A 70,937-nucleotide genomic window follows, 5' to 3' on the forward strand; every position below is an offset into this window, starting at 1 on the left:
GACGCAGATCAGCGGCCACTTATTCACGGTGTAGGCATATGCTTATGTAGTGTAATGTTATATTATGAAACGCTGGTTAACTTTAAACAGTTTTCAACCTGCTTTGCAAACGTTACGCTTGAGGTTATCCGCAGAAGTATTAGATAACCCAGGTAGCTTTTGAAAATAACTTCATAAAGCAAGCACATCTTTAGTACAGCCATCATCACATATTAGGATATGTAAATGACGTAATGGCTGTGGTTGAGTGTTCGCTAATGCAGCACTGCTTCCTCACTTATCCGTCCTGTCATCTAGCAATGCGCTCACAATTATATTAAAGTTATCACTCATGTTGCCATAATTACAGTGTTGATGATGGTTGATGGCATGATTGCCATAATAAACCTAACTGCCGTGAGAGAATAAAGGCGACTGCATGCCCACTTGCAGAATGTTCCCGCTTGTCGGAGGTCGACTTTGTTACGAAATTAGATTATTTCCTGGTCAATTCACACATTGCTAAACGTTTTGCTGCCCTCGTTTTTTATGTTTAACTTCTTAGAGTGTAGCTATCCTAACTGCGTTCATAGCTTTTTGCAATTCCTAAGTGGTTGTTAATAAAAATAGAAAGTATTTTTAAGTTTAGAGAGCAAGGAAGGGTGCCAACACAATATACGTTCATATATTTAGTACACTATTTTTGAACCTTTTTCTCTTTTATTTTCAGAATCTTCAAGAGGTGATTCCGTCGGTGAGGATGGAACGAAAAATGTCGAAAATCGAGACTCTGACGCTGGCCAGAAATTACATCATGGCACTCACAAACGTCATATGCGAGATCAAAGGCGGCGACAAACCATTCTCGTGAGTATAAGAATGACATATGTTTCTAAAAAGAGGGAGAAAGAAAAAAGAGGTAGGGAAGGGGAAAGATTTAAAAGAGAGGAGAGAGAGAGAGAGGGGGTTGAGGATGACAAGGAATAATAAGTGTGTGCAAAAACGAAACAGAAGGACGGGAAGACGAATGGAGAAATGGTGACGTGAAAAGATATCCGTTCAAAAATAAATAAATCGAAATAAATCGAAAGTGCTAAGTTTTTATAAAGCTTACGCCCATCAGAAGCCTACAAAGCGTGCTTATTACCATCAATTGCACTGAAAACTAAAATGATTCCGGGGGGGTGATATTAGGAGAATGGTCTAAAACGAAACCCCAATTATTCCCGTAATATACTTCAAGTAGCACCTTTTTGGCATTAGATACCCCCAATATCCCAACATTATTACCCTAATATGCCTGTTGGATGGCTAAGTGGAATCAAAATGATTATCTGGTTATGCCTCCATTATTCTTACGAAATGCCTAGTGTATTCCCCCCTGATTCTCCTCTATGCCCCTTTGATGCCCCCTAGCATAGCTCCAGATGCTCCGTCTAAACCCGATCTATGCTCCTTTGATGCTCTATATATACCCCATTGATGCTGATTTGATGCTCTCTATACACCACATTGATGCTCCTTTGATGCTCTCTATATACCCCATTGATGCTTCGTTCCGCAGTGGCGGATCAAGGGATGGGCTCGCGGGGTCATGCTATAATGTGGCATGACATTCCCAAAAGCTGTTCCACAGCTTGGACGATACATTCATAGACAACAGTCAAACAAGATTGTTCAGTTGTGACATGCCTTTCATACAGGCATCTATTCACAATCATTACTGCTGGCGTAACCTAAAAACGCAGACGATCAATATCTTAAAACTCAAGTTATGTCTTTCATCCGTAGCAGCATCTCAACATTAAACATAATCTCCGACCTCGACGGGCTAAACATTGCTATATCTCTCTACGCATGCTGGGACTTTCAGAGAGCTGAGTCTCATTAAAAACACCGCCTGCTGTCTGCCTGTCTGCTGTTTCAAGTTGTCGGAATGCATTGTGAATATCAATTGCGGACGTGAAACTATTCACGCGAGCTTCGGAAGTTTATTGTGAGGGTAAAAAGCCTTGCGGTTGGTATTCCGGATGCTAACGGGCAACGGCTATCGAATGCGTCATTGCTAAAGATTTAGCAATTGGATACTCTTGGAGAAGGTCTAGCCTCTAACGCTTTAGAGTGAACGTCTATTTACCTGAGTAGTTATACGTTCCCTGATTGACACGGTTGAGTGTTGTGGCCCGATGTCGTAAGTTGCCAAGGGCGGATCTAGGGGAACGTTTTGGGGGGGGTCACCAGTCGGCCGACATGCCAGGTCTGATGAATGAATTCTGACGACCGGGGGGGGGGGGGGGTAGGGAGCGAGTATGTCGAGATCAAATGACATTTAATCTTCGTCGTTTCTGAGTTGAAGTTTTATCGTAAGTCACTCGGCTCAGTAGTTTTAGTTAGTGAAACCCACCTATAGAGGAGCGTCGCCACGGATTTTTTTACTGGGGGGGGGGGGCGGATCGACCGACTTAAAAACCCAGAAGTAGTAGATATAGTTACCTCACTTATGCATTAGTCTAATGCCCAATGCATTAGTAGCATACAGTCACGATCTCTCTTATTGACCTGTGTATGAATCGGCGGCGCGAAGCGCCGCAAAAATTTGAAAAAAGTTGTCAAAACACAGCTCTAAAACACAAATATTACAACCCTTTTAGCATGCTAGTACAAGCCGGAGTTCCTTCACAGTGCACATATGAATTCCGATTCAATTTGACACGGTTGGTGTTATTACAGTCACGATCTCTCTTATTGATTGGTGTATAAATCGGCGGCGCGAAGCGCCGAGAACATTTGCAAAAGAATGTGTCAAAACACAGCTCCGCTCCAAAACACAAATTTTACCACCCTTTTAGCATGGCAGTACAAGCCGGAGTTTCTTCACAGTACACATATGAATTCTGATTCAATTTGACACGGTTGGTTTATGTAATTACAGTCACGATTTCATATTGACCTGTACGTATGTACATGAATCGGCGGCGCGAAGCGCCGCGAAAAATTTGCAAAAACATTTGTCAAAACACAGAGGGGGTCTCCTCTCTACAGAGGACCACCGATCTCTACTGCGGGCCTCCTCTTTTCACAGGGCCTCTTAACTACAGAAGGCTTCCTCTCTACAGAGGGCTTCCTCTCTACTGAGGGTCTCTCCCTTTCAGAGGGCCTCCTTTACAGAGGACCTCCTCTCTTCAAAGAGCCAGAGGACCTCATCTCTGCAAAGGGCTTCCTCTCTTCAGAGGGCCTCTTCTCTACAGAGAGCCTCCTTTCTTCAGAGGGCCTTCTCTCTACAGCGGGTCTCCTCTCTTCAGAGGGCCTTCTGCATTCAGGCGGTCTCCTTTCCACAGAGGGTCTCCTCTACAGAGGGCCTCCTACCTACTGAGGAGTCAGAGGGGCCGACACAGACACTAGCGGTTATTCACTGGAGGCCCCAGGAAGTAAGAAGGGCCCTAGCTGTCAGGCTGGTCAGAGTGCCCTGAATGTCCTGACGTGATTTTTGGGATTCCCGTGAATTTCTTTCGCCTCCGACGTGATTTTGACCTGCCAGGGCCCAGGGGCACTAAAAATAAAACAAACAAAATAAAAAAATGGAAATAGGACATCACCAAAATTAAGTGGCCGAAATCCGTTGAGTTTTTAATTTTGCGTATAGGTAGGGGCACCACGAATTAAATTCATGACCATCCCCTTGGAGTTTTCCTGGATCATCCCCTGGTGCTCGCACGGTTGAGACAAAAATGAGTAAGATTCTGGCCTTCAATACGCCTTTTCACGCAACACGATCCAGAAAAACAAAGGTATTAGCTCAGAAGTGTTTGACATGTGATTTTGAGCATGCAAGACGGCGTCTATAGCGCATTTAGGTCTTCGGCTTTTGGGGGGGGTCAAATGACCCTCTCAGACCTTTTGGGGGGGGTCATGACCCCGTGGACCCCCCCCAGGATCCGCCACTGTAAGTTGCGTGCGTAGTTAGTTTCTTCACTACACAGTACACACGCGGTCTTTTCCTAATCATGTCCAACATTCTACTTCTGGTAGACCCTGGTTAGTGTCCTCCACTGTTCGGAAAATCCACCTCTGCGGGTGTTGTCACGTGAGTGACCTCCAGAGTTTCTGAGAACTCTCGGCTGCCCAGACTGATCGTCATACGCTGAGATCATCTCTGGAACTCCGCGGTGACTCATCACTCTGCAAGATCGACCTGCGGGCACTCAGCATTCCCGTTCATCTAGCAAACTGACAGATATGGCTTGTATGTTGTGGTTATGTCATTGATGAGGGCATACTATGCATACGGGTACCTATTCATGTGGAGGTGATGTCTTATTCCGCTATGAGTCAAAGAGAACGAGCTACACCAGTCCGTCCTCACCGCTAACATTGTTGTTTCTGTTCTTCCTCAGATTCTTGGACCAGTTCGCGCCTACTTCAGAGCAACAAGTGGAGGAGGTGATGCGCAACTTCCGTCTTGGAGGAGCCTCCTCTTCTCAGACGGGCCGCCGGCGAGACCAGCAGTTATAGAAACCGTCCTGGCCCCGGCCCCCGGCCCGCCTCTGGCCCCGGTCCCGGCCTTGCCCACGGCCGGAGCGGAGAAGACGGTCAATAGGAGAAATTGTCGTCACCACTGGTGACCACAGTCCTTCGCAGGAGAGCCCCACGGTGAAGCCAAGTCTCTTCGTCCCAGAAAGCTGTGGAGTAGATATAATTATGTGAGATGTCAGCCACGTGGGGGAAGTCTGTTGGAAAGCATCGACAGGCAAGCGTGCCCCTCGTGGTTAGCAGCTGATGAGGATGACACGTGCCACCTAAGAACTACATGTGACATTCGAGATGAAGGAATAATGCGAAGTGCAGTGGATAATGATGCTTCGAAAGAAACTCAAAGGGAGGGTTGTGGATGTAAATAGTTTTAAATATGTGCGTTTTCGTTTGTCGACAACATGAATGCCTTGATATGTGCCGATGAACTAGAGCTGACGAGCTCTGAAGTCTTGAAGAACTGACTTTAGATCTTCAAGGGCTTCAAGACATGGACAGAAATTCGGCTCAATTACTGGTGATGCGCTCGATGAAAGTGTTCCGGGGTTGTGGGGTACTGGGTTACCGGGTGACCTCATAAGGGTGACCGAGTGACCTCCTAGGGGTGACCGATTGACCTAGGGGTGAGGGGTGACCGCTGTGTGGTGAAGGTGACCATATGTGACCGAGTGAAATGTGACAGAATATGTGGGGTTTCAGTTTGACTGAATGCGGAGGAAATAGTGCAATTTGGTTCTTGTCAGTGACGTGCAGGAGGAATTTTCTTACTGCTGGCTTTCTATGCGCAATATTTTGTGAACTTACACCCATTCTAAACGTATTCATCTCTGCGAATTTGTTGCTTTTACCGGCTATGTCTCCATTATGATGCATCACTTTAAATCAAACTTCAGCATTTGTCTAACCAATGTCAACTAAAAATTTACCTTTCGCCTATCACATCAAACGCTCACCTATGAGCTACCTATGTATGCGTTGGAAGCCAATTGCTGATGACAGATGCGTCTATAGGAGCTGAGAGATTGTATGCAGTGCCACGATTTGTCCCAATGTGCAATGGTAAAGTGGCTTTAAGCCGATCAATGGCGGTAGCTGTCCCACGATGATCACAGAAACAACGTGATCAGTGAGAAATTATATAATGATAGGCTTAGATACCTTCTTCATATTTCGCCTCACTTTTTCATCGTAGCTGACAAAAAAGGGGACGGGTTATTCATATCAATTCATCAGACAATTTTACCAGTGTTATTCATTTTGATGCACCACTAACCTTCGATTGCTCTCTTTTATAAACGTGTCTATCCGAACACTTTCGCTGATTGGACCATGACATTTTTTTGGACCATGATTTATTGGAATTTCAATTACGATAAAACTGAAATTTAAAAACACATACGACGTGGCTCCTCACCGATTTCCTACGACGTCTTCCAGGATGTTCGCCATTGTTGTCCGTCTCCCTGAACCGACGTAGTTTGACTGAATTGAATCGTAAGGCTTGCCGAATTACCAATTCGATTGTATGAAAACTTGTTGTGTTTTGTCTGAGTAGCAGAAAACTCCCTGTAATGATACCAGTGCAAAGTCTATGGTTCAAATGTCTGTCTTCCACAACGTTCTCTGTGCGTGGTTTCGGGTTGCACTGTAAATGGTAAATTATTTTGTCGATGAAAAGAGAACGCGAGGAATGACAGAACGTCTTGTATTACTGTGAAAGTGGCTACCTTTTTGTGTAAGTCTGCATACATTGCTGTTTCCAATGATGTTCTCTGTACGAAATTCATAATAATGGAAATATTTTGAGCTATCACATCACTACGTACAGCATAATTTGCTCGTTTTCTCGCCGTAGGCATTTAAATGAGTGTGTGTGTGTGTGTGCCCGTTTAAATGAGTGTATTCCCCCGGAGACTGGATACCTTATGTGGTCGTTTTACCGCTTTTTTAGACACTTGCTGCCTTATAGAAATCTGCATTTGTGATTTGAATAATCGAGTCTTTCACGATTGTTCATCTACTAGCACCCAGAGCTCCAACTGATATTCCACAGAGAATAGAGATAGCGATATATGAAGAAATATCCCAAGTAGAGTTGCAAAGTTTCCCCCAAAGGCTGCTACCGGCACCGCCCCGCCCCACAATTTTTTTTTTGGGATACCGGCATGCTACCACGCCCAAAGCAAAAACACCACCAAATTACCGGCATACTAAAAAACCTGCATTGTTGATTCCAGTTTACCCCTACAAGAGATGCCACATTTTCCTCTTAGTGTCCAAAGTTTGAATCATATGCTAATAATTTTTTTTTTGTGCAAAACCAAAAATACCGGCATGCTACCGGCAAGACATGCCAGATACCACAAAAAACCTGCGGTAGTGAAAAATTACCGGCATGCCGGTAATGTGGTAGGGAAACTTTGCAACTCTAATCCCAAGCATGAGACAAATTTTCTCTGTGCGATGGCTCAACGTTTCAAATGAAGTGAATAACGAAGTATGTCATTTGGAGCTTGTCATGTATGAATATGTTGAGCTATAATGTGGATATACACAACTGACGTGAAAATCCACACCGAATTCGAACTGGCCAATGAATCGAGAAGAGCATGTTTGCTTGCTGAATGCTGATCTTTTTGGTGAAAGTGTGTGTGAGTTTAAAGTTTGTGTCACAGAGTATATAGCTTTTGATTATTTATTCCTTTATGACCTATTGTCGAATGTGGGCTTGGGGAAGGGGTGCCCCGGATTTGGCCATTTTATGACTGTATTTTTGTAGATAAGTGCTAAATATATGGGAAACAAACATGTCGTTTGAAATCTGTATACGTCTAACTATCGACACACAACGTCCTAAAAAATAAATAATTTATAAATAAACATAAATCAATTGGTGAAATTGAAGACAAAAATGCCCACGCACACACGCGGGGGCAAACACTTGATTTGTTTTTAGCTCTTCTATCACTTATAAGTTATTGGAAAACGCCAGGCCTGCAGTAATAAGTTACCACGCAATTACGGTGAAAGTCTCAGGGAGTTTACCGTAATGCCTATAAAGGGCAGCACGAGGCCCAGCTAGATCGTTTTAGACCCAGTGAGGCCAGAGTCCTGTGTTACCCTCTGAAAATGGCGTGGGGCTACGGAGGTTAGCAGCGCCTCAGAGGCCTTGGATCCTCAGAAACCGGTACCATGTACCACCGGGGACCATCAGAGGCCGCCTACGGACATGCGCTTCTGTACAATGTGCATACACTCACATTACATGAGCTCCCAGAGCTCAAAGCCTTCTAATTCATAGAAGACGGAGATCCTATGCTCCAAAAGCTCAAGCCGTGTAAAGCCGTTTCAGAAATCAGAAACAATCAGAAAGAGGTGTTTCACTCGAATGCATCAAGCTAATAGCTATGAAGGTGATTTGGGGCAGATGGCAGCACTATCCACGAGACGAAATAAGTATTTCATATAAATAATGTCGCTAGGTGGCACGCCAGACCCCACCAGATGTCAGCAAAGTAGCACCTTTGTTGGAATGCCCGAGCTGACCCTTTACATTTTCATTTGACAATCGACCTCCTATCACAGAATAATATTTTGGCGTCCGAAATGTGTTTTATGCATCCAACGACTTGAACGTAGCTTCACAACCACGCCTGACATTTCTGCACCCTGCGGGGTACTACGGGCTCGGCTCGGGACCTTTTTGAAGACAACAGACGGCTACCGGTGCAAACCCGACTGCCTTTCTGAAACCTTTGCAAGAAGCATCCGCAGTCCGCACACCTTGCAATGGAATGGATATGGAGATTGCTAGAACGGGAGATTCTACGGACACGGACCCTCCAACTACATGCAGCAGTCAGCACTCAGGCAAAGGTGGCATATCTAATGATTGCGTTCCTTGTAGGCTGCTGCTATCTCGGGACCCGTTCCGCCCGTGCTAGCCAAAATAGTTTCCTGGGCACGCCCCTGCCCACGGTGGAGGTGTCCAATCGAGCAGGGGGCGGGGCGGTGCGACGCAGGCGGCCGTCGCTCGCGGGGCGATGCCGGACGGGCCGGTGCCAGATCGTGTTGGTGGGTTCTTAGTTTAGCGATCAATCTGTGTGGACAATGAAATGATTCCATAGTTACTTGTGAAAGCTAGAACATCTGGTGGCAGCAGAATTACTTGGCAGGCTTATACAATCTGATGGACAAGAGAGTTGTTGAATGCATTCAAATAATTTAGTTGGCATGTTGTTGCCAACAGGGTATTTGGCAGTTTGTTATTTTAGCGTGTTTTGTTTTGACGCATTTGCGAGTGTGGAGGTGGTGCCGCTCCATCTTGATTGTGATACTTTGGGTATAAGTGCATTTGTTAACTAATGTTTTAGTGTGATCTCGTCGCGCTCTGATAGTGAATTGAATAAATACCTCACTTGCATTTGAATAGCCTTGGTAGAGGCTCCTCTGGCCAGTTCACAAAATAATGGGAGCTTGAGGCTGGGGCGCTGTGCCATGGATACGGTTTTGTCAGGTATGTATTCGTTTAATTTGGGATTTTTTGAATGTGTGTGTGTCTTCATTGCTTCCGCTTCGATGACAATGTCTGTTTTGGTATGTTTGGTTCGAGACAGAATTGTATTTATTAATTAAAACCCGTTGCGATAAGTGCGCCGATTTGAGCATCATTGCACCGCGATGTTAGCATGGGCGAATATCGTAAAAATTTTACCGTTTCATTTCACATTCACTTGATATTAAGTTGTAAATTAAGTTCCATACTGTCAACATATGTTTCAACATGCAGCTTGTTAATAGTTATTTGTTTTCAGTTGTCCATCTGGTCTGTATTTAGGCAAGCACTGAGTGTTGGTGGCGGTGGGCTTACAATTTACATCATCACATTGACACATTATTAATCTAAAATTGCTAAATAATAGATTATAATGATACTAATCTTAAGTTAATGTAATGATATAAATATGATAAAGATATAAATTATAATGATATATTGATGATAGATTATATTGATAATGATGTATGATGATTAGATTATATTGATAATGATGTATGATGATTAGATTATCCATCTAAATAGGTGATAATATATTATAAAAAGATATTTTGCCCACCTCGTCTCCATGCTCACAAGCCACAGTCTTGCCTGTTATTTTTTATTATAAATGCAAACTGCAACTTTTGTGAATAAGTGCAGGGCTAGGGAGCTGGAGTCGCTCAGAGTCAGCGGTTCCAACCAGAGTCAGAGTCTATTTTGGTGGTTAAAGTCAAAGTTGCTGAAAATCCATGGACTGCAGCTGTGCCTGGGCTGTGGAAACTGACTTACTCAGAGTTTTTTCACATTTATTTCATTCATGCAGGCATGCGCATCTCGACTTAGTTAGAGTTGACAGCTCTAACCAGAGATCTAAGTTGAATTCAGTTGATTTTTGAAACTAGATTCAGAGTCCCCAAAATTCTGATCCTGCACAGCCCTGGATAAGTGGTATCTACAAAATTTGTCTTTTTAATTTGTTTACTTACCTATATAGAATCAATGGTTGACTTAAAATTTCATGGAATGGTTAAGAAAAATTCCATGGAATTACAATAAGAATTATCAGAATTTTTGACTCATGATGGTATTTTAGTTGAAATCATGGATGCCTGTTCCAGGTGGGCCTGACAATATGCTGTGTAGGTGCTGCCAGTCGTCTCCGGTGGAAGGCACCGAGGCAGCGGTCTCCTCTGATTCAGGTGGGTTCGTTGACGTGGTCATGGTTTTGTCAGTTTTATTCTCATGATACAGCTCTATGGGCACAAAATGACCCTGTAGTCTTCGTGCCCTAAAGCTGCAATAAACAAACAACACATGCTATAGCTCTCCTCAACTGTGCATGGTTTTACTTTTAGTTGTTTTACTTTTGGTTCAGATCAGTTCATTATTTTTGTGGAATGGTTAGTACAATTCATAAGAATTAACGGGGCCGTTGAAGTTGAATTAACCGGAAGAATTAGCCGGGCACCGGACCGATGGGTGTTTGCACACCCTCCCTCCTGCAGTTTCTCGTGAGCATCTGAAGAATGGCAGTGCAAAGCGTCGCCTTTCTGGGGACACCTGTTCACGCATCTTAATTTCTGCATGTGTTCTGAAAAATGTAGAGCCAGGTGTCGCTCAATTTCGGGCAGGGTTGGAATTTCACTTTTTTGTTCTGGTAGTGGAGTACAAAAATTTTGGGCCAGTGGAGTACAACTGTACAGCGTTGGGGTGGTCAACTGCGTCTGCATAGTGTTTTTTGTGCAGTGTTTTTCTTTGTACCTATGTATGTAGAATTGTAAGCATGTGAATAAACAATACAGTGTGGAAAACAATGTTTATCGAGTGACGCAGCAAGACGATCGACTAGAACTTTTTTGTTGAGAGTGGCAAGCATTATGTGATTGTGTAATTGAGTGGTTAGTGGTCATAGCAAGGATTAGGTTAGCAGCTAGAAGTAGGGACGAGTGGATCCAAAAATTGGTGCTCTCGTATGCACCAGGAAGCACTACTTAGTCATGCAATATAATGTAATGCAAGCTATAACTGAAAGCAAGATTATCTGAATTTGTTAGACTTCAACTTATGTATAGGACTTCACTTTGTTGGATCGTGCTTATGATTTAAAATAAGAATGAATATTCAGGGTCAGAGAAATGATAGTACCTACCTAGATCAGCAAAGACAATTGGGAGGTTAATGATAGTGATATTGACTCCACTCCAGGTAACAGTCATGAGTCAAATTATCAATTAATCATCATACTCAGTTAATGGTACCTATTTACTATCATGAAAGGAACCAGACCAAAACCAAAGTGGAACGTTCACTTACCGCACGGCTAATGCCAATGCCCACGGCCCGTATGCTTGATTACAATTATAAAAGACAAAACCTGTTAGGTTGTTTTTACAACTATACTCATAGCATGGAAAACAGGCAACAATGGAAAACAAACGAAAATATACAGCCAGCTTCGAAAATTTGGAAAACGCCGCGGCACAAATATCGGCGCGGCGAAATAAAGCGGCCCGTAGAGTTGGCACAGCACACACCACGGAGTCGCGACTACGCTGCGGCGACAGTGAGGACCCGGAGACAGAGGTCGGAGTACAGCCTTTGAACACCAATTTCACAATAACCATAGGTCCTCTGGCCAAAAACTGCGTACCATCAGAAAGCAGGCTCAATTTTGTATCTGTCATAGCCGGGCCATGAGAAACGGAGCTGTGTGGAGCATACAATTGGCAAAGGAGTACAGGGTCTGCACTTCAAGTTTTATCATCGAGTTTCCAGTTCAGAAAATTTCCAATATTAACAGTTACGGCGTTTCATTTGAAAAAAGTTGGTCATTTTTTGAAAGTTTGTATTTTTCTCCTTTTTTTAAACCCCAAACAATCATTATTTGAGCATAAGTTACGATGCAAATGTCGAAAGATTCCAAGTCGTCTCCCGATCAAAAACCATTTAAAATTCCATCCTTAGGAGAACTGAATCGCGACTCCACAGAAGCTGTGCACAACTTGAACATCTCTAACAAAAAGACAATCATTGCGCACTTATTTGTGCTGTGGTAGGTAGCGGCATGTGTATTGACTGTATTGTGTATACCTTGCGACGTATATTCATTCATTTTGTGGCCGGCTTGTGAGTTTTACTTGTAATATCCCATGTTTCATTTTAATTGCATGACAATGATGAAGGTTACAGCTAAATTATTAACCTCATTCGCAGCTGGCAGATACTTGTCTAGCTTGATAAAATTAATGTGTTAATCAAGGTGACTGCTTCCTTGATGTCCCTATGATCGATCCCTATTACGATAGGTACACATGCAGCTTTTAGTCCAGACCAAGGCCCTATATACTGTCCAGACCAATAGGTACTCCATGGCGTTTTTGATAACTTTGTACCCCATCATCATCATGGATTTGGACTTGGCACAAATGCAAGTCATTCTAAGTTACCTATTAAGCTCACAAAATACAACATTTTACATGTATGTTTATTTCATGTACGTTGTCTACAGGACCACGTAAGCACATAATTTGTTGAGCATAACACAGCAATGTACCAGTACAAGTATCAGTTCTGGTAGTTGTTCATCACGGCTGGTGGATGTTATGCAGGATATTTGGCTCTTCGATCCTCATTTTGCTGTGCATTGTACTTGTAGTTTTTGCCCTGACTTCAACTTGGGTTGGGCCCCCGGGCTGGGGTGCAGTTATTGCAGAAGCTGTGTTTCCACTGGGTACCTGTAACACAAGGGAGTATGGACAGTTCATTGTCAAATTTCACACCCTTTTATTTGTGTGGGACGCGTAGTCATTGGAGTACAAAAATTGTCATTTTCCAGTGGAGTACAAAATTCCTGGCGCATCTGATACCAGAAAACGGCAACTTTTCCAACACTGATTTCGGGTCACATCAAGTGACCTTACCTCGGAAAAAAAGTTAAAATGCTCGCGATAGGTAGCTACACAAACTGAATAATCACTTTGTAACTTTCAAGAAATGATAAGAATGTCAGGATGTATAAAATTCATGTCTCAGAATTGTTAAATTGGTACTTTGACTCTGGTGATAAAGACTTGCTAAAGCGATAAGGGCACCTTAGATGTGTTAAGGTCGATGATATGGATCGACTTCTATGTAACATGACCTTTTCAGGTCAGGTCATGACCTTGACCTTATGTCAAATCTTCAAACTGACCTTTAACCCGCGCGGGGCTGGGGGGGGTAAATTTTACCCCCCCCCCCTCGCGAATTTTTGCGATATCTCAAAAACGGCGGCGCGCAGCGCCGCCAAACTTTCAGTACCTTTTCTTACATCAATTTGACACGTTCCCTGAAAATTTGAGCGAAATCCGTCGGAAAATTTTTGAGAAATTGACGTTTTAGTGACGTCATGTTCGCCATTTTCGCCTCAAAAACGGCAAAAGTTCAAACGCCGCTAACATCTTCATTTTTAAAGGAATCAAGACGTAACAAAAAAGGTTATACGTAATTTTACTTTGTCTATCAAATGGCTATCTCGGTTTTTTGAAAATTTTGGATTTTGGCCTAAATTTTTTCAAAAAACTGATTTTTTTGGGAAAATCATTATAAAATCCAAAATTTTGAGTCTATCGAAAAAACCGGAATATATGTCAGAGAAGTGGTCTATGTGCACCTACATACCAAATTTTAGAAGAATCGGTTCAAAAATGTGGGAGTTATTCAAAATTTTATGACGTCACGACACACAAATTTTTTGAAAAATGACTTTTTTGGAAGTTCTAGACCTCGTACGGAAACAAAAATAGCACCATTCGATTCGCCGTGAAAAACTACATCAGATAGACACCATTTTAGGCCTTAACAACCAACTTCAAAATTTGACCTCACTTGACCTGACCTTGACCTGACCTCGACCTGAAATTCATCCAGAGGTGGTCCATATCACTTATTGAGTGTGCTTATCGAATTCTATGAGTAAAATGACCCATAAAACATGTGTCGCACATGCCCTTTTCTATATTTTGTTTTTTGGTGACCTGACCTGACCTGACCTGACCTTGACCTTGACCTCTGAATGATATTGTATGCAACGAATATTGTCTTGGTAGCCTAAGAACACGTTTTGGGCGATCAGTCTCAGTCCATGACTCCATTCTTCGGCAACTACGGTGCAAGGCCGATACTGTAGAAACTTGCAATTTGTACCCTTGACCTGACCTTGACCTTGACCTCAAACTTTAAATTAAGTACATGTTTTTAGTAGTTCGTGATGAGAGCTTTCGATTGGCGTTTGAATTTTCCAAATCCGACCATTAGTTCGGGAGATAACAGGGGGGGGGGGTAAAATTTACCCCCCCCCCAGCCCCGCGCGTTCGGCTGGAGACCCCAGCCCCGCGCGGGTTAAAGGTCAAATTATAGTTCATTGGACCTATCTCGACCAGGGGAACATGACGCTGATAATAGCAATGTCGCACCTTTTTTAGTCAACAGTTATTATAAAAAACATGTTTCTTAAAAACAGCTACTTTAAGATGTTTTTTTGTTAATTTGAGGTCAAATCTGAGAAGCGCTATTAACCCGCGCCCTGGTGGGGTCTGTTTATAACGCGACCTGGTGGGGGGGGGGGGGGCTATTTTTTTGCCCCCTCGTATCTCCGAAACTACTGGACGGATCCGCAAAATTCAAACGGCGTTCGAAAGGCCTGTCAAATTTGTCTAGGGAAACCAAATTACATTGACCTCGGGGTCACCGATGACGTCACAGGTCAGGTCAAAGATGAAATGTTGCACCGCTCACGGGTCTTCTAGGGAATGCGCTATAACACCGAAGAAAACGCATTTTGTCGAGAATCAGCGATAGGGCGTCAGTTGCCTAGTACATATGTTGCTATAGGAGGTCACTGACAATAACAGGTCAGGTCACAGGTCAGGTCACCAAGGGTCACAGGTCAGGTCACATGAACATAACTTTAGGTACTAAGGTTGTGCGATGCATGTTTTATGGCCAATTTTTCATTTCCAACTCAATGGTGTTGGTTATAAGACTATCAGGTACGGGTTAGGGTTATTTCTGGTGAAGGTCAGGTCAAGGTCAGGTCAAAAAGGTCAAGTTTTAAAGTTGATAGTTTTGCATTAAATGGGTATTGATTCGATGCAGCTCGTCACGGGGAGTCTACTGGTGGTCTTTGTTTTGCGCTACGGGGTCTAGAATTGCTTAAAATTGAGTTTGAAAATTTGACGTCATCAATTTTGAACAGTTTTTTTTTTTTGCTATAACTTCGCCAAAGAAAGAGGTATCAATCTTAAATTTGGTATGTGGATAGAAGGCGGTAAGGACTATCACATGTTTTCCGGTTTTTGGAAAATTCAATAACCTTTTTGGATTTTATGGCTATTATACTAAAAAAAAATAATTTTTGGATTTTTGGGGGTCAAAATCCAAAAATTTCAAAAATCCGAGACTGCAGTTTTGTAGCCCTGTCAATTCTACAGCTTTTATGTCTTTATTGTTTTTCTGTATTTGCAAAGCTATAGGCCTGACAGCTCTTCCCGCGAAACCCTTTTTTGGGTCGAAAACGGCAGAACATGACGTCACTCTCACGTCATTTCCGGCCAACCTATCATAGCCTTTGGAAATTTTTTTGGATACGGTCCTCGCTGTATTTCTGGCCTCGAGCAACAGAACAGTCACAATGTGTAAAATTGATGTCCGGGATGGTACTGAAACTTTGGTGACGATCGGCGCAGCGGTTCTGGAGATACATCGAAAAGTCTGGAGGGGGGAAATAGCCCCCCCCCCCTCACCAGGGCGCGAGTTCATGCGTTTTTCCGCGGCGCTGTAGCTCTATTAGCTGCCGGGGTATGCATCGATTTGTCAAACAGTGTTGAAGTAGACAACAGTTTCAATTGATCTTTGATGACTTCTGGTGACCTTATCTTTGACATGAACGAAAAAGGACTGAAACACTTTCATCAATATTTTTATTCTTTCGAATCCCGCTTGCTGCGTATCGCTACGTGGCCCGGGAGTCGAGTTAGGGGGTGGGGGTGGGGGTCGAACCTCCTCAGCCTAGCGTGGTTGTGCCGATGATATACCCTGGCACCGAGCAACGGCCCGGCGCGGGATAATCACTGCTCCCGTTGAAATATATGTGAAAACTCGCTAGATATATTCACGGAAAAACGGGATTTTCTCTTACTTAATTCGCACTTCATGGCCTAAAATGATTTTTATACTTTTATAATATTTATGCATTTGAACATGTTTTATTACGGAGCGAGCGAAGCGAGCGCAGTCTTTCCTTAGATTAACGGAAATTTCTGAGTATGAGCGGCCGGCCGGCCGGCCGGCCGGCCGTGGTCACGCTTTTGCGACGCTTATATCTCAGCAACCACTTGACCGATTTACACGCGGTAATTTTTGTAGGGTAGCTTCATTCCTTCTACCAAGTATTGGACTATTCCCGATGCATGTGGGTGACCCCTTATGCACGTGCCACGTGCAAAACGAAGAGGTGTCACTTTTGTAATTGTTGCAATATCTCGGTAACTACTTGGCCGATTGCGCTGAAAGTTGGCATGTAGGTAGGCACCCACTAGGAAATGCATATCCATGTGCCAGAGTTGGGGTGCTGCTGCACGTGCGCACGTGCAGGGGTCGATTCCAGATCTCGAGAACGGCTGGACCGATTGTGCTCAAAGTTGGTACATGGTTAGGGACCGATTAGTAGGGTGCCGTGCACAAGTCAGTTGGGACCCATTTTGCACGTGCGCACGTGCAGGGTGCCGCTTCCAGATCTCGAGAGCGGCTGGGCCGATTGTGCTCAAATTTGGCACATCGCTAGAGACCGGTTAGTAGGGTGCCGTGCACAAGTCAGCTGGAGGTACCCCCTCACGATTTCGCACGTGCGAGGCCCACCCTCTCGCTCGCTCCGTTAGTCGCCCCAAAAGGCGTTATACTGGTAAATTATACCTGTATTTTAGAGAATCGTGTCGCTTGCATGCTGAGTTGCCACACTGTATTTTTAATGGCACGTTTGCATAACTTTTACAAAGCCAACTGAACATAATTGAATAAAACATACATAATTTTTCCCTCATGCCTTTTGCTGATGTGTGGTTTACCTTTCCTGTTCTGTTCTTTTCCAGCGTTTGGCGTGACTCCAAACACCAAAGATACACATAATATCTCAATGGTCCACTGCAATAATTCAGGGCAGTCTGTCAACGTGAGTATATTGCATGAGTCTACTACTTACGCCCACCTTCCCTGTCGATTTAACCTGTACTTTGCTAGAGGAGGAAGTTTTTGAGATGATGTCTTATATAACGAAAAATGACTTGTTTTTTTTTTTAACTGGACGAGCAACAATCATTGAAAAACAATCGCTGTCATGAAACCTTATCATCATGCGTTATGATTGTCTTTATAGAAACCACGATCCTAGTACCTACTTCAGTGTATTTTGAATTTGCTTTTGCTTTGTAGTTAATTTTAGCCATTTTCGTCCTTTTCTTGCGTAAAACATTATGGATCTACCAATATCTAAATCTCCCACGCAGTTGTCACTAAGATTTTCCCACAATACAATATATTTCCCGTTCTTTATTCTCTAAAATATCACCCTTCCCTCCCCTTCTCAGCCGGTGGCGGTAGATCGCTCTCATCCACCGGTAGCGCCGGTAGCGCGTTCTACCGCTCTCCAGTGTGAGCCTGGGTCAGACGCAGGGGTACCGTCGGAGTCGACACTGCCCCGGCGAACGGCCTCCTCCACCGGCGCTACTGAGACGGTGAGTAGTTAAGGAGTGAGGTGTGTGAGTGAGATGTGTGAGGTGTTGAGTGAGGTGAGTTGGGTGAGAGGTAGAGTGAGTTGTTTGATTGGTGGGAGGTCTTGAGTTGCGTGATTTTTGTCGGTGGGATGAGTCTGGAGTGATCGTGTAGTCAATTTAGTTGTGTGCTTTAGGTGGTTCTCCAAATGACTGTGTTTGGAGCACCAAAATGTAAAGATCTGTTGAATGTTGAGTTTGTCTGGCTAAAGTCCATTATTTTTGCTACTGAAATAATATAGCTGCGCTGTTCAGAGCTGCTGTGTTCCGAGCATCAGGTCGTGTCCGGACAACCCGCTCTTCGTGCCTTTTTCAGATCCACCTGTTTTCCTTACCAACCTGCCGTACATACAGAAGCCCCGCGGCTATAGATTTGTTTGTCCCTCACACCTTGCCATCTGTCGCACCTCCGTCCCTCTTTCCCCTCCTCCCATCCTCTCTCTGACGCTCGCTCAGGGAACACCTGTGGATCAGGTGTAGGGACGAGGGGCATGGGGCGGGGCCGTGGTTTGTGATGTCGGAAATCTATGACACCGGGTGTTCTTAATTCATGCCGACAGTCGTTTGTGGCAAGGGGATCGTAAAATTTTGTTTGTGCTGTAACCGCCGTTTGCTTTCCCAGCCCGACTTTGGGGCTTACGGAGCCAATGTCACGCTGTCTATGGGATCTTGTGTGTACTCATCTCTCCCTCTCGTCTCCTTTGTTCATTCCGCTGACCCTCCACGCCTCTCTCTCTCTGTTCCTGCAGATGGGTGACGCTGCTCCGTCAGCAGCGGTAACAACAACAACAACAACGGCAGTAACAACAGCACCGGCGGCCAGCACCGACTCCCACCCCGAGTACGACGGTACGTAACGTCCAACAGCGGCACTGAGCTGTCGTACACTGCTTGTCGTTCGCAGGTGTTGTAATTTGGTGTTGCCGTACTCTGGACTTGGTATCGTACAGTGGTGTCGTTATATAAAGTATAAACAGGTAATAGTAATGGGACACGCTAGGATATGTGTTTTTGGGAGGATAGCGATGAAGGATGAAAACTTGTTCAGACGTTTGTCATGAAATGAGACACATTCCAACATTCTGGCGGTGTGATCAGGATCCAGGACATCTGTTTCTGCCAGGGATCGAGCGAATCGCTTATTATTTGGAATGTTTTAGGAGACAGAATTTGCCATTTGTATGCTAATTGCTCCCTTGTTGTGAGATGTGAGAATCGTATCTGACTTTTGGACTGCATGCTCCCGGCTTGCCCAAGTTAATGAAGTTTATTCTGACTTGAAAATGGGTTATGTAAAAGGAGGTTCACTTCAGTCCAGCGCTTGTTCATTCGCCTGACAGTCACTTTGTCTGTCTGTGCAGACTTTATGATGTGGTGACCTGAATAGATTTAAGCCGTTTGCAGGTCGAACAGTGGTCGGGGATTGCCTTTGTTAGTCTGACCTGTTATGTGTCTCAGCAGGTCTTGCTGTTTAGTGACCTGACCTGATCCGCACATCTCATTAAAGGTGGATGTGTCTGACCTGACTTGACCTTCTCTGCCTCCAAGGGTCGGGAGCGGGGAGTGTCTAAGCTGACCCGACCCTCCCCTCTCTTCCGGCAGGGGTTGGGGTGTCGGCGCCGACCGTGCCCGGTCCATCCGGAGCTCCGGCCCGTGCGGGCCCGCTCCCCCCTGTGATACCTCCTCCGTCCATGAGTGCTACCGACCCCTCCACCGTGCCAGCCAAGGTAAGATCTCGCCACAAACGCCTGCAGGTATATCGTTTGACCGTACAGAGGCGGCTAGAGATTCTGCCAAGTGGCTAAATTCCCACATAGAGCCATGAGAACGCTGAGTTTCTTGTGCGTTGTTCAGTTTTGAGGCGGCGCTATTTTGGAGTTTGAGGCTATTGGTGTTGGTTGAAGTAGGGCAGTCTGTGAAGAGGATGTGGAATTTTTGCCGTGGGTTATTCAGATGAAGGAGGGTCGATGGGCTGTGAAATGCTCCTGTTGCGATGTTCTCAGCTGGCTGCTTGTTCTCAGCCTACGCTCTCGCTTGAGTCGTCTTTGTTGAGCTTAAGGACCTTTCTCATTATACATATTTGGGTCGTGGAAATAGCCTGTATGTCGGTATGACGCATAAATCTTTGCCATGAGCAGAGCTGTGACGTGTGGTGTTTTTGTGACTTGTGAGTCGTCCCTTTTGAGCCGAGTCTTTGCAATGACCTATGAGTCCTTGGCATGACCTTTACGAGGTCATGAGACCTCATAACGAGGCTACGAGATTTACAAGAGGTTACGAGAGTTTTTCCTTTTAACGGTGAGCCGCCGTTGACCATCTGTCCCCTCTCCTACAGCTGAGTCCGTCTGCGGCCGCGGCCGCGCTGGCCACCCTGCAGCGTGTGCCGCCGCGCGGTCCCGCCTCCACCGCCGGCTGGCGTCTGCCGCGCTGGGCCCGGCTGGCAGGCGGAGGCGAGAGCACTGGCAACAATGGCACGGGCGGCTGGGGCGCACCGCCGCCGGCCGCCGCCACCGCCGCCGCCGGCACCACCAACTGGGGTCAGCCGGGCCCGCCTCCGGGCCAGTGGGGCGGCGCTGGGCGGCCGACCGGTGCCGCCCCGCCGCCCGCCGGCGCCGCGCCGCCCCCGCCCGGAGCTGCGGGAGGAGCCGCCAAGAACGGCGCCGTGCCGGAGTCGGCGGGAGGGGTGCCGCAGCCTCAGCCGGGAGCTACGGCCGGTCAGAGAACCGCCCAGACGGCAGCCGAAGGTCAGTGCACGGCGGAGGGCGCAGCGGGGTGGGACAGGGGTCATGGAGCCAGTTGGAGAACGCTTGGGAGGAAGATGTATGAAAGGCTTTAGTAGGGTAAAGTGGACTTGGGAATCATGTATGCTCACGGCTTGCAAGTCAATGCCGATTTATAGTCATTTTCTGGTGCACACCAGAAAGCAAAAGGAGGCACTCGAAACTGGCTATGTAATCGACTTCGTAGATAGCGGTTTTCGTCTGAATTCCACACAATATCCGTGTACCATTTTGGTCGTTGTACCCTCCCGTCTGACTCCTCCGTTCCGTTGCCCGCAGGCTCCTCCTCGGGCAGTAACGGCAGTGGCGGCGGCGGCTCGGCCGTCTCGCCCGCCGCGCCGGCCGCTCCGCAGGGCGGCGGCGCCGACACCTCCGACCTGGAGCGTCTGAAGGCGATGAGAGCGGCCATCACGGCGACGGAGGGCTGGTCCAGCAGTCAGGTCAACCAGGACAGTGTGTGGGACATGCCGGCCAGCCCCGAGCCGGCCGATAAGGAGCCGCCGGGCACGATGGTCGCCTGGAAATTGCCAGGAGTGAACAACGGTGAGTAAGGAGGGAGGAAGGGATCAAGGGGTGAAAGGAAGGGAGGAATCGAAGTAGGGGAGGGAGAGGGGCAGGGAGAATGCTGGAATAAAAGTAAACGAGCAGAGAGGCTGTTGGTCAATTTGTGGTACTCTTTCCATAACGGCTAACGAGTTTCAATCTGCTCGAGTTCTGAAAGTGCACTGTGAAAGTGTAGGGGAGAGTGGGGCACATTCGTGCAAAAAATGGATAGATAAACCCATATATCTGTTCTTTGGTTAGTGCAATGGCAAAATTGTTGATTGTAGTATGGAAAGGAACTATTGCAGATAGTTTTCCTCTTTAAAAGTTATCCTCTAAAATTATTGCGTCCATTAGAAAAAATGACTTTTAATAACTCTGAACATTTGCACGAAACTGCCCCACCTATGGGGCACATTCGTTCAAGAGGTGGGGCACTTCCGTTCACCCTGCAAAGTTCGAGAAATTACCGGGCATTACCAGAAATTTACCAAAGGAAATTGGCAGGGGGTCATTTCGATGATAATGAGCATATTTAATTGACCGAATCCTCAATGTAATCTGAATAAAATGACAAATAGCAAAAATTCGGGTATATTCGATCACAGATCTTTGTCAACCGATACCAGCAGGCGCCACAATTGTAGATGTCAAAATACTTTTTGTTCAGTACACATGCACAACAGTAGATATGTCCTCAGGGAAAAGATTTATGGTTGGTAATTCTAAAAGTCGCAGCAGTCAAACATAATATGTACAGGGAAAAACCTATACACAAGATTAAAGTGCGTGTGTGCCTAAGCATATACGAATTTAAGATGAAACAATACTTGCGGATCAATTAAATGGGCAGCAAGTTACACTCTTACCCTGGACAAAGTTAGGGCACATATAACATTTACACTGTGCGAAACAATTAAATGAGCATATTATACATAAATGAACATTATATACGTAAATGAGCATACATGAGTTCCGACATCCCAAGTAGGGACAAGAGCCTAGATGTGATCACGTCCCTATTTAAGCTGAACGGTTATCCAGCTAAGCTCATCAAAAGTGTCATGCTACGGGAATGCTCTCGTGCAAACAGGGGGGTAGCTAGGGTGCAGAGGGACAAAAGGAAGCGCAGGGGAACAGTTTACGTCAAACTACCATTCATAAATGATGAAGTGGCCTCCAAGGTCCAAAAAGTGCTGAAAACATCAGGGTTTCCGATCCTTGCAGCATGGACAAATCAAAACACACTCAAAAGACAGCTAGTGCGGTCAGCTCTCAAAGACCCACCGTGTCCTTCAGGCAGACAGCACTGCCACGCATGTCAAGCTGGGCTGCGGGGAAAGTGTCACACGAAAAACGTAGTGTACGAATTGAAATGTAGTCTGTGCAACAAAACTTACGTAGGAGAAAGCGGTAGGCCAATACGACTGCGATATAACGAACACTTACGGGATGGCACCAACAAGAAACTAGGCACACCAATGGGTGAACATTTCGCGCACGAGCACCCAGACCTGACCCCAACGGACACGACTCTGATAGCACGCATCGTACGCAAATGTAAGGATGAAGCTGACAGGAGGATTGCCGAATCCATCACCATCCGCGATAGGATGCCAGCTATTAACGATAACAGCACCTCCTGGCAGCTACTTCCAAAGTAGGTTAGCATTTTTCAAGAGCTCACCACGTTAAAAAGTGATTGTGTAGATCGTTTTCATAGATGCTGTATGCGCCCTAACTTTGTCCAGGGTATGAGTAGTCATAGTATGATAATATGCTCATGTATGCTCATTTACGTATATAATGTTCATTTATGTATAATATGCTCATTTAATTGTTTCGCACAGTGTAAATGTTATATGTGCCCTAACTTTGTCCAGGGTAAGAGTGTAACTTGCTGCCCATTTAATTGATCCGCAAGTATTGTTTCATCTTAAATTCGTATATGCTTAGGCACACACGCACTTTAATCTTGTGTATAGGTTTTTCCCTGTACATATTATGTTTGACTGCTGCGACTTTTAGAATTACCAACCATAAATCTTTTCCCTGAGGACATATCTACTGTTGTGCATGTGTACTGAACAAAAAGTATTTTGACATCTACAATTGTGGCGCCTGCTGGTATCGGTTGACAAAGATCTGTGATCGAATATACCCGAATTTTTGCTATTTGTCATTTTATTCAGATTACATTGAGGATTCGGTCAATTAAATATGCTCATTATCATCACGATGATTTTCCTCACTACGCTAAACTCTCTTAAAGGGGGTCATTTCACTTGATTCCTTTCGACAAGAATGCATTGCACAACATATGTAGAAAGAATGGGCTGGCCAACAAGAATGTGCCAACTGCCGGCCTCCGTGACCTCGCCAAGTTCGCGTGAATTGCTCGTCACGACGTCGCAAGCAGTCGAGACTGAGTCAGGCGAGCGTCATTAGAGAAACCTACTACAGATAAAGTCATAAATCGCAAAAACTAAAAAAAAAATATGCACGAATGTGCCCCCAGGCAGTGCGTAGACGAACGTGCCCCACAACGTTATTAGTAACATATTTCAAAATTTCTTTTTGAAAAAAAATGACACTTTTTCAACAAACAAGTTTGCAGCAGTTCCGTGAATAGAGTGAGCTTCTTCACCCCCAATTTTGAAAAGCTGAACCACATTTCCGAGTCAGGATCACGAAAATGGATAATATGAGAAAAGTTTGGAAAGCTCACGAATATTACAAATTTGCGTTTTTATCAAGCATGACAGCAGGTACAGTGTTGTCTTCTACGGTGAACGAAGGGCGGCAATGATAGACATATTTCCATAATTTACCTTGAGCTCGTGCAGTTACTCGTGTTCCCATAAACTGCTGAAAACGAATGTGCCCCATGCACGAATGTGCCCCACTCTCCCCTACTGTGTCTTCTGATGTGCTAATTTTTCCCTGGTGAAGTTTTCCGTTCCTGACGAACCAGGAACTTCCCATTTCCCAGTCCATGTCTTGCAGTCTTCTTATAGCTCTGCTATCACAAGACATATACCTGAATGCCGTTCTGTCCATGTAGGTTTGTTCTCTCTCCCCTGACGATCCGTACTCGCTCCGCTCCAGGTCTGGAAGTGTGGCAAATGTCCACCCGTAACGGCGGAGCTCCGCCCGTGAAGCCGCCAGAGACCCAGTGGCCGCACCATATCCCCCAGTCCAACATCGGGGGAACCTGGGGCGAGGACGACGACTCACAGGTAACCAAACGGGGGTAACCAGGGAGGTAACCACGGGAACCATATAATTACTCAGTCCGACATCGGAGGAACCTGGGGCGAGGACGATGATTCACAGGTACGGGAGGGAGGGGATGGAGAGTGATAGGGTGGACTCAGACTGTGGGAAGGATAGGAGAGTTTTCTCATTATCAGCAAGCTGGTTTCAGGCTACGACGTCGTGTACGGCGACGACGGTCTGTTATGAATTGTAGTGTGTTGTCTCGTGATTGTCTCTGTGTGTGTTTTTTTTTCATTCATCTGCTCTGTCTTGTCTAAGTCTGCCCTTGTTTTGGTCACACTGGTATTCAACACGATCCCGTTCTGCACCCCGCAGCCGGGCGGTATGTGGACGGGTGCCCCTGCCGGCCCGCCCACTGGACAGTGGGGCGGCGCCACGGGCGGGGGCGGAGGCGGCGGCGGCGGAGCGGCGGCTCTGTGGGCGGCTGGAGCCCGGAAGGACGACTGGGGAGGTGGCAAGCCGTGGGACGCGCGCGGACCCGCGCCCAACGGAGACGGATGGGGTGAGTGGCGGCGATGGTGGAAAGGAGTGGTATCTGCTTCCGCGATTCGCGCAGTTTTGCCGATGATTGCAGATTGGAATTGAATTACAATGCATAGCCTGACAACGAATTTCGAACCTAAATTGGATTCAACTTGTGTAAGTTGCCTTTCTTGAATAAAGAACTATCCAAAATCTCGCCACGCCATTTATTATATCCTCACGTGGCCGTCTGTACTGACCGTACCACTCCTCGTTGCGCAGGCAGCAAGCCTCCGTCTCAGTGGGGCGGACCTCCCCAGCACGGGCCCGGACAGTGGGGCGACGAACGGTCACCGCCGATGGCCCGCCGATCCATGGGCTTCGACGACTGGGGTGAGTGGCACGTGATGGTGGGGGTAGGGAGCTAGCTGGGTCACGTGATAGCCGGGGATGAGTAGCAAATGCTTACCATGCTATCATTAGTAGGTCCCGCGTCTAGTCACATCTGGGTATGAATTCATGGTTTGTGGGTGGCTGTTCAGATCTGTTCTATATTCTTTCCCTCAGGGTGTTTTACTTCCAAGAATGCTTGTCATACCTCAATTAAATCTCTACCTGCCTTTCCCTCTGCCTGTTTCCATGTTAAGCTTCATGCCTATTTCTTTTTCTCTCCTTTCCAGGCAACAAGCGCGGTGGCGGGGGCGGCGGCTGGAAGGACGCCGGTCCCGTGCGTCCCGTGCTGCCGGGCGGCCCGCCCGCTCCCCTACACATGCTCTCCCGTATGCCTCCCGACCACAAGGGCGTCGACCCGTGGGGCCGACCGCCGCGCGGCGGCTGGGGCGAGCCGGCGCCCGGCCCGGCCGGCTGGGGCGCCGAGGAGAAGTGGGGAGGAGACGGGCCGGGAGGATGGGGTAAACCCAAGACGCCCACCACGCCGGTGATGCCCGGAGCCTGGGGAGAGCCCGAGATGGACTGGGCGGCCAAGGTGAGGAGAGAGGATGGGAGGGGAGAGTGTTGAGGGAGGGGGAGTGGATCAGGTAAGAGTTTTGCGACAGATGAGTTGTGATATAGTTGCGTAAAGGACACTCATGTAGTTTGGAAATGGGGAAATTAAGCATCATTGGAAAGAAAGATTGGAAGTTCTATTTCGCGTTAGAGATAGTTATATAGCTGTCTTCTGTTAGACTTTGGATAGTATGTTCCAGAAAGGCAGCAACAGGTAAGATACGGCAGATCTAACTTTTCAGTGTGTGCTGAGTTCCACTTGGCTTTGTTTTATTGTGTCATACGCGCCCATGACAGCCACATAGATTGTTTTGTGTGGGCTACGGTTTCAGTTTTTTGGTAGATCGTTTTAAAAGGATTTACGCTTCCCTGTTTCGTCCCACCCTGCTATTTTGTGTAATATGTGATACCTAGTTTTAGTATACTGGTGCTTCGGTATGCGCTTGTGGGTGCCGATTGTTAAACCATATTTTCTAGACGAGCCTTGGTAGGTGTACTAAGTTTGTTTGGTATGAATTTTAACTGGTAGCTGCCAACAGGCCAGCCCGGCCCTGACTAGGAGCTGCTTCTCTGCGGGGTTGTGGGTGTGAATCCCGTGTGCCGTTGCTCTGTGTGTGTCCTGTGTTTTGATTGGTGAGCATTGGTGATGGTACCCTCACTGGTGATCACCGCGTCTTCACTAGTGGTGTCATTGGTGAATCGCCATTTGGTGTGTCAAAAATATCAATGGTGTGTTTCAGGACGCAAAATTTTGACTTAGTTTGTAATGTTCGAGCGTCAGCCAACTTTCAGCTGAACCTTAATCAGCATTTTTAGCTGAAATTGCCTGGAGAAGCCGGCTGCAAGTTTTTCGTTTCGACTCACTGAACAAATTAAATTATACTCCCTCAATCTCTCCCTGAAATTCAAACCAAAGACATCACTGGTCTGTCCCTGTGTGATGTGCGTGTGCCGTGCCCCCCGCCCCCTCTCCCCATCCCGGGTGACCCCCTCCCCTGCTGAGGGCGGTCGGAACTGAGTCTCCCCGCCCCCGCCCCCGCCCCCGCCCCCGCCTATTCAGGGCCGCGGACCGGCTGGCGGCATGGGACATGCCAAGAACCCAATGTACGACAAGGCCCGCATGGGAGACCACGGATTTAAGGTGGGTGGTTTGGAGAAATCACGAGGGTAAATATTCATGATACATGAGTTCATGATGCATGATGCATACTTGATAAATGATGTTCATGAGTTTGAGATTTATGAGTTCATGACACAGAGAATGGAATGGTGTAGTGAGCAGAAACGGTGAGTATGGGCTGGGTTGGGACGCTCTCTTGTCCGGCGTTCTCATGGGCATGCTCGTCTGGGCTGGTTCGAAATATCTCCTTGATTTGCTGTAAGTGGAAGATGGCCGAAACCTGAAACAAACGTCTTTAAATCTAATGGTAGACATCTTTTTGCCAGCAAGTTGAGTTTTGTCTCGATTAGAACGAGGTGTTCCATCTGGTCCTGTTAGGATGAGTAGCTGCACACTAATGTAACCACTAGTAGCTGTTCTGTCAACCAGCTAAATGTACTGGCTTTCTCGACTAACATAAACTTACACACCAATCTAGAATACTACTCAAATAAAATCACTAACATAACGCTAATTTCATACTCGCTTTTGCACATTGCATTAGAGATAACTTCATCACGTGCCCAACCGCGGTACCGTATATATATTCACTGAATAACCTGTATCCCTCTCCTTTCACTCTCCGTTTCATTTCCAGCATGACGACGTGGACCCGATGATGCGCAACAACATGATGTTGACGCTGGAGGACGCCGTGGACCAGCTGCGGATGGGAGGCGGAGCCGGAGGAGCCGGGGGTCCGGGCGGGCCCGCAGGGGACTGGCGCACACCGGACCACCCGCCCTTCGAGCCGGCCGGCTTCTCGCAGATGCCGCCGCCGCACGCGCCCTATGGTGGTGTACAGCTGCCCGCTGCTGGGGTGAGTAGAGAGGGGAGGAGGGCGGATGGGTGATGAGAGCAAGGGACGATGAAAGGGCGATAGATAATGAGGCGAGAGAACAAAATCATGTTTTTAAGAGATAATGAAAGTGGGAGGAAATGCCTGGGTGGCTTTTGCTCTGAGGAAGGTCATTGTTATTTTGCTTGTTGAAAAGTTTTACTACGGATCAAGTGTGATAATTACTGGTTGTTGGAGAGTAACTTGGCAGTGTTGTCTTCGGTCACGTCACGAAGACTAGCTACTAATCTGTGTCTGCGTTTTTCCTGTAGTGACGCCCCTGAAAAGTCAAACAGTCCAATAGACTTTCTCAGGCAGGGAAATTTGACTGTGCCTCTCTGACGTGACCTGACCCTTCTCCCTCCCACAGGCTCCGGCGGCCGGTAACATCAACCCGGCGGTGGTGCAGCAGCTGCTCCGGCAGCAGGCTCAGGGCGGCCAGCCGTCCCGGTTCCCGGGTCAGCCGCCGCAGCCGTCCCCACAGCAGCTGCGGCCGCTCATCAACCAGATCCAGATGGCCGTGCACGCCGGACATCTGAACCCGGCCATACTGCAGCAGCCGATGGCGCCGCAGACGCTGGTGCTGCTCAACCATCTGCTCAGTCAGATCAAGGTACGAGTGGAAGGGAAGAGACTGATGGCTGGGCCGCTGGCTGAGCTGGGCTGTGATGTGCTGTGCTGTGCTGGGCTGAGGTGGACTGGACTGGGTTGGGTTGGGTTATACAATGCTGAACTGAACTGGACTGTGTTAGGATTGGGCCGGGCTGGGCTGACCTGGGCTGTGTTAGAACAGGGCTGGGAGTTTATTGTTGAGTGAGGGAGTGTGGCCCGTAGCTGAAGTGACTATCTCATGACTCGTGTACATACAATATTTTAACGTTTGTCGTTTGCTATTGCTAACAGAGACATGCTCTGCACGTTTTGTCTTGCTCTAAACAACATAATCTTATAACTAATGTTTATGTTACTATTGTCCAGCCTGGATCGTAATGCTGATAAATGCATGATCCTCAACCTTAAGTTCGGTTAGGCGACGTGTATTCGGACACCTAACGTGTTAACCCGCACTACCTCTGGCCGTAATGGTGGGGGTGTGACCTGGTGTTGATATCTGACCTGTGTCTCGGCAGCACCTGGACCAGCTGAGTCGTCAGGTGCACCTGGCCCGCGGCCACCCCAACAACTCGCCCCACCTGCACAGTCTGCAGATGGAAATGATGAGAATAAAAAACAACATCTCCAATATACAGGTGAGAGCGGATGGAGGGAGAGAAGGAAAGAGGGGGTTTGAGAAAGAGAGAGAAAATAACAGGGAGGAGAAAGACTATCCTCTCGAATCGTTATGATGGCCCTGCTGCCTAAGGCCTACGCAGCCCTAAACCCTAGCAAACAACAGACACTCCTTTTGACTTCGAACTCTCGCTCTAATTATACTCTGTTCGTCCCACCCTCGCTTGCTTCCTAGCTCTAACATATTGTCCGTCCAGCCTTTGCTCTAACTCAGCTCTCCCAGCTCCCAGCTTTAACTCCATACTATCTCGTTACTGCAGGCCCAGATATCCAGCCAGCAGACGATGCTACTGAAGCAGCAGCAGCAGCCGCCCCCTGCGCCGGCGCCGATGGCGGCCGCGGCGGCCGGCGGCGGACAGCTCCTCTACAAGGGACCGGGCGGCGGCGGAGCGCCCGACCTGCACGGACTACCGGCTAATCTGGGAGAGTTGAGCATTCGCGACGGCGGCGTGGCGGCTGGACACATGCCGCAGAGTCGCCTGAGCCAGTGGAAACTGCCGACCGCCGATAAGGTGGGTGAGAAAAGGAGGGAAGAGAGAGGCAGATGAAATGGAATTGTGACGAGGTGATGGAAAGGCCCCTCCCACCACGCTTTATGCGCTCTATTTGGGCCTATTTGGGCCTGATATTTGAGGCGTTATAAGATGGAAAAGGCTGGGACCTGGTATGACGACTGAGTTTTTTTTTGCGTGTGACTTATTTGATGGTAGTTTTGATCATGGGTCTAAGTGGGCAAATTCCCGGCCAACGCAAACGTTTTAACAGGCAAGTGGCAAAGGGTGAACGTTATTGGATCACTCTCAGACTGAATGTATGTAACAAGCGGAGTGCCGCAAGGCTCAGTGTCTGGGCCTCCCTTGTTCTATGTGTTTGTCTGTGACATTCCCGACCTCTTACATTGTTGCATCTCCATGCCTGCCGACGTTACCAAGGTCTACAAAGTCACCAACAAGCCTGATGGTGCTAATGATTTCAAATTCATACCGTGTTGTTGCAATGCTTCCTTCTTTCAATAAAAAACGTAGCAGCATAACATTTTGTAGTGATGAATCTACTTATCCATTGGTAATTATTGCTGGATGTTCTCTGATCACTGCATATTTTTTTTGCTGAAATTTTTAGCCTTGAACAGTCAGTATGCATTTCCGATTTTTTTCTACCAATTAGTCATAATGTTTTACCCCTCTCACAGCTCCTGCGTGGTGACGAGGACTTCTCTCGCGCGCCGGGCTCCGCCAGCAAGGCGGGCGGCTCTCCGCCCATGACCCTGATGGCCGAGAGTGCCTGGTCAGCGAGCCGCGGCGGTAGGGACGGCGGGTGGCCGGACGGGTCGGCGGGCCGCGGCGGTGGCGCGCCCTCCACACCGGCGTCTGACAGACAGGACAGCAAGGACGGCTGGCCCGAGAGCGCCGGGGGAGCCGGGGGGCACAGCTACGCCGACCTGGTGCCCGAGTTTGAGCCGGGAAAACCGTGGAAGGTGAGAGCGAGGGGTATGGCGAGAGGATAAGGGAAAGTTAGAGGATATTGTAAGGGACTTTGTGAAGTATGTCAAGGAATGGTCTGATGCCGAGGGTAACTGCAATGAGATTGGAATAAATAAGCTTTTGCTGGATTTATTTTGATAGATATACGAGCAACTGGCTGTCTGATTTGTGCGTGGAACAACAGCTATTCTTCGTCATTTCTTTTCTTTTCTAGTGGTCTTGAGTGGAGTTGGAGCTTTTGGAATTTAACCCGTTTGTTTTGATGCCCGTGACAATTTCGGCATTTTAACTCTATTTCATGATATTATATTGCCAATGACTCCGGCCTTATCTAAAACCAAATTTGAAATTACCAAACATAGAGTAATCATGCTAGTTCATCACCATTACCCCTTCCCGTCCCGCCGCCCCCTCTAACGCCGTCTGTCGGTGTCGGCAGATGAAGTCCGCGGACGACGATCCTACCCTGACGCCGGGCGCTGCCGCACGCTCGCCGCTGGGACTGGCCGGAGCGGCCGGATCCAGCCAGGACCTGCTGGCCATGCAGACTGGCAAGGCGTCGCCGACCGCCACCACGGCAGACGGATTCGGCAGCTCTACCTGGAGCTTTAATCCGAACGGGTGAGATCTTCAAACGGGGAGGATGGGAAAGGGAGGGAGGGATGGCCCACTCGGTCCATCACATACTTCCTGGCTTTATTTGGACTGTGTTACTTTTATTATTATTTTTTATGCACCTTCTGTTTAGTGGCGTGTACTTTTGATGTATCTCTGCATCTTTATTGTGCTTCATTTCGGATTGCGAATCGAAAACCGGATATCTTCAGAAAGAGCCTAATAGATAAAGGAGCCGTTACTTGAAGCTCTAGACCGAATTCGATGTCTTTCGGACGACGAAGACTTTACGTCGTCCGGGAGACACAGAAATGCGGCCCTAATTACAATGCTCCCATTTGTTTTTGGTCGCATCTCGCGCCAACTCTGTGCGGGCCACTGAGTAACGGTACTCGATATTCACCCTAACCCCACCCCTTCTCCACAGCGGCAAGCCGGGCATGTCTGCCGGCGGCGGTGGTGGCGGCGCCGACTGGGGCGTCAAGTCGCGCGGTCCGCCGCCCGGCCTGAACAAAACGGGCGGCTGGGGCGGCGGCCAGGCCGGCGGAGCTCTGGGTCGGCCCGGGGGACCGTACGACCAACGCTCGGCGTTCGCGCAGGTCCAGGGCGGTAGCTACAGTGGCGGTGGAGGCGGAGGATCGGCCTGGCTACTGTTGAGGAACCTGACCGCGCAGGTGAGATGTATTTCAGGTGCTGCTACGGAGATGTAACCTGGGTGTAACCGTGGATAGCATTGCAGGCTGAGGTGTGGGCATAGCTGATGATCTTCCGGCTATGATATCAGGGTAAATGAATGGGACGTGGTGTCTTGTGTGTGTATTTTGTATGCACTATGAATTATTCTGACTTTGAGTGCGGATTATATTCTGTTTCCACTTTATACCTCTGACTTCGATACACTTTTCCCCAGTCACGACTGACGTCTCCCACTAAGGCACAGCACAGTCTACCTGATGACTATTCCACTCCGATTCTAACTCTGTCCCCTCCCACCCACAGATTGACGGCTCCACGCTGAAGACGCTGTGTATGCAGCACGGCCCGCTGTACACGTTCCACATGTATCTGAGCCAGGGCGTGGCGCTCGTCAAGTACAGCTCTCGCGAGGAGGCCGCCAAGGTATGGACGTTGGGTGACCTCCCACCGGCTGATACGCCACAGCTGCTGATACTTAGCTTTGCATAAGTATTATGATGACCGAATTCTTTTATGTCTGGCTCATTCACTAATTATGTGCGATTCTGGCAATATCATGTGGGTGTCGCTTCGTATTTTTCTTACCTCACTCTAGGAGTTATTTGTTCCGACTTCACAATTCTAAATCGTGATATCAAAAATGTCCTTTTCTTCCATTGCTCTAATCATATTTTTGCGCTCCCATATCACAATAAAAAATGATGCCACAATCAGATTACAAGCCACTCATTTTCGTTTATTGATCTTCAATTCAGTTTTATGTCAATAGTCGTCATTTTATCACCATCACCTCCCTCGTCTTCCGCAGGCCCAGGGCGCGCTCAACAACTGCGTGCTCAGTAACACCACCATCCTGGCGGAGGCCGTCTCCGACGAGGCTGCTGGTCAGGTCCTCCAGCAGCTGGGTCTTCCCGGCGGCGGCGGCGGAGGCGGTCAGCCGCCGTCCAACCCGGCCAGTTCGACCGCCAGCCAGGGCGCGGCTACCGGAGGCCAGAGTGGGTCCAAACCGCCCGCCTCGGCCGCCTGGAGTGATATGACGGACGCTATTGGTGAGTGAGGGAAGACGGGGGTGTATTACCGATGGGAGATGGAAGGGGCGCACATATTGCGGAGTGTGGAACGAATGAAGGTGACAAGCGGATTGTAGAGTATGGAATGGTACAGGAAACTGGAGATGCCTCGGGCGTTTGGTACGAAATGACAAATCCCATAAGAGATGAGGTGGAAGTTGAGTACGGCGTACTTATGGGAAAACGCCGGACACGAGGGTATACAAAAGTTATCTTAAAAAAAAAAAACTGAACACAAACTAAGAAAACAAAAGCAAAAACGAAACAAAACAAAAATGTACAACACATGGACAAAGAGTAGGCCCAGACAGGGGCTGTTGGGCTCTCCTGTATGGCTCCGAATATATGAGCAGAGTTAAATGCGTATGATGAATGGATTACAATGCTAAGTGAATAGGAAACTCCGTTCATAATACGCATTTACTTGCTCATGTATCCGGGGCCTACGATTCTACCCGGCGACGCTCAGTCGGGGTCTACTCGTATGTTTCTGTCTGTCTATCTGTCTGACTGTCCGCCTGTCTTCGTCTTTGTGTCTGCTTGTCTCCCGTACGTACTCGATATGTCTCCCCCTAACCTCCGTCTGTGTGCGCCCAGGCGGCGGCGGCGCCAGCATGGCTTGGAGCAGCAGCTCGGCCGCCGGGAACAGCTCCCTGTGGGCGGCCTCCGGAGGTCTGGAGGAGCCCGGTCGCGGGCCGTTCCTGCCAGACGGGCTGCTCTAGATGAGCTGCGGAACACCCCTGAGGACCCCCGGGACCGGTGAGGATCCCTGGGATCCGTGAGGATCCCTGTGGGTCGGAGGAACCGGGGTGTTCTCAGGGATGCAGTTCCTCGAGGGAAACTTCTGATAAATGGATTCATCTCAAAGAAGATCAAAGACAGACATGCCATGAACTTGACACGGATGACATTATCTTGACCGGAGGAGTATTAAAAAGTTGAGTGATGCCAAACGCTGATAAGGAGAACTCAAGAGCTGCGTTTGAGGTTTAACCTGGCAGCCCTAGCGGTCTGATACGCCAAACCAGGACAAACTTGAAAGAGGAGAGTCACTGTTACAAATGCGTCGAGTTGACGCGTATGTGAGTGGTTAAGCCAGCTAAGTTGATCCAGTTTGGTGCGCAGTTGCGTACTGGTGAATCTGCTGTGCTACCACCTTGCTACACGCTACTGTTGCTGCTACACGAAGCCAGATGAGCGGCCCGGCCGCGAGCTTTGCTACACGGCGGAGACGAGACGACTATAGCGTTTAAGGTATGTGTTCAGAGTAGGATTAAGTCCACCGCGTGGCCCGGCCGAAAGAGGCCGGTCTCCATAAGTTTTAGTGACGGTGGAAATCGCTCATGACCAATCAGGCTTCTCTTTCGACGCATGCGCCCTGTGATTTGATCGTGTCCGTGATTTCGATCGAGTAGTATCGGTCTGTGAGGGTTATTTTGGTCATATCAGCGCCTGGGCGCTAATGGAGCTCATCGGGCCGTCGCGGGTTCGAATCCGGCTGGTGGTAGAAGTTTTGTGGTGATGGTGCGCTCATGCGGCCTTCCGAGCGCGCTAAGGTGTCCCCGGGTGGAGTTGTAGACCCGCCCAAGTGTTAGTGCCAGTGCTTCGTCGGCAGCTTCCCGCTCCACCCCCTCCCTTTCTCCCCGCCCCCACCCCGCCTGAGCCGAGGTCCCTGAGCGAGTCCGGCGGGCCGCCGCCGCCGCCGCCGCGCGCCGGCCCCGTCGTGTGATATTAGCGTGTAAGGAGCGGCAGAGTCTGCCCGTCTTGCCCGGGACCGGCTGTGTCGTTCAAACTCTTCCGCCGGTCGACCCCACGCCAAAGACGCGGTCACCGGTGACGATAGAGGGAGAGAGCGAGTGAGAGTGCGAGAGAGCGAGTGAGTGCGGGAGTGAAGCGACCGTGTCGCGCAGAGTACAAACAAACAGTCATTCAGGGCGCGGGCGCGCCGCCAGTGCCATCTCTCGGACCAATCCGCAACTGCTGCTATAGGTGGCGCCACAAGCAGTCGGAGACGCTTTAACCGATCTTTTCTCAGGCACAGTGGGGGAGTTTCTTGCAGAATGTGGCGGTGCCGTCTGGGCCAGTGCAATAGTCAGGGCCGGGCGGCGCGAGCGGCGGGGAGGACCCGCCCCCGCCCCCGCCCCCGCCCGGGCGGCGCCGGGGCAGCGGACCTCAGTGGCTCAAGGAGCCATCTTCCTATCTAGGTTAAGTTTGGGAGGCGCGGCGGTTCGAACCCGGGAGGGAGGGGGATCGCAGGCGCCCGGCGGGTCAGACTCTGATTTGAAAACCTTGCGTTGTTGAATTTGTCTTTCTATTTAAAAGCTGTTTGGGTCTTCTGCAGGCTTTTTATCATTCAGGATCTGAAAATCCGTTTCCTTTCTTATCTGTCGCATTGTCTTTCATCGAGTTAGCTCAATCATGCTCCAAAAATGTCTTCACTTATCATTGTGTCCTATCTCTTTCTATATCTCAGCTAGGTACGTCTTTCATCTCGCTCATTGTTATTCTCAACAGTATTCGTTTCTTCATGTTCCTGCACAGTGCACACTTTTCTTCATTTCTTTAAGAGTTAACTCTTTGAAGTTCTGAGAAATCAGTAAAATCTCGTCGTCACTCGTGTTTCTTTTTCCGTATCAGAGCTTGTGTCCGCCGGGCTGCCTCGTCCGTGCGGTGTCGAACGCCGCGTCTCATCTGGGAGTTCGGCGCCGTGGCGAGCGGTGCGGGACGGCCTACTGGACGGCTCCGAGACCTCGGGTACCCCTGACCCTGACTCTAGCACCCCCCCCCCCCTCCTCCTCAGACCCGCTGCTACGTGGCGAAATACCCTGGTCCATAAACCATGCACGATCGTCTCGCTCCAGTGATTATTTAGATGTGTCGTCATCTACGTCAGCCGTCATCTACGTCTAGATGTACGTCAGCCATGGCATTTTGATCTAGCCCCAGCAGAATCTCTATGGGTTGTTGTATTATGTGCTTGTGTATGTGCTTGTCGTCCGCTCGTCTCGTTAATTTGCCTGCCGTTGGCTGGCTAAACCTTCCCCACTTCTGATTCCCTGCCATGGGCATTTGCCTAGTTCTTTTTTCCTACCATGCTACAATGGTAGCCCGTTTGTTTCTGATTCTCTGCCAATGCTTGCAGCAGAGTTCCCTCAATGGTAGAGCTCCGTGTGCCGTGCTCGCGGTAGTGTATAATCCACTGACATCGACTGCGCGGAGGATCCCTTTCTCGGGTGGCCCGAGGCTGTATTGCTGTTTTTCAGCTGAGCATCAAACAGAGCTGGCTATATATGTGTAACGAGACGCCAATTCACCGCGAAAATTATGTCCCGTGCTGATTTTATGTCGTGTGTTTTTGCCCGCTGTGTGTATGTTTGTTTGTTGGTGTGTGTTGCGCTCCGCGATGTTTGGTGACTCCGTGTAGGGAGAGTTAATGTGGTATTGGGTAGTGACCCGCGCCGTTACCGACCATTCGACCGAGCTGTGTCGTTATTCGTCAGTCGGCGGCGTGTCCTAGAGTCTTTGTAGCCACCGCGGCCTCCCCCGCTTGCCTCCCTCCAGTTTCTGTTGCCTTGCGTCGCGCGTGCGCGCGGCAGGCCTTCCTATTGGCTCAGAGTCGGAGTGCGAGTCTGTGATTGGCCGACGCGGTTAGCGTGGCTGCCTGTGATTGGTCGCATCGCCTCGAGCGAGCTTCCCGCCCAGTACAAACCCTTACTTAAGCGTGACGCCAAGTGGTGTTTTTGGAAGTAATCGAAAAGCTACAAATCTCAAAACAAAAGTATAAACGCCCAAATTCTGTTCTCCTGGCGGGAGCGGCTCGCAGGGTAGTCTCAATTGTATCCAGTGATGTGAAAAACGTGCGTTTGTGTGTGAGGGTGCGCTCCCCGCGGATACCGGTGCACGGTTTTCGATGGTGCACCCGCGGCCATTGCGCACTCAGGTGGGGTCGCGCGCCGTCCCGCCAGTTGCCATGGCAACTGCCGCGGACTGTAAGCCAAAAGCGCGCCAGCGGCTGCCGCCCTTGACCCAAACCTAGCCGTTTGTATGTGCGTCTGCGGCACTGTCGAGAGTGAGAGAATGACCTTTGTGATATGGCTTAGTCTCTGCAGGTGGCGTACTGTACGCCGGTCGTGTTACGATATGTGACGCCATGTGACGATATGTGACACTCTGTGACGGTGATCAGGGGTGCGTCGGGGGCGCGCGGTCGCGGAGGTCAGCCCGAGCTAGGTCATGTAGCTCGCAGGTCAGCTTGAGCCAGGTCATGTAGCTCGAGATCGCTTCAAAACACCGCTGGAAAACGTCTGACCGCCGCGCCGCAACCCCCCGACGCCGCTCTCTCAAATGTGAAAATGACCACAGAAAACCACTAAAAATGCTAGGTTAAGGTTTTAGACTAAGTATTGTACGCCGAGCGCGTCGCCGTAGAGATGTGTTCTTCTATGCAGGTCTAGGTGTTGGGTAGTGGTTGTACCGTCGCGTTGCTGATCTTTGTAGAGCAAGAGAGAGAGAGAGGGGAGAGCGCGAGCCGAGTGCGCGTGGCGAGTCTGGTACAAACCTGTGGTGCCTCTCCCTCTCTGCCTCCTCTATCCGCACGCGCGCCCCGTTAGGCGGGGCTCGAGTCGCCCCCGCAATACTCAGTGCGGCCGGCGCGGCAAGTTATAGTTGGCCGCGCGCTCGCTAGGTGGCACTAGTCACGCGCCGCCCTTGGTGTCGGTGCGCGTGATGGCATTCCCTCCCCGATCGGACAAGGGTGACAGATAGGGCGGTCCGTTTTTAAAGGAACGAGGTCTCTTTTTATCCGAACCGCGCCGGTATCAATATCAGTATGCATGTAATAATACACCGTTGTCGTAAGTGTTTTTGGTGTTTGCACCGTGAGGAGAATATGCGGATGAGATGCTGAAAGCCTGAAAAGACTACGTTAGCTCTGTTGAAAGATTCGAAAGTGGATGACTGGATGGCGTGGGCCTATATGGGAGATAATAGAAATGTGGGACGGGTTAGGGTATCAGTATTCGACCTACCCATGTTTGGAGCAGTAGGTATGCTGTGTTGTCAGATATGTTGAAGACATTAGATGAACTGAACAGTAAATGCGGATGCCTAAGAAAGCTGGGTTCCAATTGCCCCGTTGGACATCGGAAAAATAGCTATACTTTATCTGAGCCATGAGTGGGAACTGGCCGTCTGTTTTGCCTTTCTGCTTACAGGTGAAAGGTAATTGGTTTGTGCCCATCGAGAAAGGATGTTCGATTATATCCCAACAAAGCATATTTAGAGATTCCCCGTGCACGAGGTACAAAAGGGTCATTCTTTATGACTCTAGTTTTGCCTTCAGTCGGCCTGAACCCACCAAGTTTAGAGTCGTAACGTAACCCGTCGTATCTATGTATCTGGGGAATTTTCGTGGTCTGTTGGTGCACCGTGCACAGTTATGGCAGATAGCAAGCTGGATATCGTTGGATTACACAGTGACTTTTGCCCGGCGAAGCAGTAAAGAAGACCCAATTGATTACCTGGCGGTAATCAGCCGGTGGCGTTTCGCCGATGTAGTCGTGATCCCGGCCGCTAGATGTCACTACTCGTAGCGCCTGAAGGATATGCTGTGCCGCATGGCTCAGTCGTCTTAGTTTCCACTCGCGCTCATAGGTGTCGCTAGTATATGCGCCTTGCGCGTACACTGCACCGCACGGCACTGCGTAGCGGAAGACGCGTCTTGCGACATTTTGCGTGACTTGAGACCGACGGCGGGCAAATTTTTCGCCAATGGTTTAACCGGTGGCTATATCGTCATTTATTTCTGGAATATAAAATTATTTTGTACCGAACTGAATTATTGTATCCTGAATTAGGAAATTAAACTAAAGTTCCAGGCCAAGACTTACGGACCTAGAAATCTGTATTTCATCTAGTAAATGTCTGCTCCATTTTAAATCCACTCTGTCCAGCCCCGCTCGTCAGCCTTCCCATGCTGGCGACAGAATGCGACTCTGCTGTTTCCCTGTAGGTCAGGGTCTGAGCCCTGAGGCGCCACCATGACCTTGGACCCCGCGGTGGGTCAGAGATGTAAATAACATACCTGCGGGCAGCCCCAGCCCCAAGGTGACACGCATTGTAGGCCAATGCCGAATGTCGATGGTGGTATACGGCACTCCCGGTATGGCTTCAGTCATATGACGGAAAAATGCCGTGGAAATACCGGCGAAATGTGGTGACAATCGGTGAATGTTTTGTAGATTCACAGCTGTTTCCTGTAAACGGTACTCATTTCACATGTAGTAAATGCTGCCTTTTTGTTCGCGTAGCGATTGCTGGAGAGCACGTATCCCCCAATTTGTGTTGCGGTAGTGTTTTGCGGCCTGCGGCGCTCAGTTGAAGAGAGCTGCTGGTGCTTGACTGAAAAAAAAAACTGAATGCTTGTGATTTAATATGATGCATTACCGATTGTAAACATTAGTTCCGTCAATCAGCAACCAATGTATAATTGTAGAAAGACAACGTTTAGGTACCTAATGGTCTTCAGTTTCCGTCTTTTGGCGGGTTTGAACAAAATAACGACAGTTCATGAATTCACATACCTACCTGCATATGTATCGGATGGCTCGACATTTGGGGAGAACAGCTGTGCGGTTGAGGTCATTGACATTCTCACAGCTGTGTCCGATGGAAATGCAGATACCCAAGAGTATATCAGCTTTGTGCGTCGCACATGTGTTCACCCACTAGCGTAATAACGGATCCGGGATCGGGATAGGAGAATGTATCTAATCGCAGGTAGATGTGGGTGTGCAGTCTGTGCACTGTGCGCTCTCGGTAGAAACATGGATGAGGTATTCAAAAATGCACGCTCCCAATTTATTTCAGGCATCTGTACGACTACATTGCATATCTTTTCTTTATTGAGACAATGCTTCATGACGTTACACCACTACAATTTATTTGTTTTTCTTGGTCAGTTCACCTGAAAGCCATTCTACTTTATTCTTCCGACTTATTGAACAATGACACATATTACGGCATGATCGCCAGCATGTTTATCCTTGTCGGCACCTCGTCTGACATGGTCTGCCGCAGCGGCGTCCTCTGTTCTCCCCTGGACATGCTCCTCTCCTCTGCTGACCAGGGTGTCAGTCTCCTGGGAACGACAATAGATGTATCTACAGTCGCATGCTGTTGAGATGTACTGGGTCGGGCCGACCTGGCGTCAGCTCCGATGGGTCTCCGCGCGGGACTGCTTGGCAGAGTGTCTCTCCTTCCAGCCCAGGGAACTGGGTAGCTCAGGTCTCCTACAGGGAACTCAAAGTTCTCTGGGTCGCCACTAGATGTCTCTAGGTGTGCGTCGGACTGTGGGCGGCTATCGGGAGTGCGCGCTATCGCTCTTTGTTCCGGTGTCAGAGTCAGCATGTTTCCCACTCGGAGATGTGTGCTGGAGGTCTGGTGTGGCTGAGAGACCACGGGAGTCCTCTTCGGCGGCAGCAGGTTCCCTTGACTGAGCGCCACCTGAGGAGACCGAAGCCTCGCTGACGCTGGGTTGTCTCGAATGATGACGTCATCGGAGGCAGAAGCCAGTGCCAGCCGCTGTTTGGTTGTGCTCATCCTACGAGCCACCGCCTGGCCTCGCCCGAAGATAAACTGCCGAAACGTGGGCGTCACATCCAGCTCATCAAGCTTTCTCAGCTCTGGAGCGCTCTCCACTACTGCATCGCGATGACGCTGTAGGTCACAGACTGGATTCCCCTTCAGGTCAAGTCGGGTCAGGCACGGAAGCTGACGCAGGGACTCCGTGAGGTCGACCAAGCTACTCAGCTGGTTGGCGGTGCAGTTCAGATCGGTGAGGTAGGGCAGCGGCACTAGTGGTAACAGACTAGTCACGCCGTTGTTGTCGATGTTGAGGACGTGAAGGGTGGCCCGGATTGCTTCCACAGAGCGAGGGTCAAAGGTCAGTGAATCGCCCGCGGGGAGGCGCTGTGATTCCATGTGGAGCTCGCGGAGACGGTGAAGGTTCTCGAGGCCCTCCAATACGGATATTTTGTTGTGTCCGATGTAGAGCTTTTCCAGGTTGGTGAGGCCGGTCAAGTTTTCCAGACGTCTGATGTTGTTATGGGAGAGATATAAATGTGTTAGCTTTGTGAGGGCATCCAAATTGGTTATGTTGTTGATTTTGTTGTTGTACAAGTAAACAACAAGTACGTCTTTACTGGCTTCCAGTTTTGGAATCGCTTTGAGGCTATGATTTTGAAGTCGTACATGTGTGGGTCGTTTTCGAGCGATTTTTCTCTTCGGTGGTTTCTTTATTGGTTCAGAGTCTGTTGACAACTGAGTCTCTGTATTCAATTCTCCTTCCGAATGCAAGCTGGATGCATCATTCATAATTAAACTTATTCCACAACCTTCTTCCTTCTATGCTTCCTCCAAAGTATTTGGACCTTACAGGGCGTCGAATCACGTGTTCCGATGCACCAGCCAGGAACTTTTACCAACAGTGCATTATCTATACCAGCCCCACCGTGACCGTAGTTCTCACCGGCTTTGTTGTCACAGTTTCTAGACGTTTTCTGTCGATAAACGAAGCGTTCGTTGCGCGCTGCACATTATCACGGATACAATCGGCCTTACTCAAGGCAATAGAACTCAGCCTTGCTGTTGTAGCGACACAATCGTAACGTGCCAAAACGTGCCGCACACAGTCGGCTGCGTCGGTTTAGACTCGTGCGCCAGCTTTGTCGCGTTCAATCGCGTTGTTTGACCAAACAGCGTACGGCGGAGTGGTTGCCATGGTAACAATGCCCGGGGGAACCTGGTGTTAGGGATGTGAGTATTCGATATGAATGTCAGTGACATACCTGATACACCTAACCACAAGTTGGTGGCGAACGTTTCAATGAGCACGACGAGTATCTAAATATGACCGTTGGCATACCAACGCCGCGCTGGTCGCAGCTTTATGTATTACAGCATGCTGCAAGAGCAGGGCTTACTTAAAAGGTCAGCAGAGAATTCATAGCCACAGAGGTTCAAAGTCATCAGCGAGAACGTGTCTTGCAATGTATTTGATTCTGCAATGTATCCGTAACCACAACTGACATTTCATGGTACATAAACGTAGGGTCAAAATTATCCATATGTGTGCTAAGACGCTATTCATAGATTGCTTTCCTGGTGACTTTTGATAGTTAAATATTAACAAAATTTAGCTGCAATCTATCGGGCGCCAGCCTCCCTTCCCACAATGACCGGCGAAATGATACAGGATGCATACCACAATGAATGGGCCGGCCTGGGAAGAGTCGCATATCCGGCTCTGTCGCTCTACCCAGGGGGCGGGGCCGGGCGTAGGCGGCTGAGCGGCGGGGGAGGGGTGGGGGGGAGGGGGCGGTGCTCCCCTGACGATGCCACCGCCGAGTCGGGAGCCCGGACACAAAGGGCTCGCTAGCGCGACGGCGCAGCCGAGCCGCTTTTTTCTGCGCCCGAATCCATATAGGCCGACCGAGCCGGCCGGGAGTAGTTCGCGCCGCCGCCGCCGCAGGGTCGGGGCGCCACCGTCGCCGTCGGTGGCCTCACTGGGGCACTGGTGTGGGCAGCGGCACAGGGTCAGTAAGGTGACGGGATCGGCGGCGGTGGCACGCACGGATAGCAGGTGAGCGACGGCGCGGCGGGGGCGGCCGGGAGGGCTTCTGTCACCTGGGGGACCGGGGAAGGGTGTCAGATGGGATGTTTGGGAACATCGGGTAGGGCGATAGTTTTTTTTTGTGGGCTTGGGGTGCGCAATGTCGAACGTATTTGAAAACATATGTCTGTTTTTATAACTTAAAATGTTCATTTAACTGCCCTACCTTATGTTTATCTTTGGTCCATTATTCTTCCTCAACGATGTGTAGCCAACAAAATGCATCACAAATTGTTTAGCAACTAAGCCATGCAAATGATGAGTGAACACACTTAAAGCTGACTAACGCTACTTTCGTTGCAACCATATGGTTCCCTTATATTTAAGGAAAAAATTTGACTGATTAGAGCAATAAAAGCAAGAGAACACAACACCTATCTTCGATGGAAATGTGAACATGCATTTTTAATCAAGAATTAACATCAATTTATCAAAACATTCAAATATATTCGATGCATTGCATTCCTGGAAGGTTGTGTAAACATTAACTGCATAGAAATAATAGACGCATGGTTTTGAGACAAATCATCATCGAATGCACAATTTAATTTTTTTTTAACGTATTCTAACTTCTAAGTACCTATTCCCAGCCACGGTGTTGCTACTGTAACGGATGAAAACTAACTATTCAGGCAACTGAGGTGTTTTTCTGAAGTCATGCATCTACTTGCATTGACGTGCGGTTGAGCAGTTGGCTCCTGACTGAATTGAAACTTTGCTATATTTTTCATCCTGCGGTATGGAAGATCTCTCTTGATGTTATTGAGATATTAAATCTTACCGAAATTTATTAGCATCTTTAGTATATTAATTTGCTCACATTTTCTCCTGCTTTGTTGCCCTATTCATTTCTGTAAAATTATTTCCATACATTTTAGTCGTAAAATGTGCATCTTTTGTACAGATCAAAAGGCATGGCGCCTGTTTTCCCTGCTTTCCATTTTGCGTTAGCGGAATCAGTAACGGATTGATGTTGGCAGTAGGTATGTTTATTTTGAATGCATTAATTGCACGTCGAAACATTTGGCTGTCACGCCTCCTTTACAGGGGCGGAGCTTCCTATACAGTTAGTGGGGCGGCTGCCCCACCAACTTGGTATTTTGCCCCATCAATAAGCGTTTTTTCCCCACCAACTTTAGCTGATTTCTAAGACTTTGTTGCTTTGCAAATTAATCTTTTCGCATTGAAGAGCTTTGCAATGTCTGTTTGATGCAAAATATTATATCTGTAATCTGTAATGATGAGAATTGATTCAGTGTGGCATTTTATTCAACTTCATAATCGAACATTGTAGGTTTGACAACTTTTTGCCCCACCAACTTCCCTGGAAAAGCTCCACCCATGCTCCATTGGTTGCATATTTTAAATGTGATACCTAAATAACCTTTGATGCTACATGCCTTTTTAATTAACAGAGGTCCTGACGTTATACAATATCCAATATCCTTTACCATCATTACATAATGAGCGATTTCTAATTAAAGCACGCCTTGACAGCGTGTCCTCGTCGCCAGCTGTTGCGAGCTGTTGCTAGCAGTGATTGTCACATGCGCCGACCGCCAAACAGCCCTTATCGAGCTTATCATGGCGGCCATGAACCTATCAGCATCCGAGGACAGGCTGGGGAGAGATAGGCCCTCGTTCCCCGCGCCCTAACGCGGCTTATCGCTGCCAGCCTCGCGGTCCGCCGCACGGGTAGACTGCGCCGCCGTGCGCGGGTGTGTTGCGGCACAGCCTACCCGCCGCTGTGCAGGCGGCTGCTATTCCTTACGAGACGGCGCGGTGATGTGATCGGCGGGATAGCATACTATTCCAGGCGGCGATGGTGGCAGCTTACGCAGGCGATTTGAGAGCTGCTTGGTCTTACAAATATCGATATTCGTTATATTTTGGTACAGGTAATTTTGATTCCTTATCAGAACAGATTGACCGCAACAGTGGTTATGGAAATAATTGTTCAGTTATATGGACTGTAACTATATTTCGAATGCTTGGAGTTTTGAATATATGACATTTGTTTATGAACTGTGACAGCCCGAGGGCAAAGATTTTGGTTGTGGGACTTGTACAGAAATAGCGTTACGCATCATCAAGCTCGGCTTTTTCACCATACTAGACATTTCATAAAACATGTTAGTTTGTAATTCAAGAACATTGACGAATAGTTGTCATGAGCGATGTGCCTAACGTCTGCACTCAAAAGTAATAGATAATAACTAACGTGATCCTATGATCATATCAAGACATTTGAGGCTCGTCATTATCTCAATTGTCGTTAACTGGTATCTCATAATGAAGGAAACATTGTTGATCGGCTTCAGCTTGCCTCTAACGTATTCTTTGTTCAGAAATGTTTTGCTGATAATGCTGCCTAGCGTTTAATTGAGTTAAATATTTACGTACGCTGCAACATCGTCGGTAAGATAACTAGCAGCTCACAAAGCTGAAATAGTTGTTGTGTGGCCTAAAAAGAGGATGATCTGGTAAATGTTGTCTCATAACAATGTCAAGATGATTTTACATTTGTTACGGTCGTGTTTCTCCGAAGTCGGATTTTGCACTTTGCGGTACGATACGCTGATCCAGCAATGTTGTGTGCTGAGGTCGCCTCAGCTGACGAGGACGGCACGTGACAATGTGCCGTGTTGACCACCGTTAACTAGGCTCACAGCAGCACACAGGAAACAAACAAAGTAATCATTGTCGGCCGAATCGCTGATCGACAGCACATACCACCCGCCACCGCACGCAAAGCGAAAGTGGGCGTTCCCTTGGGTTCTGAGCGATACGCCCACACGAGGGCAGTGCCTGGACGTTTCCCTAGGGGAATGGTGTTACCTTAAACTATGTTTCCGATACATAGCTCTAAATGCCTGTGTAACGCAGATGCCTTTTAAAGGGTGATGCAAATGTGGATTGATAGGAAAATGCTTTTACTTGTGCTACATGACGTGGAACGCTGAAAACCCATTTTATGGATGTATTCCTAAATATATGATATGATATGAACATGCCACTTGCCGTGTAAGATGTTGAACGCTGCTCTATGTATTCCATATTCGCACGCTGCTGAGGTTTTGCCTTTTAGTTGTTTCCGATTTGTTTGGGAGCAGCCGTCACCCACAGGGCCACAGTGCTCGAAAAAGTTTATTTCGCAAGCTTCCTTAAATTATGGACAGCAAAGTCGGACGCTTATTTCTGTCGCCATTCCTACATTCTTTGGAAATGACGTGCCTTTCCTCTGATATTCGCCATGCTGCCTCTGTCATGCCCATGTTGCCATGCCGTTCTTTGGGCAAAGAATTGCATTACAATCTAGCGCTTCTGTAGTCATCTAATTTGATTCCTCTCGCACCTCGGCACCTGCACCCATTATGCGCCGCGAACACCTGAGCCTCAGTCAGCCGAACGCCCGGGGGCGAGTATTGAATGCGTGCGAGTGACCGACCGAGACCTTACCTCTCCGCCGCATCGATCCCCCCAGTGACGTCCGACGCGTGCCGACCAATCAGCACGCGGAACGCGTGTGACGTCACCGGGAGACGGTAAACACGGCCGAGCCGTCGCCGGATGTAATCTGTCAGGTGGGGCGGTAGATGCACGGCAGGTCATCATCGGGACGGGGCGGGGTTCACGGTGAGATGAGTGAGGCCTTATCTGGGACGGCACCAGTCAAATTCTGGATGTAGGACGGCCGCGTTTCGTGGTGATTTCTGAAGGTTGTAAGAGAGCAAAAATGTTTTTGACCATATGGGTTGTTGTTTAGTAACTTATATCAGCCGTAATTTGAATATGGCTGTTTCACAAACCTAGTACGAGTTTCTTGCTATATGCTGCAATTGATCAAATGAATTAAGAGACCGTGGGGTCGCATGCTTGAGACGATGTTCATAAATCAAACCCGCACACAGAGAAGGCATGCCAAAGACCTGGAGTTACCAATTACACATTTATTAACTTAATTGACTATCTATGATGCTACTCACTTTTCGCATTTAAGTAAAACCGTGTGCAGCTGTGACTGCAGCTTCACTGCGAGTTTCCCTGTCAAAAAGCTATCGCTGCTCTCTCTCTCTCTCTCTCTCTCTCTCTCTCTCTCTCTCTCTCTCTCTCTCTCTCTCTCTCTCTCTCTCTCTCTCTCTCTCTCTCTCTCTCTCTCTCTCTCTCTCTCTATCTCTATCTCTCTCTCTCTCTCTTTCTCTCTCTCTCTCTCTCTCTCTCTCTCTCTCTCTCTCTCTCTCTCTCTCTCTCTCTCTCTTTCACCTCTCTCTCCCTCTATTTCTCTATTTCTCTCTTTCTTTCTATTTTGTATCCCTCTTTTTCTGTCCTGGTTACTGTCCTTTTCCCTTTCTTTCTCTCAATCCCGCTAGTAAACAATGCAATTGCGTCCACTCATACATTTACCCATTCAAGTCGACTTGTGTTCAGCGGTCTGTGACTCTGTCCCTAACTACCTTTTTGCGTGCATTATTTCCAAACGCCTCTCGTTCACAGAAGCACAGTTTTATTACCCGTGACCAGACCATTACAAAAAGACGACAACAACCCCAGAAAACATCCCGAACAATGCAGAAAAACGCCCCGAAAAACGCGCCTGAAAAACGCGCCAGAAAAACGCATAGCATTTCGCCATCAATCGTGGCTGTGTGTCGGTACCACTTCCCGCCGCGAATGCCGCCTTGGCGCCATCTCATCAGCAAGACGCGGGTTCAACGACCCGCCGCGCAAAAACGCCGCGCAACGCGCGCAAATCATGTTTTGCGCGCGCCCGCCCCCCCCCCCCCCCCCGATGGGAAACGGGAGCCGACGGGGCTCAGCTGAGGGCGGAAAAACGCGCGCCGCGCCGGGCCGCGCGCGCAAAAACATCCTCATCGGTCGCGTCTGTATGCATTTGACGTCGCCACGACGGCCGGACACAGAGCGAAAAAGACGCCTCCGTCGCGACCGACCGCCATTGTCGCGAGGTCATCGCCCCGGCTGTTGGTGTGAGCTGCAGCTCAGTTTTTATGACGTTTTTTGTTGGTTGCGCGGTGTCGCCAAGCTCCTGCATTGGCGGTCAGAAAATACATGATCGCCGTCGCTGTGACGGTGGTCTCGGGAGGATTACTGCCTGGAATATTCGACGGATGACGCTGTCAGGGTCGGCTCGGATCGCTCTGCCAAGGTCATAGTTGGGTCCGCTGTAGCTTCGGCTTAGCGTTTTATTTATTTATTTATTTACTTATTTATTTATTCTTTACCATTTCATTAGCTGCTCCGTATCGACTGTCTTGCTACTCTGGTCCATAAAACTCAAGGAAGCAAAAAAAAATATGTTTACTGTATTTTATTTTTAAGATACCCACATCAAGCCATATCGGCAAGGACTCCAGTTAACACTTCTCTATCTTTTTAATTCAATCATTATTTTCTTTAGACTCCAATGAGCAATAGATACCCATTTCTACAGAAAGCTTCTTGCTCTTTTGCTCCTTCATCCTTGCACCACCTATAAACGGATTCTGCTTTCAACCAAGATGGCTCAGTCTGCGGCGTGGAACAATCTTTTCGTACCACCGAACGAGGTCGCGGTTCGCACGGGGGGGGGGGGGCTGTAGTCAGCTGTTTCGGTCCCAGTTGGGGTCGATCGACGCTAGAGACGGCGTCGTATGGGTCGCGGTGGTAATTGTCGGTCACGGGTGAGGGTAGGAAGCCAGCCACGGAGAGACAAATGGGCGCTTTTGGGCATAGAATTATTCTGCCACAGCTTCCAAACTTAACCGAGATGTAAAGATCTAATAGGAGCTTGAGTATATTCCTTCGGAACATTTTTCTATTCATCTTATTCTGAATTGCCTTTTGCTTACAGAAAGCTGTTATGTCGTATTTTCATTATTATAATTGCTTGGGTAATAATTTTTCAGTGATGCTTTCCACTTTACAGTGTTGTCATTATCCAATGAACTTCCGGCGGCACAAGGCTACTTCCCAAATTAAAGTGCCGGCCTAAAAGCGATTTAACATCCCACGACGGGCTTGACATTCGAATAAGCTTTGTCAAAGCGTGTTCCAGCTTCGCGGATTCAGCCCTCGCTCAGCGGGCATTTATTTTATTTATCAGTGCCTGGAAAGGACATTGCATGTCATTATGCTATGTTCAAAGTCAGAGTGAGTCTCCGGCATGTTAGCCCGAAGGTCAATTTCCGCCGGGAAAAGTCCCGGCTTGAAGTCTCGGGAAAGCAAAGATCAGAGCTTTTGGGTGTGTGGTGCTCCCCAGCCGTTTTGGCTCTGCCCTAAGCGCCCTGATTTACATAAGCTCAATATTGACAGTTCGAGAATGACCTTGCTCCGTCGTGTCCTGAACGCGGATAAACATTCGTGAAATGGTCGGGGGACGCGTAATGCAGTTCCATACAAAAGTGTCATTCTGTGAGTAGCACTCTGCACTTGTTAGCATGTGCACTAAACAGCCTCGCTTGCATCGTTGGAAATGCATAATATCACGTCAGCTGAGCGTGTGGCGTTTGCCACTTGCAACTCAAAATTTGATAAGCATCTTCCTGACACCGAGAAATGATGTTGCGTCGAGGTCAATTTTAAGGCCTTTTCAAGAGGTGATATAAAGTGATTTGATTCAAGACTGATTTGACCGCCTTGTCTTTGATTCGCTTCCCCCCAGCAATCCTTCCGAACTATTCTTGGCAGTATCGCTGCATAACCCTGCCATTTGGCAGCATATGGCAGCAATTTGGCAGCGGCGCTGCCAACGGAGCGTGAAGCGTTCACTGGGGACTGCTGAAGCCCCACTGAGTTCGAGACGCCGCTGCGTCGAAAACAGCCTCAAACGCCCGGTGGCATAGATCACGACCTCAGCCCGGGGGTGACCTTGGACGTCCTCTGAATGTCAGCGGCCCCGCCGAGTTAGTTGCACGCGAGCTGTAATCAGTGTCTAGCCGGAGGCGGGCCGCCGTGGGTTTGGAGTGCAGCGGTGCGCGCAGTCAACAGGGTAGTTCCGTGCGCGACTCAGACCCGAAAACAACCGGTCGGATGTTGTTTATAAGAACGGGGTCAGTGACTTTGACATGTCTTTGTGTATGGACGAATTGGTCTCTGTCGGGTCTGGGGTACTGTCGTGGATAGATAGGTCTTTTTGATGATATTTCTGGTCGGGAGGACACAAAACAAACACGATGAATCAGTTAGATGCCACTGTCTGACGCTGACACATCACCGCATTGTCATGGAGATCGTTGGAAACGAACGGGAGGTGCCGAGGAAAGGGTCATAGGGTGCTCGGGGACGGGGAGCGTGCCAGTGGTTGTGCAACACTCCCCTCCCCCTCCCCACCTCCTAAACACTCCCAGCGGAACAGTTATAACGACCGTGCGACCCTGACTACCTCGCTGTCCCACTTTGACCCCTAGCTCGCCCTCCCCACCCCCAGTAGCGGCAGAACGCTCACAGCAGCGCCGCGGAGCGTCTCAGACGGCTCGGCAGCGTGATTGACGCTAACTTTGTGCCGCAAGTTAGCGCTGGGTCGCTAGTGTGGCGTTCTGGACGTGTTCGGAGGCCCGCGCCGGCTCAGCGGAAGCCAGAGTGGGCGGAGAACTATAATGATGGTGCTCGTTTGCTCCGGGTCTGGCGGCGGCATTACGTCCTGCTGTCCGCCTACGGGCGTTGTTGTTTGTGAGATAGAGATGACGCGCAGATGAGCGTAGTTCCTACGACGGGGAAGCTAATGTCAATGAAATAAAATTATAGTTGTGTTATTGCCGTAAAAGCGAGCCTAGCACCATGCTGCAGCAATGCAGCCTCGAGAACATCGCATGCATCTTTAATGTGGCAATTGCAAAGTCGAAAAACTGAGATTCCATTACCCTCCTTATCTCTTCTCCCTCTCCTCTATCTCAACGTCTCTCCCTTCCTGTCTTTCCCTCCCTGTCTCTCTCACCGTCTTGTTCTCGGCATAAGGTTTTGTCACACTGCAGTTCTCTCGAAAATATCTTCCTAGTCTTTTGTCATCTGGATTCATTTCCACATAACATTCCTTGTTCTCAGAGGTATTGCATCCCACTGTGTCATTTTCCTCTACCAGCGATGTGAACCCAGATCCTCTCCTCCTCTAATAGACCTCTATGAAGCAGCCCTCCAACCTCCAGCCCTCCTTCTAGCCTTCCATCCACCAGCCGCTCTCTGTCGTTTGTCTCAATTTACCCCGTCGGCTGGGCTCGATAGCCCCATGAGGCCTGACCTCGCGCTGTGGCTGTCGGCTGTCGCCTGAAGCTGCCGAGGTCACCGCTGCCAATAATCCGTCCCGGCCATGTTATCCGGTGACTTAGTTTGTCTTTGCCAGCTCGGCTGACTACTGATTATCAGCTGATTGCTTGTATGGTTTGGCTCAGATATAGATTCCTGATTGGTCTAGGTCCATGACGCCGCTTATTTTTGTGACCTTGGTCTTGGGAACACATTTCTTCAGGCATAATGCGGGTACTGTCTATGTCTACTTGTGACGTTATAGATGCTCGAAACATCACTCCTTTTCGATGGTCAGCTCATTTTTGACACACAGTCGAAATCAAACGTCTGCCCGTCCGTCGTTCATAGATACGAATGTGATTCTTTTTGCAGTTGCGCAGCTTGCTTGTCTTTCCTAAGCCGTTGCATTGGCTGCTAATCTCGCTCCGTAAACACTTTTGTCCGACGTTCCGTGGATAGTCTCGTCTTTTCCCGTAATTGTCAGAAGTTTTGCTTTTGCCGCGTACCGCCGTTCGTCACGATCGTTTTTCGTCTTCGTCTTCTTCGCGTACCTTTCGTTTGGTCCGTTCCGTTATTTTGAGCGAGTGGGCACAGCTCTATCGCTCCACCATTCCGTTCAGTCATTTCATGCTCCCGCCGGTCCATCGTTCCGTTTTGTCATTTCCTACTAGCGGATCTGTTATATCGCTCGTTCCGTTCCGTCGTTCCGTTCCATCATTTAGTGTCCCGGCGTTCCTTCGTTCCGTTATGTCATTTCTTCGAGCGGGCCCGTTATATCGCTCCATCGTTCCGTTTCGTCGTTCCGTGCCGTCGGTCCGCTCCTGACGAGGTCACTTGGGTCCGCCCGTCGCGTCGACCGACGGTCTGCGTCGCCGCCGTCGCCCGGTCGATGGTCGGTATCGATGTGCCGCCGCGCCGTCCTTCCAATGTCGCCGTCGTGGCCGACGCGACGGCCTTCCAGGGACGCGTCGAGAACGACGCGACGGCCTTCCAATGTCGCCGTCGAGCACGACGAAGGACGCGGCTGCGCGGCGCCGGGCGGGCTGGGACCGGCGGGGCGGCACGAAGAGGTGGCGACTGTAAATGCCGGTGTAGCTTGCAGGGGTTACGAATAGGGATGGTGTGGAGTTGGGTGTAAACTGACGTTCACAAACTGGTGAACAGTGAACTGGTGGGGCGAGTAAGTGTGATTCGTTCTGCTGGAGTTTCCCATGACAGCAGATATTTTGCAGTAAAACATGGAATGCAATGTATCAGGATGAAGTGATATTTATAGATTAACTTGGCGGAAAACTCATCAGGTATCCAAGTACCACAATCATTAACTTTTTTTATAAGCAAACTAGCAGAGTTCATTTTCAACCAGAGGCCTTTTGCGCCAAACACCAATATAGATTGAGTCGTGTTACTATGTTCGTAGTTAGCTGACCTACGATGATAGATTCTTTCTCACCAGCCCATAACGTAAGTCTGCAGTTCTTGAGTAAAATTCTAAGTAAATCGCCACGGAAAACATATGTATTTGACGTATTTGAGTGTGTATCCCTTGCAGCAGAATCCAAGTAAATCGCAATTTACCTAGGAAGGTATTTTGGCGCAAGAGGCCTCTGGTCATGAAATGTCCCGAGTTGCATGCGTTCTGTAACGCCATGCAACGCTGAATCACACAAACTTAATATTTAAACGGTGCCATTTCGTTGAAATCCCTGCTAAGCCGATCTTGCAGAATGTATCGTGTTGGCTCGTATGACGTTTGGCGCACAGGTGTGCAGAACTAAGGTCGGCTTTTGTGTCTGTTCTCTGTCACACATGAAGTGGGACTTGTCACCAGTCTGGTCATTATCTTCGGTGACACCTGATCCTCAATAAAGCAGGCTATCTGATAGTTACTGCCCAAGATTAGTGCTGAGGTACTGTGGTATTTATTATACCAAAGTAATACACAAGAACGGACATTGAAAAAGTACAAGTCCCTGATGAGAATCTAAAACAAGCAGTTTGAGATTTCATAGAATACCACAAAATGAGAAACATTGAACTGTGGAGAGTCCACCGGCACCGTTGAAAAGAGCTGCGCCCCATTTTCAAATTATATAACATAGTGCAGAGCCAAAGGTAATTAATGTATTGCAAGGCGATTGATCTTTGCAGCTGGACTTTTGCCACCGCCTCCCGACGCAGTTTAGAGTTCGGCGGGGACACTGCTCCCGGTGACATTTTACTCTCCCCTCCCTCCCTCTCTCCTCTACCTGACTGCCAAACGACAGCATGACAGTGGCCACGAGCCAGAGATAGCACACGGCGACCCTCTGCCCTCTCTCTCTCTCTCTCTCTCTCTCTCTCTCTCTCTCTCTCTCTCTCTCTCTCTCTCTCTCTCTCTCTCTCTCTCTCTCTCTCTCTCTCTCTCGCTCGCGACCTTGGCCTGTCATCGGCCGCTATTTAAACTGACTACCATTTATTCTGAGCAGGACGCGCCGTTGGTTTCCACAAGTGCCGAGTGAGTTGTGCGTGGTGGTTTGAGTCTTCGTCAGCTCGTGCTATTGTTTGGAACGCGACCCTGCTGTGACTCGGCTCATTTCGCTGGTCAGTGTATCAGCAAGTGCGCTCACAGCGCTGCATTAATGCGAGCGCCGGATCTTTGAAAGTTATTGGAGGACACGGCCACGGGTCCCACAGGAATGATCCTTTGGTCGCCAAGTGAGCGTTAGGCCCCCGTTGCCCGCGCCACTATCACCAAGCGTTCGCCTCAGTGCTCCGCTCGCCGTCCGTCGCAGTCGACGACTGCCGTTCGCGCCTCTCGGCTCTCCTGCCAGCGGCGCGCCCGTTCCTACACTCCCCTTCGCACCACCCCGGTCAGGGTCTGCCCCGCGTCTGTCGGCGGGGTGATTTATCTGTCTCCGACCCCCGTCTCCCTTTGCTCCGGTCACGTTCAGTGGCGCCCGGGCAGGGTCCTAACCTTCCATAGCCGCGTCGCCGCTATGAGTTGATTAGGCCCCCGTTGCCCGCGCCACTATCACCAAGCGTTCGCCTCAGTTGGCTGTCAGCGGCCGAAACCACTCGCGTCGGCTCGTTTGTAGGGGGACGGCCCCTAAAAAACGCCAAATACACCCAATGGAATGAAAAAGTCTTAGGCTAAGCGTCCGCTGCCCACACCTTTCTCGATCTCTGCTGAGCAGTTAATGGTTTGACCACGAATCCGGGCACATGCCGCATGCGGAAAGGTTCCCAGTGTGTTCCGCTGGCGATGCCCGGTCTGTTATTGCGGCATGGCTCTTGGTGGTGAGTTTGGGTACTCGAACCATTAGTTAGTGTGAACCGGGGCGGCGAGGGACTCCCTCCACCCCAAGGTCGGCTCCCGTCCTGAGTCAGCTGTGACTGGACCCCATACTCCCCGCACAGTGCCGCCAGTGACTCACTGTCGACCGGCGTGGGGGCGCCGCGACCCACTAATGGAACGTGACCGTGTTCGGGGTGTTCGTTAGTCGTCTGCCTCTCGTGGCCGCCGGGGGACCAGCGGGGGAGCCGGGTCGTGCGGCGTCGGCTGGTATCAGGTTGCGGCGGGCGGCCCGTCCCGCCGCTGTCGCCCGGTTTGAGGACCGTGGCGGCCCCACTGTGGGCCTCTGTGGCCCCGCGGACAGTACCGGCAGGCGGGCCCGCGGCTGCCCCGGCGTTGACTGTCTCATCAGCCGGTCCGGTGTCATGGCGGTGCCGGGGCTGTGCCAGCGGCCGGCGGCCGGCTCTGGCTCCGCCGATGGCTGTCTTCTCTGACTGGCGGTCGGCGCGGGCGGCCTTGGGGGAGGGGGGGGAGGGGCGACTGTGGTTCCCGGCGGCCCTGCCGTGTCGTTCGCTGATATTCCGGTGTGTGTGAAGCCATGCCTGGACACACTGCGGTGAGAGGGGGGGGGGGGGGTCCGATCCGATGGTTTTGTCCTCGTGTCGGTCTTGGACCCCCGTGTTCACGGCCTCGGGGTTGTGATGTTTAGCCCGGCACGCTTCCCGGCGCCTAAACCGACGTCATCGGTGCTGGCTAAAATGGAATGCCGCGAATCTGGGATCCGTGGCCTGGTTTCGCCTTTGATATCGTGCTGCAGATTATCTAGTCGTCGGCAGCGGTCCCGTAGACCTATGTTGCGCGCAACTTAGCCGCGGCGTCGGCGGCGGACCCGGTTTACGTGCTCATATGACCGCACATACATCAATGAGGTTTGTATGGCCATGTGGCCGTGAATGACTGGTAGAAAGGTTGTGCATAGATTCCGGTGCTGTGATGGCACCGCACGCAAAGCACAGTGCCTCACGGAAAGTAGGAACGGTGCATTGTTAGCGTACTTTAAACGCACCTACCCCTACCTAAGAATCACGTGCTGTTCATGAGGCCTGTGAGCACGGGCGCCGATGACTTTTCTGCCGCTCCGTTCTGGCCTGCGGGATGACAACTTTGCCTTGCCAGCGCATGTGGGGACTCACATTTGGCAGCTGCTCGCACGGGTTACCGTGGGTGGGCAGGGTTCGCGAAAGTGTCGGCTGCCAGCTTGCCGCAGATTGCAGTGTCGCGACGCTTACTCGGAGTCTCGAGATTGGGGAGCCGGCAGGCAGCGGCGTAGTCGGTGTAGTTGTGTCCGGGCATGATCTTGCATGCATTTTGTCTGTGCTTGCTCGATTCCTGCACTCAGAATACACTTTGAGAGCAGTTTGAATAAAGACTCAATTGAGCGCTGAAACCAGCCTCAAATGTGTCTGATTTTAAAACGGTTTCAGTAAGGCTTCCTAAGGGCTCATGTACCCGAATACTGGATTCAAGCGATACCGAAACTGGGGTTCGGACTGGAAACTGGTTTCATAGTGAGACTAATTTTTAAAAGCTTGACACCGAAAATAGGTACCGACTGAGCTCTGTTTCTGCGATCAATGGCGTTGCTCAGAAAATATTCTCAAAATGTGTGATCTGTTTTGAATCGGGGACATTAGCCCGAAACTGATCTCTGAGACCGAAAATGGAGAAACTGTTTTCTCAGTGTGTGCGGATTGTTCGTTCGGTCTCGTCTGCCACCGTTGAGCCCAGTGTTTCGGACATTTGACGAAAGAAGTTCATAGTCTGTCGATAGCTAGATGCCTGTCGAGTTGCAGAGCAGCCGAAGCATGACGCAGACCGGGTGTGTATGTGTGTGTGTGGGGGGGGGGGGGGTGCGTGTGTGTGTGTGTGTGTGTGCGTGTGTGTTAAGCGCAAAGTGGCCGAGGCGTCGGCAGCGGACCAGGTGTGTAGTGTAGACAGAGTGGCCGAGGCGTCGGCAGCGGACCAGGTGTGTAGTGTAGACAGAGTAGCCGAGGCGTCGGCAGCGGACCAGGTGTGTAGTGTAGACAGAGTGGTCGAGGCGTCGGCGCCGGACCGGATGTATGCGTATGTCGATTTGCAGAAATACGGAGGCGGCCACTTAGAAAATACTTTGAGACCTTTTTACAAAGAGACTCCTTGAGTGCTAAACCGAGCCTCCAAGGTGACTGGCTGAGATGTGTTTCTGCGGCAGCGTATGTCCATCAGGTTGCGTTCGGAAGCGCTTCTCGAAGCGTGGTCTGTTTTGACAAGGGGCATTATCCCATCTAACCAACCCCGCCACGTTGCCTCGTCAACAAGTGCTGCTTTATCTCGCTATTGAAGCGGCTCCCAGGCAGGTTTCGTGTCAGGTTTCGTGGCAAGATGTTATATGCGATGACAATAGCGTGTCTGAACTACGCCTGCCAGACTCCGATCGAATCGCCGGCGTGACTAAATGGTCTGCGTTCCGTGTTGTACGGTACGGCGGTGAACCTCCACGAGTGACCAGGTCGCCGGCGATCGACTCAGGCTCTGATGTCACTAAAATGCGCTTTAGTAAGCTAAGTGCCTACCGTGTTGCAGAGGGCCGAGGTGACGGCGGCGCACCTGGCGCCTGTAAGTTGCAGAGTAGCCGAGGCGTCGGCGGCGGGCCTGATGCGTGTGCATGGGTTGCAGATTAGCCGAAGCGCCGGTGGCGGACCCGATGTGTGCAGGGGTTACAGTGCAGCCCAGGCGTCGGCGGCGGGGCCGATGTATGTGCATGAGTTGCGGAGTAGCTGAGGCGTCGGCGGCGGTCCTGATGTACTTACGTGCAAGGGTTGTAGCGTAGCCGAGGCGTCAGTGGCGGACCTGATGCGTGTGCGTGAGTTGCAGGGTAGCCGAAGCGTCGGCGGCGGACCTGATGTATGTGCCGTTGCAGAGTAACCGAGGCGTCGGGGGCGGACCTGATGCATGTGTGTGATTTGCAAGAGTAGCCGAGGCTTCGGCGGCGGACCTCATGTACGTGCGAACATGGGTGGAGAATTGTTTTCACAGTTGGTATGGCGCCAGTTGCTCGAAACAATACTATCGTGTTTTATTCTTATCAAACTGAAATCCTTAAATTTCGTAGCTTTTACCCTGAAAAGTTGGTATGGCATTGCCATACCATCTTTTAAGTTGGTGTGGCGCGTGCCATGCCTGCCATACCATATTCTCGACCCATGCCGGTGCAGATTCCACGGGGTGGCTGAGGCTATACGACGGCGGGCCTGATGTGTGTGCATGAGTAGCGGAGGAGCCGAGGCGTCGGCGGCGGACCTGATGCATGTGTGTGAGTTGCAGAGTAGCCGAGGCGTCGGCGGCGGACCTGATGTATGTGCGTGATTTGCGGAGTGGCCGGGGCGTTGTCGGCGAACCTGATGTGTGTGCGTGGGTTGCAGAGTAGCCGAGGCGTCGGTGGCGGACCTGATGTATGTGCAGTGCAGTGTATTGATGTCAACTACGGAAAAACGGAATACCGATACCAAACCAAGTACCAGCCTATGGTTCATTATACCATCAAAATACCGAACACATTAACTAGGAATCAAATACCAAGTACCGAGTTGGTATCAGTATGGTATCGGTATACCGAAAAGTTGTATCCGAGGACATCTCTAGTGCAGAGTAGCCGAGGCGTCGGCGGCGGACCTGATGCATGTGCGTGCCGAGGCGTCGGCGGCGGACCTGATGTATGTGCGGTGCAGAGTAGGACGTCGACTACGGAAAATCGGAATACCGATACCAAACCAAGTACCAACCTAGGGTGCATACCAACAAAATACCGAACACATTAGGAATCAATTAGCAAGTACCGAGTTGGTATCAGTATGGTATCGGTATACCGAAAAGTTATATCCGAGGACATCTCTACTGCAGAGTAGCCGAGGCGTCGGCGGCGGACCTGATGCATGTGCGTGCCGAGGCGTCGGCGGCGGACCTGATGTATGTGCGGTGCCGAGTAGGACGTCGACTACGGAAAATCGGAATACCGATACCAAACCAAGTACCAACCTAGGGTGCATTATACCAACAAAATACCGAACACATTAGGAATCAAATACCAAGTACCGAGTTGGTATCACTATGGTATCGGTATACCGAAATTTGTATCCGAGGACATCTCTACAGCAGAGTAGCCGAGGCGTCGGCGGCGGACCTGATGCGTGTGGGTGCCGAGGCGTCGGCGGCGGACCTGATGTATGTGCGGTGCAGAGTAGGACGTCGACTACGGAAAATCGGAATACCGATACCAAACCAAGTACCAACCTAAGGTGCATTATACCAACAAAATACCGAACACATTAGGAATCAATTAGCAGTATGGTATCGGTATACCGAAAGTTATATCCGAGGACATCTCTACTGCAGAGTTGCCGAGGCGTCGGCGGCGGACCTGATGCATGTGCGTGCCGAGGCGTCGGCGGCGGACCTGATGCATGTGCGTGCCGAGGCGTCGGCGGCGGACCTGATGTATGTGCGTGCCGAGGCGTCGGCGGCGGACCTGATGCATGTGCATGAGTATGTATGTGCGTGAGTTGCAGAGTAGCCGAGGCGTCGGCAGCGGGCCTGATGTATGTGCAGTGCGGAGTAGCCGGGGCGTCGGACGCATTGCAGTTGCAGAGTAGCCGAGGGGTCGGCGGCGGACCTGATGTGTGTGCATGAGTTGTAGGGTGGCCGGAACCAGGTGTTTTGTGTGTATCGCGTCGCAGGTTGGGGTGCCGCGTTGCACGACCCTTCAAAGCGTGCCTACCAGGCTCCCCGGTTTCCTTTACGATTGCGTGTGCGCTTAATATGCCTCTGAATAGATGCGCGTCAGTCGCCGGGGAAACCATCCTCATGGTGGCGCCGCGTCAGTCGCCGGGCAACCATCCTCGTGGTGTAGCCGCCAAGGAACCGCACTCCGCTGTACGTACCCCCGAGCCGTGCTCGATACGCCTCACCTGCCGTGCCGGCGTTAGTGTGCCTGACCATAGAATCCTTGTAGCCGTTGGTACTCCCCACAGCTTCCCTGGCTCCCTTCTCGCTCGCTCTCCGCTCCACTCGCCGGCGGCCATGTCGGCGTTAAGGAGTGCGTGATCGGATAATCCTCGTAGCCGTTGGCACTCCGCACGGATTCCTTAGCTCACTTCTCGCCCACTCTCTGCTCCGCTCGCCGTCCGTCGCAGTCGACGACTGCCGTTCGCGCCTCTCGGCTCTCCTGCCAGCGGCGCGCCCGTTCCTACACTCCCCTTCGCACCACCCCGGTCAGGGTCTGCCCCGCGTCTGTCGGCGGGGTGATTTATCTGTCTCCGACCCCCGTCTCCCTTTGCTCCGGTCACGTTCAGTGGCGCCCGGGCAGGGTCCTAACCTTCCATAGCCGCGTCGCCGCTATGAGTTGAGTATGAGGGTCTACGAGTATGTGTGCTACTGTGCTAGCCTGTTACGGAATGCGCTGAATGTGGAGGGCTGCAGGTGCCCGCGGCATTGCCAGGTGTTATTGATTTACATGGCGCAGCCCGCTGTCGAATGAAAGAGCATAGTTGAACGGGCGGAACTTTATCGTTTGTCGGGGTAGCAATTTATGTATCGTGGTCTGGGCCCATAATCGCACACGATATTGGGAACGGTAACACTGAATAGTTTCGATATGGGGCAACGGATGCAAAGGGACTTTACATTTGTAAAGCCTAGCTTCTGAGGCGATGCTTCGTAAGGTGTAACCCGCTTCCACAGTTTCCTGATAAAGTGTTATGTATTTTACAATACCATTTGCTATTTTTGTTCAGTTCTGCCCTTTGCAACGACGCACAACAAACAACGTAGGCTCATATATCGAGATGGATGAAGAAAAGCAATCATGCTAAGCAATAATGCAGTTGGAAAATATTCATATTTTTGAAAGGTTTCAACGTTTGAAGCCGTAGCGTACCACCCAAACAAACCCACATTTCTTCGCGATTAGAGCTTACGATTGGGGATCGAACCCTGCGCACTTGAGCTCGCTCGTACCGTAATATCCTGTCGATGGGACGCTCTGGTAACTGTAATATCAGCCCACCCATCGGAGGCCCTATCAGGTGGAGACGCGACCGGCCTATCGAACTCGGCGGCCGCGGCTCCGGAGGTGGACGGGGGGGGGGTGAAGCCCCACCTTCGCCCTGTGACCTTCTGGTGACCTTTAGCGGCACCACAGCGTCACATGTGGCAGCTGCCACCCCCTACCCCGTCCCTGCCTCCTACACCGTCAATAGCACCCAGGTATAGCACGTTCTGTGCTGGCGCAAGTGTTAGCTGTACCCAGATTCGTGACGGAACAGTCATAGAAATGCCTGACGGAACTTGATTGGATAAAAACAGGATCAGATGGAGCTGAAATCGGTCGGCTTAGAACCGTTTTTGCTACTTCCAAGATCTTTGATGAACGGGAAACGTCAACTAGCCTTATATCTGTGACAGAGGTCTTTGCTTGCATGCTGATATACAACTAATATAGCCGGGACAAAAGATAGCAGTGTTTTCATAAGACTTAAGCAAGAATGCATGTCTAAATCAATATGTCGAGCACACCAGAATTCCTCTTTGCTCCTGTGCTATTTATTTACGCCTTAGTATTCGAAAGTAACTCTGTAAAGTCTCTGCCACGCTGTAGTCGAGGTCCCTTGACAACAGTCGCCTCTTGCCCTCCCTGGAACCGAGATCACACATCCTCCACTTGTGTTGCTGACAGCGAGAGTCGCCTTTCAGCCTGATCATTAACGCTGCGTCGCTCTCGGCGTTCACGGGCTGTGGAGCACGCCGAGCGTGATACAACTTCAAACGGATCCGTGTCACGGCCGCAGGCCCCGAGGGCACGGACTTGACCCGCGCTGTGTAGCGCCTGGATGATTTAGTGTGCAGAGCGGAATGGGCATTGGGCATGGGTGTTGATCACACTGTCATAGCGCTGCATGAAATGCTAATTTATGGTTGAGACTTTTGGCGGAAAAATAACGTTGTCACGCTCACGGGTGTGGCCTGGACGGGCTATTTTGAAGTCTCCTATGAATGATAAACTATGAAATTTAGATCTGCCAACTCGTTTGTGGTTGATCCACTGCATTTGGATTGAAAGCTGATGTGGATTGGTATGTGATACAGCATGGGGAATAAATTATTTGATGACAATTGCTAACCTACTTACATACCGATATCGGTCTTCGCAATGTAAGATCACGCCTTTTCTCTTTCAACCATTTGGTTCTCTTCGAACCAAGAAGTGTTATTACGCCGTTTACCTCTATCGGAACAGTTCTCCTCCCTGGCTGCTAATTTCTACAGCCGTTACCTATTGATTTTCTGAGGTGCTTGCTCTCTGAAATCTTCATTTAAAAGGTCACGGAAATGCAGTGCTCTGAATCGTCTGAGATGCTCCACCGTGACGGCGGAAGTGAGGATATCTTCATTTATCGGTTCGTGGGAAAGCTCTTAGACTTTACTGTATCAAATACCCGCCTGGATACTGGCAGTTCCTGGAACACTGGGCATAATAAATTATGTAGGGTGAAGTACCAGTCCAAAGGTGAAGAGTTGAAGGAAAAACTGCCTGCAACCTAAATGAAAGTCTTTTGCTCAGAATCGTCACTGAAATCATATCAAATTTAAAAGGCCACGTTTACGTGGCATTTCTGGCATTCCTTTCCAGCCTGCAACTGTGAACTGAAACGTTACTGCAGCTGTTTGTTTGTCGGCCTTGAACGGCTTGGTGTCACACACTGTACACGGCTCGTTTTCACCGACAAAAACATCGTTCTAGCGCCGGTCTGAACCGCAGTTTAGACCGTCATCGTGTCACAATTGGCCGGGCCGGGGGTTAGAATTCAGCCGGCCCCGACCGACAGACCGTGCCACTGTCAAGGTTTGCCTCCGGCGGCGGGGCTGGCACCGTGCCACCCCCACCCCCATCCCCCTCGCGTGACCGACCCCTCCCCGAAGGTCACGTGATTCGCGTTGGCAGCGGGGACGCGCAGTCAACACGGTCCCTCGCGCAGCCTGCCTGGTGCGCGGAGCAGAGGCGGGTTGTTCCCAGATTGGCTTTGTGCCAAAGGGTGTCATTTGTCCGGTCATCAACTCTTCTGCTGATGCATATTTCTTCTGCCAGTCTTGAAAGAAAAAATATAAGGAGAGCATTCCGTAAGGTATCTTTTTAGAGAACGGGTGATTTTTTTAGATTATTTGTTGCATCAATGGATTTCACGAACATTATTTCATACTCAAGGCTGGTCATGCTCCTGCACAGACTGCAACATCACGCATTAAATCCTCCCCAGTCCACAGTGGGGATTTTTCCGATCTAGCACGTATTTATTCGTAGAGGGCAAACCATAGGTAGTATTGTAGCCAGATTGTGCACAGATGTTGGCTGGTGTGTTCTGGTGAGAGTGTTACCTGTAAATGTGCATAATCAACATAGTATAGGGGGGTCAATTGGACCCCCGGCTCAGCTGTTTGGCCCCTGATCAAGCTAGAGCTTCGCGGAAAAATCAAGCGTGCTGTCTATGACGAGATGAGGCCGAATATATCCAATTTCAAAGTCCAAGGTCATTAGTTGACTTTCCAAGTCAAGTCAATGGCCCAACTAAAGATGGAAAATCGAGACCTCTTGGAACTTCGTAAAGTTAGGATGTTACGGGATATTTTGGGGTGCTGATCACGAATTTCATGTTAGTTTTGATCACAGACGATGTCTTCATGCATTTAAGCCAGGTCGGGTCAGGTCAGGTCAGCCAGTAGACGTCCTGCCGGCCATCCATAATAGGTGTCACCTACTACTGACAGCTTCGTAACATGGTACGAAGGCACCAGAACTACTTCGTAAATATTCAAATGGTTGCTAAATTCGAAATCAACACCAAAAACTACCCTAGAAGCAAGTAAAACTCGAAAAAGTGAACCAAGGTCATCAAAGGTCAATGACCTTGACCTGACCTTCACGTGACCTTGACACCCACCAAAATGCATGGCACCAGCATCATTTCACATATTTGAACGTTTAAAACCACAAAAAGACTGGAAACCGCGGATAATGTGAGCTGGCATACGCCGAATCGCGATTCCGGCCAAACATGGTCTCGAGAAATATGCCACAGGTCAAAGGTCAGTTGGGTCAGAGTCATGAAATTTTTAGGTTAGATGTAAAATTGATGATCTCGAGGGCAACGAAAGTTTCGTCACGATCGGCTGCTTTTTGCGCGAGTGATTTGCGGAAAACCATGGGGTTTTATCCGACCCCTTCCCCCTCCCCCTCCCCACTAGTGCTAGGGTTAATAAGGTTGCGGTATGTATAATTTACGCCTGTGATCCTATTCCTCATGAACGTGTCTCAGAAAATATGCATCATATAAGTCAGGAAATAAAATTATTCGCCTATGTCTGGAACATACCTATATCGTGCTGTTTGCTCTAGCGCTCCTAGAGTGGGGTATTAAGATACTCTAATGCGAATATTCCGTGTTCAGGCAAGTTCCGGCAGCCAAACTAGGCGTTGTCTTGTGCAGGAGAAAGTGGCGAATTGGATAGGATATGTTTCGGAGTGGAAAAGTGTGGAAAACATTGTTGATTTCCTACATTTATCTAGAATACCATTCCTTCAATATGGTGTCTGTAAGGGTTTTTTGTAAATGGCATTTTTGTGACCTTAGTAAGGTTGTGGCATACTTTCTGTTTGCCATTCCATTCCTAATATAGGTGCCTTTCAGAAGATATGCAACTTTAAGAACTCGCAAGAATAAAACCAACAGGACAGGACAATGAAATTGAGCCATACTTTCGGTCCTTACTGAGCCCATTGAGTAATCACGCATGAGTGTGAACTTTGGGCGCATTTTTCCTAGTGTTGCTGTGGACATACAGATAAAACAATGCCATATATGAAAAATTCAGACATTTCTTAGCCCCACTGACACATAAAATAAACAAAAACCCAAAAAAGCTTTTTTGAATTAATACGCGCTAGATCGGAAAAATCCCCACTGTGCAGTCGGGCTGAATCTGACGACGACCGTGACGTGTTTTCTGGTTGGCACCGTGATGTGACAGAAGCCGTGACTTGATGCCTGATACGAGCGTGCCAGGTGCTACAGTTTATCACTAAGGTGGCGATGTGGCTGGACATGACTCATCCTGATATGCACTCTTTGGGTGAAATATGTGGCTAGGGCGTTGAAACAAGGGATAGTCCCGGACCATGAGCTGGGGCACAGCTAGGTCTCTTGTTGGCGCAGTGACAAGCATGGTGACGTGTTTTTCTGCCAGTTTGGGGATCTTATGGGGATTTGTCCCTAAGGATGAGTTTCAAAACATGTTTATGAGAGTGGAAGAGGAAAAGTGAAATACCGACGTTATTTACCTCACCATGAGCCATTATTTTTCATGTCAATGGCCAGCTTTTCAGTCTGGCTCTCATGCTGCAGAAGAGTCCATTTACATAGTCCTCTCCGTTCCAACCAGTTCACGATGTTAACCATATTCCTTCTTCACCCGGGGGGGGGGGGGGAGGGCGGTAGTTTCTTTTCACTGGCTCTTGTCACTGACTCTTACAATGCTTTTCTTACAATACAACCGACAAATCCTTCTAATTGCTGCCTCTCGCATACCCCAGTCTGTCACAGCCCCCTGTCGCCGACCAGGCACTGACCGTCTCCTCCTTCTGTTTCAGATTGCTCTTCGCGGGCCCTCACCGACCTCCACCATGCAGCTGGAGATCCAGGTGGCCCTCAACTTCGTCATCTCCTTCATGTACAACAAGCTGCCCCGGCGAAGAGTCAACATCTTCGCCGAGGAGCTCGAGCGGGCGCTGAGGTTCCGCTTCCAGAGTCACTGGTACCCTGACAGACCGTGTCGTGGTTCGGCGTACCGATGTCTCCGCACTGGCGATCCCCTAGACCCGGTACTGGATGTGGCTGCTCGAGAGAGTGGTTTGGCGCTCACCGAAATCCGTCAGAATCTTCCTGAGGATTTGTCTGTCTGGATTGACCCCGGTGAAGTCAGCTACAGGATTGGAGAGAAGGGCACGGTGAAGCTGCTCTACTCGGAGCCGGCTGGAGGCGCTGAGCGACTCACTGAAGAGCGGTGCGACCGAGAGGTGACATCCACCTTCAACCCGGAGGCGCAATGCTTCCGGCCGATCGACGCGCTCTCGGCTTCGCTCGGATCGCTCTCGATGAGCGCGGCTCCAACTGGCAGCCCGTTCGGAGCGCCGCCGGCCGCCGCATCGCCGGCTCCCTTCAAGTCAGCCTCTCCGGCTCCGTTCGCCCCGCAGCGCCCCCGAGCGCCGGTCACCTTCACCACAGCGGCGTTCGCGCAGACGAAGTTCGGCAGCACCAAGCTGAAGAGCAGCGGCAAACGCGGCAACCGCATGTCCCCTACAGAGTTCAGCAACTACATCAAGCAGCGAGCGATGCTGCAGCAGCCTGCCCTGCTGACGCCGTTCCCACAGCATGCGAGGCCGCTGTCGCCGGCAGCTCCTCCGCCCCCTCCGCAGCAGCAGCAGCCCCAGATGGAGTCCTTCTTCGCCTCCAAGATGGCCACAGCTCCTCCGGGAATGAACACAATGCTGGATGCCGTGGACGCGTTCTCGACACCCCCTCCGCGCGCACCGCCCGGCGGAGGCGCCATGCTGGCCGCGCTGACCCCAGAGAGTCAGCAGCTGCTGGAGAGCCTGACGTACGCCTCCAGTTCGCATCTTCAGCATCTTCTGGTGGCTAACTGAACACAGCTGCTGACTGTCCGAACACGCGTCCTACGGGACCGGCGGCAGACGTCGGCACGACGTAAGGTGACCGACATCAGACAACGCGAGTCGGGAACAGGTGACCGAAGGACATCGTGGTATCCTCTAGTCGTTCAAGCCACTGTGATCGTTCTCTTTCGTAGTTTGTAGCCGTTGCATTTTGTGATAGCGAAGCTCGCGGCGTGGCTGATCGGTTGACTTCACGACGCGAAATCCTCAGCGATCCTCAGCGATCCAGGGAGGTCCTTGCCGATCCCTGGATATCCTCGGCGCTCCTGGGTGTCGCTCTGCGGTCGTCTTGGGGTCTTTCGTGGAAAATGTCCCGGGGTGACTCTCGCTTGTCGGAGCGAGCGGCCGTGGCCCGTCGGTCGGGCCAGCTTGCCACGCGAGGATGGCGTGGGTTGGGCTCGCGGGCTCCGATCGATACGAGGTGGGAGGGCCCCGCGAGACCCGTCTCGACGTCGGAGCTCCGTGTTGGCTGCTACCAGGGCTGGGAAAATGGGACTCCTCGGACCTTGAGCTGTGTGTGGACACGAGAGGATGATCAGGAGTATGCATCTGGGTTGTGGGTTGGAGACATAATTCTAACTCATTCGTGAGTTAGACTTGTGTGGTGGTTTGGCTCATGAGCACGAGTCGTTGCGTTCTTTGTGGGCGCTCCGGCTTTCCGCCCCATCCTGTCGGTGAGAAGGTGAGACTTCTCATCTCTTTCATTACAAAGGAGCGCGGAAGACATCGACTTCGAGGAACAACGCGGAAATACCAGGGGTGACGCCCCGCCATTGTGAGTTGGCGTTCTCGAAACTCCAACCGTGTTAAATTTCATTGTTGAATGGCATTGCCAGCTGAGCAAAATCTGGAAGAATGTTGGTGTTGATTGTTAGAATAACTCGTTTATGGCAGCTACGCTTTGGCCTGAAATTCTGACTCCACTTGGGAAGACTAGTACGATTGATGTTGGTATGTTCGGAATGAAAGCTTTAAGAGATTCCCAGGACACTGACGAATTGAAGAGCGGCACAATGGGCCCTCTTAGCTCCGTATCCTAAAAAAAGAACTGGCGTAAGCGTAAAGACGAGGCACTTAGCCAGTCAAACTTCATACCTCTTTGGGCCAGTATCGGAGAGCGAGGAAAACCAGCTATCCGAGCAAGATTGCTAGTTAAATGGTACCTGAGCTTGTAGTTATACCTCCTGCTGGAACTTTCACCGACCGATCGCACCGGGCTTTAAGGAATCGTTGTCTGTTGTGTGGGCCGTGGGGCTTATGAAAGCGTGATGATAGCGCTTTGTTGTTAAAGGTAGAGTTTATGCTGAGGGAGAGTGATTTAGCTTAGAAAGTTGCTGGATTGTTGGCGTGAAAGATGTGATATATGTCAGTTGTTTTATGGGTGATAGTAGACACATTTACAGCTATGAGCATTGCTCGGGAGGGTGCAGTGATAATTTATAATCTGTGTGACTGTGGGTAAGAAAGGTAACCCGTATCAGGTATAAACTTTCACCTAATGTCGCATATATCGAGGCTCGGAAGCTGTGTTGGCTGTCAAGAAGTAGAAGCTCCTATAATTAAGCCTATCTGCGCTGGAAATGTCATGGTGATCTTCATCTACAAATTGGTCCCAGAACCCCTGGTAAATTCATTCAGCTGAGTACTCGTAACCCCGGTTCACTTTCGCCTTTATGCAGCTATCCACGGCGAAATCCGGAATCGAGCGACGCGGTGACATGGTACGTGCGACACAGGACGTGCCGCAGGGAGGGACGACGACACGTGGCCGAGGCGGCGGCACGTGGCACGTGGCACGGCGCGCGGCCTGCCTCCCCGGCAGCGCCAGCGCCGTGCCGACTATCTCAGGCGCCCCAACCCAAATCCTGAACGGTACAAATGTTCGCTCGGGACGGACGACCGAGCCGCCGCCTGGCAGGGCGCGAGAGAGGCTTTATTTTCGGCGGGTGGTGGACTGTTTCCCCTCTAGCAGGTGGGCTTGTAGCGCGTGAGCGGCGTGACCCCTCGTGGCCCCTCGAGGTGCCCACGGGCGTCGAAACCTCGGGCCAGCGCACGCCTCTCCCCACCGCCCGCCGTCGCCGTCGGCGCCGCTGCGCGGGGGGCTAGAAACGTCGACCGCCGGGCCGCTCGACCCTGTGACCGTCGGCGAACAAAAGAAGGTCATCTGGTAACACGGTGGAGGCTGCCAGATGGAGCCCACCACCGACTGACGATGGCTGGCGGCGGCGGCGGCGGCGGCGGCGGAGTGGTGAGGAAGTTTGTAAATACGAGCGCTGTTTGAAGCGGGGCACCTTCTCGGGGTCTCGGCCACGGCAGCGGCCACCGGCTGTTCGCGGCCGTCTGTTCGACGCGTTCATGTTACTGTGTGCTTGCCGGGCAGCGCTGTACGTTTGCTCTTATCACGTGTCGGATCCGACCGTCCGTCAGCCGATGTGACGCTTAAAACTCGAACCTCTGGCGGCTCGCGTGACAGGCTGGCTAACAGAAAGGCACGAAGCGGAAGGGAGGAGTCAGAAAAGACCCACGACCTTGAGACATGTCCACGTCTCGGTACCACCGAGACCTCTGTGCTCCCGGCTGCACCGTCAGCAGTTCATCGTGTTCGCGAGCTGCCGTCAACAGATCACGCTGTGCGCGAGCGCCGCGTTTGGGCCGTGTTCGATGTATATTCACCGACGTTTATAATAATCGGTCGCCGTCTCCGTTGTGCGCGTTTTCTAGCTGCTGCCGTCGCGGCGCAATGTCGGCCGTTGTGGTCGTAGTTCAGTGTGTTTGTACGTTTTTAGAGTATGTTCCGTGTTGGTCTGATCACCTGGCGCCATCTGTGCACTGTTCTCGGCAATACTATTCACCGATGTCGGCGATAGATGGCTCTGTGCGCTCGGCAGCCCACGGCGCCGGCCCTGGCTCAATTTTCTCCTCTGTCGCGGATGTGTCCGTTTCATCTGACACACATATGGCAGCATCTGGCAGCTCCTATGGTCACGACTAGGGTATGTTTGTGTGAGTTCTGCTCTCAGGCTTGTGTATCCATCCCCGTGTTATTTAGGATTCATGTATGATCAACGCCTACATTGTCTAAACTCTCGTGTGCATCGCACCACGACGGAATATTGAGCGTGCGCTAGCCGGTACAATGTTTCGCATTTTACTCTGCCGTCGCACATGGACTAAAATTGATAGAAGAGCACCGCGTTTCGCCTCACGCAGTTGTCAGGTCGCGTCAATGCACAGTGGTTGATCGATCCGTCGTTCACAGGGAATGCTAGCCCTGTCCGTCCGAGATTGCAAGTCTCTGAGTCTTTGGAGTCTGAGTCCCCGAGACGAGTCTCTGAGTCAACCGAGGACTTGATTCCGAGTCAACTGGGACCCGTTACCCACTGACTCGACTCAGCCTGTTCCCCTCCGGCAGTATCTGAGACTTGTCACGTGACCCACCGAGCACACAGCGAGCCATAAACTGGTAATTTGACGAGGCGAGATGTGGAGCTCTCTGCACGTGCCGTACCCGCTCCTCTATCTCTCTGACGCCGAGCATATAGCGTGTGAATTGAGTTCGGCAGATCGCGCTGTCTGTATTATACACATGACCTAGTACTAAGCCATACATATTATGTGTGTGAAACATATAGCCCTCTCTCTATTCACGGATAGACTATAATTTTCATACTATTGTACCATTTTTAAGTTTTTATTAAAATGTTTGTGGATTGAACGTGTTTTACTGGTGTGGCTGAGAAGGAACGGGGAAAGAAGGACGCTAGCTGGACTGAAGGACGAAAGAGCGACCAATATATAGACGATAATGCCTCACACAATTACAGCCATAATATCTAGAATATCTAGAGCAACGAATATGTAGATCTAATAATATCTAGAACAACGCCGAAGGAACTGTATTGCAACGCGAAATTTGCCAACGCTAGCATTATCTGCGGGCACTTATTAGTGGGGTTTGTAACACGGTATTTCATCAGGCTGAGAGCTGGCACCGAGCAACATACCTTAACGATTGAAATGACCGAACAAAAATAAGCCCGAGTAAGAAACCGGTACAGGTTACCAGGGCAAGGATGATGGATTTATCCGGCACCACACCCGACGCGCCACTAATGGATCGCACTGAACGAAACCTAATAATAACCTTCGGAGAACGGCGTGCGAAATAACGCTGAAATAGAGCAGATGTCATTGTGGTAAGGCCAGACGGAATATCCGTCTGGCTCAGAACTTGGGCACGACGCATGAGTGATGGTAGAACAAAAGGGCGTGGCGCTTGTGGCAGGGTAAAGTTAGTTGCCCGTTATACTTTTAGTTAGACTTTTAGTTAGCTACGTAGAAGTTTAGTTACAGGTTATAGTCTTTGTACACTCTAGAGTGATTGCGAAAGGGGCGGGATGAGGGCGGTGCCTAGCGGCCGTGTGAATCTGGGATCTGGGGTGGGGTCTTCTAGTCTTTGGGAGGGTCTAACGGCTGTGTGAGAATGCGCAAGATTATCATTAGTCTTGCAAAAGGTGGGACAGTAACAAAAGGGCAATTGGGTGGACCTAAGACGGTGAACGGCGAAGTAGGCTGGAATCTGTCAAGTCATGGGAATGAAGTATGTGTCTACTTTACTTTTATATCATTACTTTATATCTCCTTTTTACACATACCTTGTGCGAGCCATCACCGGGCTTTTAGCGCCTGAATTCACCAATTACAGGACCTCTTCACCTAGTATCTAATTTCCAGTGAACACAGCAGATTTCCAGCATCTGGCAGGCGCAGAGTGGCAGACGAGCCTTCAGTGTTGGTACAACGCTGGATTGAGAGCTTAATCCGATTACACGGGATTCCCAGGCCAACAACTCCAATTAGGAAATT

The 70,937-nt window shown here is 49.9% G+C and overlaps 3 protein-coding genes and 1 long non-coding RNA gene across 4 annotated transcripts; 3 read left to right on the forward strand and 1 right to left on the reverse strand.

The window, feature by feature from the left end:
• Positions 1–702: 702 nt before the first annotated feature.
• Positions 703–7,315, forward strand: LOC122375340. Its single transcript, XR_006255378.1, has 2 exons — positions 703–846; positions 4,374–7,315. It is a non-coding gene; the product is annotated as an uncharacterized LOC122375340 (long non-coding RNA).
• Positions 7,316–7,921: 606 nt separating this feature from the next.
• Positions 7,922–37,931, forward strand: LOC122375337 (protein Gawky-like). The gene is made up of 23 exons (XM_043354659.1): positions 7,922–9,025; positions 10,165–10,245; positions 17,173–17,252; positions 17,668–17,814; positions 18,600–18,699; positions 19,453–19,577; positions 20,186–20,594; positions 20,910–21,173; positions 24,282–24,412; positions 24,768–24,954; positions 25,197–25,307; positions 25,595–25,899; positions 26,980–27,060; positions 27,677–27,898; positions 28,287–28,529; positions 29,047–29,166; positions 29,467–29,718; positions 30,399–30,683; positions 31,130–31,311; positions 31,733–31,979; positions 32,305–32,424; positions 32,810–33,050; positions 33,669–37,931. The coding sequence occupies exons 1-23, from the start codon at positions 9,007–9,009 to the stop codon at positions 33,791–33,793; spliced, it is 4,077 nt and encodes a 1,358-aa protein (XP_043210594.1). The 5' UTR covers positions 7,922–9,006; the 3' UTR covers positions 33,794–37,931.
• Positions 37,932–39,900: 1,969 nt separating this feature from the next.
• LOC122375335 (protein phosphatase 1 regulatory subunit 42-like) lies at positions 39,901–41,796 on the reverse strand. The gene has a single exon (XM_043354655.1). It carries the CDS (start codon positions 41,442–41,444, stop codon positions 40,086–40,088), a length of 1,359 nt encoding a protein of 452 aa, XP_043210590.1. The 5' UTR covers positions 41,445–41,796; the 3' UTR covers positions 39,901–40,085.
• Positions 41,797–42,590: 794 nt separating this feature from the next.
• LOC122375338 (protein Tob1-like) lies at positions 42,591–69,783 on the forward strand. The gene is made up of 2 exons (XM_043354660.1): positions 42,591–42,711; positions 64,989–69,783. Exon 2 carries the CDS (start codon positions 65,022–65,024, stop codon positions 66,039–66,041), a length of 1,020 nt encoding a protein of 339 aa, XP_043210595.1. The 5' UTR covers positions 42,591–42,711; positions 64,989–65,021; the 3' UTR covers positions 66,042–69,783.
• Positions 69,784–70,937: the final 1,154 nt, after the last annotated feature.

The sequence above is a fragment of the Amphibalanus amphitrite genome, unplaced genomic scaffold, assembly GCF_019059575.1.
Source record: "Amphibalanus amphitrite isolate SeventyFive unplaced genomic scaffold, NRLGWU_Aamphi_draft 001820F_arrow, whole genome shotgun sequence".
NCBI lineage: Eukaryota > Metazoa > Arthropoda > Thecostraca > Balanomorpha > Balanidae > Amphibalanus > Amphibalanus amphitrite.

Bases quoted from the DNA above. Each gene is read 5' to 3' on its own strand.
- LOC122375337 (XM_043354659.1), top strand. The intron at 31,980-32,304 runs GTGAGATGTATT...TCCCACCCACAG, and splicing joins TGAGGAACCTGACCGCGCAG to ATTGACGGCTCCACGCTGAA. The intron at 32,425-32,809 runs GTATGGACGTTG...CGTCTTCCGCAG, and splicing joins CTCGCGAGGAGGCCGCCAAG to GCCCAGGGCGCGCTCAACAA.
- LOC122375335 (XM_043354655.1), bottom strand. From the start codon at position 41,444: ATGAATGATGCATCCAGCTTGCATTCGGAAGGAGAATTGAATACAGAG.
- LOC122375338 (XM_043354660.1), top strand. From the start codon at position 65,022: ATGCAGCTGGAGATCCAGGTGGCCCTCAACTTCGTCATCTCCTTCATG.